At 39.2% G+C, this 72,089-nt stretch overlaps 2 protein-coding genes across 3 annotated transcripts; one reads left to right on the top strand and one right to left on the bottom strand.

Annotated features, from left to right (window-relative positions):
- Positions 1–11,112: 11,112 nt before the first annotated feature.
- LOC138881402 (F-box/FBD/LRR-repeat protein At1g13570-like) lies at positions 11,113–12,324 on the bottom strand. The gene is made up of 5 exons (XM_070161624.1): positions 12,299–12,324; positions 11,796–11,954; positions 11,606–11,717; positions 11,296–11,439; positions 11,113–11,145 (listed from the first exon to the last, which is right to left on the bottom strand). Exons 1-5 carry the CDS (start codon positions 12,322–12,324, stop codon positions 11,113–11,115), a joined length of 474 nt encoding a protein of 157 aa, XP_070017725.1.
- Positions 12,325–35,104: 22,780 nt separating this feature from the next.
- Positions 35,105–42,530, top strand: LOC104242565 (F-box/FBD/LRR-repeat protein At1g13570-like). Of its 2 annotated transcripts, none has more exons than XM_009797641.2 (4): positions 35,105–35,177; positions 41,771–41,886; positions 41,973–42,131; positions 42,218–42,530. In XM_009797641.2, the coding sequence occupies exons 2-4, from the start codon at positions 41,773–41,775 to the stop codon at positions 42,518–42,520; spliced, it is 576 nt and encodes a 191-aa protein (XP_009795943.1). In that variant the 5' UTR covers positions 35,105–35,177; positions 41,771–41,772; the 3' UTR covers positions 42,521–42,530. The 2 variants fall into 2 exon arrangements, with proteins under 2 accessions (XP_009795943.1, XP_070019228.1); XM_070163127.1 differs by having other exon boundaries at positions 35,114–35,177; positions 41,039–41,886.
- The last annotated feature ends 29,559 nt before the right edge of the window (positions 42,531–72,089 follow it).

Genomic DNA, 72,089 nt, shown 5'->3' with positions numbered 1-72,089 from the left:
CCCGCGATGCCTTTGCTCTCACGAATCGACCTTCGGATGCTCCCAATCTAGCCATAATCAGTACATAACTATTAAAATATGCTAAGGGAACAAAGCCCACTCGAAAATATCCAGCTTACATCAAAAATTCCGAAATTGCTCAAACCTGGCCCCTGGGCCCACGTCTTGGAATTCGATAAAAGTCACATCAATAGAATCCTCATCCTCTCACGAGTTTGTACATACCAAGAACATCAAAATCGGACCTCAATTGCCCCTTCAAATTCCCAATTTACACTCTCCAAATCCAAGCCCTAATTTCCCAATTTTTAGGCTTTAATTTTCACATTTTTCATGATTAAACAAGTAAGAATCAACATAAGATCAAGTATTGAGTTCAAAAATCTTATCTACAAGTGTTTCCCTTTGATTCCCTCTTCAATCTTTGCTCAAAAGCTCCAAATATTGCTCAACAATGGAGAAAATAGACCAAAAATCGCGAAGTCACTTTTTAAACATTCTGTCCTAGGCCTGAAATCCTTCATCGCGATCGCGGAACATCCTTCGCAATTGCGAAACACAAATTATCAGCTCTTAAAATTAACCCTTTACGAATGCGTAAAATCCCATATGAACGCGATGCTCGGGTATCTAACACTACGCGATCGCGGACTGGGTACCACGTTCACAATGAACAACTTCAAGCCAAGACTCCTAGTCCACTTAACTCTATGCGAACGCGACCTTCACTACGCGTTCGCGATCAACAACTTCTCCACCTTATGTGATTGCATCTCAACCTTCGCGAACGCGAAAAACAAACTGGACTACCCCTCAAAAGCGTCTACACGATCGCGAGACCCCCTACGCGATCGCGAAGAGGAAATCTCTGCAACAGCTGAACCTCAAAATCTGCAACTCCAAACAACATGGAAATGGTCCGATTGACCACCTGAAACTCACTCGAGGCCCTCGGAACCTCAACCAAACATGCCAACATATCCCATAACATCATTCAAACTTGTTCCAACCTTTAGAAAACTCAAAACAACACCAAAACACCAAAATCACATCGGATTCAAGCCTAAGAATTTCAAGAACTTCCAAATTCCGCTTTTGATAAGAAACCCAACCAAACCACGTCCAAATGACCTAAAATTTTGCACACACGTCACAAATGACATAGCCGAGCTACTGCAATTTTCAGAATTCCATTCCGACTCCTATATCAAAATCTCGCCTGATTGACCGCAAATTTTGCACACAAGTCATATTCAACATTCCGGACCTACTCCAACTTCCACAATTGGAATCCGACCCCAATATCAAAAATTTTACTACCGGTCCAAATCTCCAAAAAATTGACTTTTGCCATTTCAAGCTTAAATGAGCTACGGACCTCCAAAACACAATCCGAACATGCCCCTAAGCCTAAAATAACCCAACAGAGCTAACAGAATTTACGGAACTCCATTCTGGAGTCGTTTTCACACAGTTCCGACAACAGTCCAAATCTTAGACTTAAGCCTCCATTTAGAGACTAAGTGACCCAAAACACTCCAAAACCCAAAACATAACATCCCGGCAAGTCACAAAGGCAAAAATATATATATGAGGAAAACAGTTTATAGGGGATTGAGCCTCTAACTCTCAAAATGACCGGTCGGGTCGTTATAGCAAGCAGCTCACCGCTAAGTCTCCGGAATGATCGTCTATGTACCCGCATGACCACTAGTAGTACTTGTCTCACTACCTACACATCAGTGTAGAAGTGTAGCATGAGTACGGGAAACAATGCGTACCAAGTAAGTATCTAGTCTAACCTCAAAGAAGTAGTGACGAGGGGTCGACTTGACACTTACTTGAGATAAAATAATAGTAATATAAGTGCATAAAGTAGACATGGTGAGTATACAACAAGTATTAATGAAGAAAATAAGAGCAACTACAGTAAATAAAGTCAGGTGTCGTATCACATTACCAACATATCATAAGTGGTTGAAGGCGCTAACTCAATTATACCCAAATCAGAACACATTTCGATATTTAAACACGAAGTTGCCGAGTCGAACAGCTCGATCCCATAGGAATAGTGGTACTCAGTACTGCCGAGGCGAATGACCCGATCCCATAAGAATAGTGTTACCATCATACTGCCGAGGTGAACGGCCCGATCTCATAAGAGTGGTGTTATCATAATGTCGAGACGAATAGTCCGATCCCATAAGAGTAGTGTTATCATACTGCCTAGGCGAACTACTAGATCCCATTAGAGTAAAGAAATTTACCTCACTCGTGGAAGTACTTGCGAGAGGAAAAGACATGGATTTTCATAATTTATTAAGTATTCCCTAGTTTTTTTCTGAAATAAGAAGCAAAGTCGATAGTGCCAATTTAAATCCCCAGTCTCAGCTCTAATCAAGACAATTAATACACATGGTGGGCATAAACAATACAATTAAAAGCATGATGTGAATCTAAGTCTACCCAGACATATAATGAAATATAGCTACGTATGGACTCTCGTCACTTTGTGCGTAAGTAGCTTCCCACACAAGTAGCACACAACAATAATACGCCTAAGGGGATAAGTTCCATATTACAAAGTTAGGCAAGAGACTTATCTTGGTTCCAAATCCTCAATCCAGCTCTTCAACCTCACTAGAACTCTCCAGACGACATTGAGAACTCCGAAACTAATCAAAAGTCGTATAAACTAGTATATTTATTCTCAAAAGTTCATAATTTAGCTATTACAGTAATTACCAAACCCAAATTGGAAGATTTCTAAAATTCACCCCGGGGACCACGTGCCTGGATTCTGGAAATTTTTGAAGATAATGTTACCCATGAACTCCAGAACTAATATATATTATTTTCTCCCATTTCCATCCCAAATTCATGATCAAATCCCAAATTTACCTAAACCCTAGGTTCTTCACAAATCCCACAAAGTTTCACAATTTTCCCATGTTTAATCTTCCTAAAATACGCACAATTAACTTGAAAATGGGCGGGAGTTACTTACCTTAGGGTATTAATGAAAATCCCTTTCAAATTTGCTCTTAAGATCGCCCAAGACCAAAGGAAATGTGAGAAAAAATAGCCTAAGTCTCGGATTAAAAGGCCTCACTATACAGCGGTTTCCGCTTTTACAGACCTTGGGTCGCACTAGTGACACTGCACCTGCGAAAAATCCATCGCAGGTGCGGTTCTCACGAAGTTTGGCCAAGTCCGCTTCTGCGGAGAAGAATGTGCACCTGCGCACTCGCGCCTGTGGAGAAATTCTCGCTCCTGCGACCCCATTCCTTCTTGGCCTCGCCCGCATCTGGGATCACTTTCCTTGCACCTGCAAGCTCCCAGGTGCGGAAAATCCTCCGCTTCTGCAGCCACTGTCCAGCCTACTCCAGATCGCTTATGTGATCATTAGGCCGCTTCTGCAAGCGCGCACCTGCGGCCAATTCCACACAGGTGGGAACACACTAGATGTGAAGCCACCGGCAGTCCCCCTAGTCCAAAATCGAGTCTGATTTCTATCTGTTTCGCATCCGAGGACCCTGGGGCCACATCCAATTACACTCACTCATCCAAAAACATAATAGGTACTCGCTCGCACGACCAAAACATCAAAATAACATCTAGAATTACGTATTGGATACCAAAATACGTGAATTCGACATGAAACTCAAAAACTTCTAAAAACACTTCCGCGTCTTATTCTTATCAAATCAACTCGAAAATGACACTAAATTTTGCGTACAAGTCTTAAATCACCACACGAAACTATTCCAGGATTGAAATCCCAAATGGACCTCGATAACACCAAAACCTACTCCGAATCAAACTTTAAGAACTTGAAAACCTTCTACGCGCTAACTTTCAACATTAAGTGTCGAAACGCTCCCAGGTCATCCGAACACACGTCCAAGTTTAAAATCATCATACAGACCTATTGGGACCGTTAAATCGCGGTTCCAAGGTCGTTTACTCAAAATGTTGAGTCAAGTCAAACTTTTTCATTATAGGCCACTATTAAGGAACTAAGTGTTCTAATTTCAACCCGAACCCTTCCAAACCTAAACCAACCATCCCCGTAGGTCATAAAACCATAAAAGCATATACGAGGAGTCTTAATTAGGGGAACAGGGATTTAGAAAGCAAAATAACCGGCCGGGTCGTTATATCTCTTGCCTTTGTAATATAAGTGTTCATTATATAATGCGTTTCAACTATAATCCTTTCACATAATATGTTTGTTTCCATTATAAACAATGAATGTAAAAATCAAATAGGATAACAAAATAAAGCGAAACATCAAACAATTCAAAGTCAAATAAATTATTTGAGTCAGAAGATCAAAGAATTTTTAATACACGATTGCACATATAGATATGAAGGTCAAAATTTGGTTGTCGCATACTCTCTTCTTTCTCAAAAGGAAAATACATAACTACCCTCTAAACTATCACCGTGTTTTTAACTATACATTTTTTTTACGGGGTCCTAATACCCCTGAACTACTTTAGAGTAGAATAAAAGGATAATTGCGTTGAAAAGTGAATTTCCGTCTCAGCCTTTACGGGTATAGTTTTTCCATCCTATACTTGTTCATACTAATTTAATTCCTCCTTAAATGATGTTGTGGTACAACAAGTACTCTCCTCAAAGAGCGTAAAATGCCCAAAAAAACCTTAAAAGTAGCTTAATTGTCCGACTTGTCCGACTTTCTTGGCTCCATCCTCTCTTTTATTAGCAACTTTTTAGTATTCTTCTTTTACTTTGCTTCTTCTCCAAATTTCTCCTGTCACTCTCCCCGTCATTTTTTTTTTCTATCACCAAGTGACCATCTTTACTGTCTTGTCCAAAAAATCAAAAGTTAATAAACTCTATAGAAAATATTTTCTTTATTCATATTGGTACTGAATATTAACCTTAACCAGAACAGGCAGAAAAAAGGAGATAAAATCAGTTAAACCAAATTCCTTCAACAGATCAGTTGAACATCCTTCCGTGACGAAATTAATCCTCAAAGCTTCACTCAGCAGCAATAGTTTAGGGCTTATTAAAAAAAAATTAATAAATCGCTACTGTGCTACTCTTTCGACTGCGACGATCTCGATCGGATCTACCAAATAACACAAAATTCGGCTTCTTTTGCACTCTGGACGTCTCTCTTAGCTGATGCTGAGCAGTAAACCATCAGCTTATTTCGGATCGACTGAATTTTATCCAATCGCCGAAAAGCAACCGCAAATTCTTCGACAGAAGAAAGCCGTGGAAAGAGATTTTCTCTGTTTTTCTACCGGAAAACGCCAATCAATATTCGCTTACGATGAAGTCATCGGATAATTCGTTGAATCTCGAAGAAAATCGAACAGAAAAATGAAGAGAATAGCAAAAGGAATAAGCTATATGGCGTCGAAGCTAGGGTTTCCAAGGATGAGAAATTAGTCGATTGATTTGCGAGAAATAATAACAACACTATTTGATCGTTTTATAGGTTTTTCTTCTTCGCTTGCCGGAAAAATGGAAATTAGTTATTGAAAAGGAAAAATAACTAAAAAAAAACAAAAAAAATTTGACTCTGACATAGTTCTGATGTGGCTATGTATTTTTAAGGAGGTTATATATTTTTCGGAAAAGGGTCATAAATGCCCTTAACTTATCAGAAATGGCTCAAAAATGCCCCTCATTCACCTTTTGGCTCAAAAATGCTACTAACGTTTTCTTTGGTATCAAAAGTGTCCCTTGAACTAACAGACAATAACAATTGACTATGTGGGGCTTTTGCAAATCACGTGACACTCTTTGATTATTCAGTATTAAACAACTTTAGTTTTTTCATTAAAGTGAGTGTCAAAATATGTATTTTGATCATATCCATGGTCCTATTAGGATAAACGGATCCCGAAGGAGTCTCTAGTTGTTTATCCTCGACTCTAATCTTCGACTGATACCGATTATATACGTCGGCCCAAGTGACAGCCGGGTACTCGATTAAACTTTGCTTCAACTACCGTGAAGCAATGGAACTTCGAGTGTTGAGACCTTGAGTGAAGCTTGAACAGTCCAGTTATCAGTGACCGAAGGCAAATCCATTCTCTCCATTTGGAGAGGATTCTGAGGGTGAAGATGCTTCTACAGATAAGGATCGTGCTGCTTAAGTTTCGTGTTCTTCGTAATTTTTTGCTCTTGAGGTTGATCGGCCCTTGCGAGGAACTCTTGATCGTGACCTATAGCCTTTGTAAATAGGTTTATACAAAGCCTTTTTTCCTTCCATGGCTTCTGAATCTGTTACCCTTTTGTGTGGGTCAAAGCGTCTTAGCATAAAATTCCCTTTGAATGTCCAAAGTTTTGATATGGTAATGACCGATAATAAGTACTACCCTTGACCGTATTTGATCAACGGACCCCGAATGACCATTTGAACTTGAGTTTGAGTAGTTCTTAGTTTAAATAGTCGATAAGGTAGGGTAGCCCTTGGACTTGAGTGAGTGCATGCTTGAAATGAAAATAGCCCTTAGGACTCAAGGCCAAGTGAGGACATGCTTGAACTTGAGATGAGGTGGCCCTTGGACTCGAAAGATAGTCTCAGAGTGAGAATTTTCTCGAACTCGGATAGCCCTTGGGCTTAGTAGTCTTGTGAGTACTTGCTCAAACTCGAAATAAAATAGCCCTTAGGCTTTATAGTCGAGTGAGGATTTGCTCGAACTCGAAGTAAAGTTAGCCCTTAGGCTTTATAGTCGAGTGAGAATTTGGTCGAACTCGAAATAAAGTTAGCTTTTAGGCTTTATAAATAGTCCTCGAGTGAGGATTTACTCGAACTCGGGTTAAGATAGCCCTTGGGATTTTATGATCGAGTGATGACTTGCTCGAACTCAAAGTAAAGTTAGCCTTTAAGCTTTATAGATAGTCCATGAGTGAGGATTTTGCTCGAACTCTGGTTAAGATAGCCCCTGTGCTTTTATGATCGAGTAAGGACTTGCTCGAACTCGAAGTAAAGTTAGCCCTTAGGCCTTATAGATAGTCCCTGAGTGAGGATTTGCTCGAACTCGGGTTAAGATAGACCTTCGGCTTTTATGATCGAGTAAGGACTTGCTCGAACTCGAAGTAAAGTTAGCCCTTTGGCTTTATAGATACTCCCCGAGTGAGGATTTGCTCGAACTCGGATTAAGATAGCCCTTGGGATTTTATGATCGAGTGAGGACTTGCTCGAACTTGAAGTAAAGTTAGCCCTTAGGATTTATAAATAGTCCCCGAGTGAGGATTTGCTCGAACTCGGGTAAATATAGCCCATGGACTTTTATGATCGAGTGAGGACTTACTCGAACTCGAAGTAAAGTTAGCCCTTAGGCTTTATAGATAGTCCCCGAGTGAGGATTTTCTCAAACTCGAAGTAAAGTTAGACATTGGGCTTTATAGATAGTCCCTAAGTGAGGATTTTCTCGAACTTGAGTTAAGATAGCCCTTGGACTTTTATATTTGTTACAGATTTCGGACGTCTTTGATCCGCGTTAATTTGGCTGTAGCCTCTTTGGTTCGGAACTCACCCTTTGGGCTTATTTTCTATTTCACTTCAAGCTTGCCCAAAGTGTCAGTCCTCGAGTGGGGTGGCCGTGGTCTGTAAAAATGAGGGTCGCCTTTAAGGTCTTATGGTGTCGAAATTTTAGTAGTTTGATTTCATTCTTTTTTTATGGCAGTCCTCAGGCCTGGGGTTGTTCGAAATTTCATTTTTGTTTGCCCTTAAGCATGTTTACACAATAGATCAAGAGTATAAAAGAGGAAATTTTTTCTAAAAGCTTGAAATATCGGCAAGGAAAAATACTTTTCTCATTAGATGATTATACATGCGCGCATGTTTGATGTTTAGGGCTCGAGTGACCTATACGGGCATGGTTCATCTGACCGTTTGACTCTTACAACATTTTCCTATCGAGACCCGCTGTCACAAAGTGATTTCCTTGCCAAAAAGTAGACATTCAAAGGTAATGCCCTCCAGTACTCGAGGCTTACTGTAGGGAACTTCGGACACTGTTGAATTGCTCTTAAGTAACACGAACAATGGTTGCCTCATTAAAAACGTCGCAGGAAAAACCCATTTGGGACAAAAACTAGTCTGAAGGAAAAAGAGTGCAATGCGTGCTCTAAGATCCAAAGCTTCGTGTCGATCCTTGTCTATTGCCCGCAAGTGTTAGTCGAAAAAATAGAAAAGATTGGGATGGGGTCGTACCTTTATTCGGATTTTGGATATTTAACGTGATATTCCTCGACATCAAGCCCCCATGAATTTTGACGTTGATCATTTCTCCTTTCATTTCATGCGAAGCTTTGCCCAGAACCGATGCCTCTGTGGTCTCTGTTATACAGTTGATATCGATCTCTATTCGACCTCGGATCTCGATCGATATCCCTTTTGATCATATCCATGGTCCTATTAGGATAAACGGATCCCGAAGGAGTCTCTAGTTGTTTATCCTCGACTCTAATCTTCGACTGATACCGATTATATACGTCGGCCCAAGTGACAGCCGGGTACTCGATTAAACTTTGCTTCAACTACCGTGAAGCAATGGAACTTCGAGTGTTGAGACCTTGAGTGAAGCTTGAACAGTCCAGTTATCAGTGACCGAAGGCAAATCCATTCTCTCCATTTGGAATCGAGGACGAATTCTCTGAGCATCTCGTTATTTTTCTGCCTTACCTTGAAAAGGTCCGACTTCCTTGTTGCAATTTTAATGGCTCCGGCGTGTGCCTTTACAAAAGAATCTGCAAGCATAGCAAACGAATCAATAGAATTAGGGGGTAAGTTATGATACTATATTAAGGCACCCTTCGATAGAGTCTCCCCGAACTTCTTTAGCAGTACAGACTCGATTTCATTATCTTCCAAGTCATTTCCCTTTATGACGCATGTGTAAGAGGTAACGTGCTCATTTGGGTTAGAGGTTCCGTTGTATTTAGGTATATCGGGCATACAAAACTTCTTTTGGATGGGCTTCGGAGCCGCACTCGGAGGGAACGACTTTTATACGAATTTCTTGGCATTCAATCCCTTCAAAATCGGGGGAGCCCCCGGTATTTGATCAACACAGGAGTTATAAGTCTCCACTATTTTGTCATTATCCTCAATCTTTTTCTCCCGGGACTCAATTTTCTCCTGGTGAGTTCCTCAAGCATCCTCATAATTGTGGAGTCAATCCCTGAGCAGTCAGCGGTTTATCTTTCTGGCACCGGCTCAATACATCGAGTGTTTTCTGGTTTGACTATGCTTGGAGTTTTGTGCTGACTTTGAAGCTGAGCGATAACAACTTGTTGAGCTTGAAGCATCTCGAATATTACTTGGAGGCTGACTCCCCCATCTCCTATACCATGTGTTTCTTGGCCACCAGATCGGGCTTCCCTACGTACACTTTCTCCGGGGTCTGTGCCTAAATCCGCATTTAGAGAAATGTGGGAGCTAACATCAACTGGTTGCACATTTGGCACATCCCCAGGGTTTATCGGTGGTACACCGGCTCTTGGAGCGATTAAATTGTTGTTTTCACCGTGAAATCCAAGGCCGTCATCGTTGTGTACATGTGTGTTTTGTGAGTTTGACATGTTAAACTTGATTTATGATTTTAAAGAAATGTGATTTAGTTTAATACTAATTAATAACCAAGAAATCTATAGTATAAATGAAGGAAATAAGTAAAATCAAACCAGTGGGCAAGACAATATTGACCTCGAGCTAAGGTGGCCTCGAGGTTGATTGAGAACAGTAAAGCAAGAACAATCAAGTAAAGAGACGATTCTGATGAAATATGAGCCAAAACGTGAGAGTATATTCTTTGCCAAAGATTGATGATGGTTACAAATGATTGAGGTCCCCTTTATATAATAGGGGAACCCTAAATAAGGTACATTTCTATTTTCAGTAAGGAATCTTATTATATAACTGTCTAACCACCCAGTAGAGATCCATTTCGGAATTTACACCGTGATCCTAAGGTCACTGCGGGAATCTTGCTCTTTCTAGTATGGGACCATAACTATATTATCTCGAGGTCTGTCATACTTTGTCTCGGTGTTCATCGAGCACTTCGATCTTCGAAGCCTCCCATCGGGCTCGCTCATGGTCTAAATCGATCTCGCTCGTGAAGTAACCCTCGAGTCTACGAAATCGGATAGCCCCGATTTCTACCGTTTACAGTATGAAATAATAAAAACTCTAACTTGTTAAAACTCCAATTTCTACTATTCTTGGCTTGAGGCCTTTAAATGGCTATTGTGGCGGAGGATTTTTAGATGGAGGATATCACTAGTGTTTATGGGCAGCGCAAAAATGATGGTTGTCATAATTTCAAGGACTCCATTTTTTCCGGTGCGAAATTTTTTTCCAGATCTGAGTGTGTTTTGCTTTATATATGTATAAACTCTTCTTGAAAGTGTGATTTATGTGTAGGAGGAAGAGAAAAATAAAGAAACAATATAAGCTGAAAAATGGTGATCGTCAGAATTTCAAGGACTCCATTTTTTCTGAAGCGGAAATATTTTCCTATGACAGATTTTTTGGTCCAGATTTGAGTGTGTTTTGCTTTATGTGTATAAAGTTTTCTTGAAAGTGTGATTTATGTGTGGGAGGAAGAGAAATATAAAGAAAGAAAGAAACAAAAAAAATAAAGAATACAAGCGATCGTCGGAATTTCGCGGACTTCATTTTTTCTAGCGCGAAAAATTGTTTCGGTGACAATTTTTTTTTGCCCAGATGTCGGCGTATGTTGTGTTCGAAGGAACCTGATGTAAAGAAGAGAAGAAAGGAATACTATAGAAAAAGCCAAAAAAAAAAAAAGTAAGAAAGTATATATTTAAATAAAAAAATCTCTCCTTACTCTCTTTGAGCTAGTGAAATACACACGCTATCACATAAGCATTTAGGGTGGAAATAATTCTACTCTAAAATATTTTGGGGGACAATAGGACCCCGTAAAAAAATCGCTACCTGTTGACTTTAAATCAATTTCTTCTTTAATTTACCATTTGCTGATACCATCTTCGGTACATTCTAGTTCTGAATTAGTCATCCAGCCCTTAAACTCGTGACCATTTTGTTACTAGGAGCTTCTGTATATGAAATGATCCTAGATTAAAGGATTAAAGTGTAACTAGCTCAAGTCTTAAGATAATCTGCAAATCACAAGGCAGAACATACATATTAGCCATTTCTTGATCCGGCTCAGCTATTAGTATAAAAAACACTTAGTAAGATTTGCAGTTCTATACTCCGAAAAAGAGTAACAACACATGAACTCAACAACTCACCACATGTTTAAGTACCATCAAATTGGGAGAACTTCTAAGAATGCATAGAAGGGAACAAATTTGATCTTCATCATTAAAATCGAAATCATAAAACTCGAGAACAATCAAATCATTGAGCCTCAGTGAGAGCCTTCCTGCTACATTACCAGAAGCCAAAAACTAGACAGCTAAATTAGAAAAAAAAACACAAAAGAAGAATGTTAATAATTGTGAATATATGTGCTGTCATTCTGCGCTATGAAAATATACCAATTTTCAATACCTTGATGACGTATCCGTCCAAAAGAAGTAGTTTAACTTCAGGTCAGCTACTGAGACGTTTTACCAAGTTCATTCCATCATCTTGTCTGTGATGTGACACTTCATGTGATAAAGTAACTGCAAAAAGTTTCAACTTCCCACAGTCCTTGATAAGAATCCATTTAATTGCGTCAATGCTACAGAATAAAAATTTTAAACGTAGAAGTTTTGGGGCAAATATATTCACGTGATGTAGACCACTACACATTGCAAACCTCAGATATTCAAGGTTTGGTATACAGAGAAAAGAAGTTGCAACGTTTAATTCAAAGGCGACTTGATTTAGTGAAAGGCTTTTCAGCTTGTGGAAACCTCCAAAACTGCAAGGTGGCCTGAAAATACAGTTTGATAGATTCACTTGTTCTATTCCCATACTGTACACACAGGAAGACAACTTATAAGGAGCATTCAGATTTCTTAGATTCTGAAGGATGTATCATTGAAATATCAAGGAGAAATGTCTTAATGGGTCCATAGTGCTGCAATCGAATTCTATTAATAATGGCTATTGTGCCTGACTGCTTTCTCTTTCTGCAAAAGTACGCAGAAATTCTGAGCTTTGGATTTGAAGCCCAAACATGTCTCCACTTACTAGACAATACACTCATTTTTGCGTTCATGTACTATATAATCTGGTGTATGACATTAATAGGAAAATCTGTAAGTCTATCAAGTCTATCAGGTTATATGAGCTGTTAAAAACCAATTTCCTATTGACCTTAGGATGGATTTCAAAACAGCCATCATTCTACTCATCCAATTTTTATAAAACTAACTCTACCAGGTACAAAGTTGGCATGCGGAAGTTACATATTTTATGCTTCACTGATCATATTGTAACCCAGGGATATTGCTAATCTAACAACGCGTGCACACAAGTCACAACAATGGTAAATTACACCATACAAAGAACCATGAAAAAGAAGTACAATGATTTATGTTATTCTGTCGATTAGACCTATGTCCATATGAGATGAATAATCCACTATTCAAAAGAGAATATAAAAGGAAGTATAACATATTGAGATATTAACTTCACAAAATTCACTCTTAAATAGGTGCACACAAGTGACGGGATAACACTATTATCTCACCAATTCTACCCCTAAACAAAACTAAGGTGTCTAATTATGAAATGCTATAATGTGAATGCTACTAAGTGAGAAGGATAGGGCCTCAATATATAGAAGTCTATTGTTTTTTCCCAAGGGCGGCCGGAGGGTAAAGCCACTAAAGCGGTGGCGTTAGGCCCCAGAATTTTGGGGGCCCCAATTTTTATTTCTGAATACTTATTTGATGTCCGATATTTAATTTTGGACATTGATTAATTCAAATTCGTACCGTGTAAAGTCCATTAAAGTGGGAACTGTTCCTTATAAGAGGTTTTCTTCATTCCAAATATTGAAACCGAATACTTCCGATTAAAGAAGGAGATATGCTATCCATCCCACCACAAATCTTCTCGTAAGGCACCAAATCTTTTTAAGAAAATATTAAATATTTCAAAGTAGAAAAGTAAAATATTTTATATAAAAAAAGGATTATATTAATCATTAGAAAACATGCAATGCACTTTTAAGCTTTATTTTTTTCCTCAAGTTTTCATCATTGCAACAAGTATATTAAAACATCAAAAAATTCTTTTAATACAAAGTTATCAACTTCTTGAATCATGTTCTATTACTTAAGTCATACTGCACATGAGAGATTAAATGGTTTATGCGAAAATTTTTAAATATTTTTATTCTCAAAAAGCTAGAAAAATCTACTTCAGCTAAAAATATATATGATTTTTTGTTAAAAGTGCCTCACATTAAAGTTTGGCTTTAGGCCACCAAACTTATTGAGCTGCCCCTGTCTTTTCCTGCAAATAAAAGGAAATGCCAAATACTGTAAATCCATATTCGTGCCCCTAAAAAGGGAAAAGCCAATCTTGGTAAACGTGTTGTCATTCCTCCCAGAGGCGGATCCTAGATTTGAAGGTTACAGCCCCCACTATATGTATATAGTATACCTACCACTAGCCAGAAAGACCTAATTTATGGTTATTGTAAGTTATCAGATGTTTTATTCCATGGCCTTGAGCCAAATGTGGGAGTCTGCTATCAACAATTTGATTGCATGGTTATGTGTTGTATCACTTTCAGTCCGAGGCATACTTGTGGATTGGTTATAGATTGCAGATGTTGGTTTTGATGATGAATTAAGCAAGGAATTTCTGGATACAGGTTATGTTACACTTTATGGGTATAGGGGAATCATGGGATGATTGATTTGTTATTTGTGAAGGAAGATGTAGTGCGCATGGAGTAGGAACTTACTCGGTTGCTTAGAAGTGTTGATTACTTCCTTGGGTATTGTTGTGCTAATGAGGCATAGGTCATTTGGCCCATTTGGGCGGTGTAGATGAGATTTGACCAGAGTGGATGACTCTCGAGAATGTTCTAATGGAATCAAGATTTATATGTAGCAATTACGAATTTTGCGAATTTGTTTATGGTTAGAATCTGAGATTTGATTTGGATGATGTTGGGACTTGTGTCATTTCGATATCATTATGGATTTTACATTTCAACATTTAGGAAGGTGAAGGAAACGACTTTAGACTCATAGAAGGTCTCTTCAGAATAGGTATCTCGGTTGTGGTACTTTGGGGGTCTTAAGAAAGGATATAACAGTATATGGGCCCTTGGCCAATGTGGCTTTATGCTAGGGTCTCGTGTGGTAAGTTTTGGTTGAGGATTGTGGTATTATGAGCGAGGAGAAGTATCGACTTGAAGGTAATTCGAAAGAAACTTGGAGAAGTAAGACAATTTGATAGTCAGATGGATCAACACAATAATGGATATGATCGGTTCTTTGGGTGCTTGATGTCGAATTACGCGTGGTTATTGATTTTGAGCAGGGTGGTTTAAGGTATTTCATATGGACCAGTGCTTGGATGGGGTCACGCATTGCAGCAGAGTTATGTTGAGGTATGATCCTTTGTGTTAGGTTTGTGTGTTATGGTTCTAAGGTGTGTGATGGGTTTTTAGCATTTTGTTGTGGCGGTACTTGCTGAGCTTATGGGATGGTTCCCTCGTTTGAGTCATTTTCCATGTTTGAGAATATTTGAATTATTGCGTAAAGGTGCACGGATTGCACGGTTTGTGGCTTAAGGTATATTGGTGTAGCATGTCAGTAGAGTAACTTGTATTTGATAAGATGAGGTCGTCAAATCTAGAATTGGTGCTATCAGATTGATTGCGGTATATTTGAAAGGATAAAGTCGCTGATCAACTTAGAAATTTGCTATTATTCTTGTCGAAGGAGAGAGAGCCCTATGATTTGTTAATTTGATGAATAGTTCTGAGGTCTGTGTGTTTTTTCATCGTCTGTAGTGTACAAAGGTTTTAGAATGAGGTTTTGTTTGATATGAGGTTTATTACTGGTATTGGGTTATTTTGAGCAGCTATTATGATCGGAACTTTTGCTACGAGTATGCGGGTCGTGTGGTATGTCATGTGAATGAATATTGGGTTGTGGTTATGGCTTGATATAACTTGTTCAGACTTAGACAGTGTAGATGCGGATTTTGGGTCTTGTAGTAAATTCCGGATGCTGGAAATTGGATACTGTGGTTTACAAGCTAAGGTTGAAGTAATGATCTTCAGTATGTTGTGTTGTAAGGCCTATATGGAATAGAGTGACGTGAGATCACCCCCGAGTATGTGTATGGCAAGGTTAAACCGCGATTTGGTGGCTTTGGAATAACTCTAGGCACATTTGAGGACGAACATATGTTTAAGTGGGGGAGGATGTAACGAACCGACAGGTCGTTTTGAGCATTTACACTCCGCTTGGTGATTTGAGTACATGAGCAGCTCCGTATGATGTATTATAACTTATGTGAATCGTCAATTTGGGGTTTCAGGTTATTCTGAATTGATTTGGAAGAATGATTCTCAACTAAGAAGCCTTAAATTGGAAGAGTTGACCAAGTTTGACTTTTTAGTATTTGACCTCAGATTGAATTTTTAATGGTCCCGTTAGCTTCGTTGGGTGATTTTAGACTTAGGAGGGTGTCCGGATTGTGATTAGAGGTCTGTAGTTGAATTTGGCTTGAAATGGTGAAAGTTGTATTTTTGAAAAGTTTGACCGGGAGTGAACATTTTGATATCAAATTCAGATTGTGGTTCCGGGAATTGGAATAGCTTCGTAATATCATTTGGGACTTGTGTGCAAAATTTGGATTCATTCAGGGTTGGTTTGCTATCTTTCTGCACGAGTTATGAAATTTGAAGAGTTCAAAGTTCATCAAGTTTGATTTCGGGTGCGATTCGTCATTTTATTGTTGTTATGTGTGATTTGAGGCCTCGAGTAGGTCCATGGTATGTTTTGAGTCTTGTTGGTATGTTTCGACAGGGTCTCGAGTGGCTCGTGTGAGTTTTGGGGTGGTTTCAGGCCATTTCTAGGCTATTTTTAGTTGTTGGTTTTTGGCTACAGCAGTGTGCTATGCGATCACGTGGAATTGGCTGCGACCGCGATGAGTAAAATGGGAAAAATTGGCTAGTTAATCGTGATCGTGGAAGGCCTTTCGCGATCACCTAGAGGAAATTTCTATTGCAGTGACCTGAATTCGGAAGCTTATATCTCGATATCTTTAAGGAACTTGGAGATGATCTCAAAAAGAAAGTTGTAGCTCTTGGTGTCTAGTTTTCAGAAAGTTAAATCATTCGTTATTTAGAGTCTTTTACAAAAAGTTATGATAGTTATATTAGAGGCTGTCCGAAAGAGTTGAACAAGGCTGTTGGGGAATTTGTTCTTCGCAATGGCGGAAGAGTGGCCGCGATCGCCTAGAGTAAAAAAATTCTAGAAAATTTTTGTGCTTTGCTATCGTGGGTGTTTGGCCGCGATCACATAGGGTAAATAACTGGCCAGCAGATGTAAATTTTGAAAATGGGACATTTTTAATGATTTGGAGCTCGGGGAGGCAAATTTTGGGAGAATTTCAAGGAAAACATTAGGGTAAGTGTTCTTTACTCATTTTTTTTATTTTATATCATGAATCTATCTTCACTTTTGGCATTTGGTTGATGATTTCAAAAGAGAAATTGGGGGGGGGGGGGTTTGTCTAAAACTTCTTCAAGTGATTTTTTGAGTTTTGAACGATGATTCAGAGTTAGATTTGAGTGAAACTAGTATGGTTGGACACTTAATTGAGTGAGTTGTCAGATTGTATGAGTTTTGTTGGGTTCCGAGGTGCAGGCCCGGGTTTTGACTTTTTGGCCAATTTTGGGCTTTTGATTAAAGATTCAATCTTTATCAATAGGGTTTGTTTCCTTTGGCATTATTTGATGTACTTGAGTTGCTTTTGGCTAGTTTTACGCCGTTCGGAGGTCGGTACCCGCGTGATGGCATTTTGGAGCATCGCTTGGCTTGCTTGGTATACGAATTTGCTTGTTCGAGGTAACATGTCTAAACTCGGTGCTGAGGGTATGAAACCCTGAATTACGTACTATGCGATTGGTGTTGAGGTGACGCACATGCCAGGTGATGGGCGTGTGGGCATGCACCGTGTGAATTGTGACTCCGTTATTTCTATGGTATTGTGTAGTTACATGATTATACTTGTAACCATGAAGCTTCTACGTACTTGAGCTATTGAACTGTGATCCTTGTTGGAAACCATGTCTAGGCTACATGCTTAACCTGTTAGGACCCATTGAGGTCATTTCTGCTGTTGAGTTATTTTCTTTCATTGCATTACATACTCAGTCATACGCATTGATATGCATATCATATCTCAGTATCTGTTACTATTTATTGACACATCATATCATCATTTTGGGTTAGTATCATGATATTGTAAGCCCGAGAGACTAGAGATATTGATGACAGAGTGAGGCCGAGGGCCCAATTATGCGTGAAATGTATAGGATCGGGCTGCACACCGCAATAGTTATACTGATTTATGATAGCACTTGGGTTGAAGGAGCCCCTCCGGAGTATGCACATATCCCTAGTGAGTGCGGTTGATTATATTGAGGGATGTATCTTCCCTGGACATGGATCTTGTATTAAGCACCTATATACATGGGGGTGGATCTTCCCCACGGTCCGGATTTGGCCCCTATTCATTACTGAGTGTCTGATTTCAGTTGATGTATGTATTCCGGGATAGATCTTCCCTAGGTTGGATTGGCCATATATAGTACTAAGTGATTGAACATGATGAGTGAAAAGTATGAGATACTGAGATTGAGTACTCTAAGAGTGTGAGTACATGAGTTCATCTCAAAGGTACATGGAATTGACATGAACATATGACATACAAGCATAGAGATGCATTTTTCCTCGTGTTGTACGGTACCACGTCATTCATGACTTCTCACACATATTGACATATAGGCATATAGATGTATTTTCTTCATGCCATTTGAAAATGAAACATTTATCGTGGAAAGGTTTTGGGAAAAATTACAGTTTTTAAACTTACTCATATTTTTGACAATTTCGGTAAAAGACTTGGATTTTCAGTGATATATTTGAAAAGCAGAACTATTTTCGGGAACCATGATTTAGCTGAACATTTTTTCTATGAGGAACTTCTTTTATTACTTGCTTTACGTTGTTATGAACTGTTGCTGGCTATTGGACATTTGACCCGACCTTTGTTCCAGCTCGTCACTACTCTCAACCTAAGGTTAGGTTTGTTACTTATTGAGCACATGTGGTCGGTTGTACTTATCTTACACTTTTGCACGTGCAGATGTTGGTTGTTGATGTTGTTGTGTTTGAAGATGGGATCTGGATTGGAAAATGTACATGCATTCTTGTTGTAGCTGCCTCTTGTTCATGATAGACTTAGATTAATAAAAATCTGTTTATGTACATTTCGAACAGATGATGTATTTATTTCATACCAACTTTGTAAACTCTAATTTTAGAAGCACATGATTTGTACTACCAATTCTTGGGGAATGTATAAGATTTAGATATTTTCTTTTATTTAATTGCCTTATAAATTTCATTAGAATTGGATAGTTGTTAATTGTCTTATCTAGCGGTGGGGTTAGGTGCCATCACGACTAATTAGATTTTGGGTCGTGACAGTGTGGTCATTCCTAATGGTCTCACTGTGATGATATTGACTTGACATGTACATTGACATATAGGGATAAATATGTCTTTCCTTATGCTAGCTGATAATGAAATGTCTTATATGTGTTGGGCATTAACTTTTATACTTGGAAAGTGTCTCTAAATTCTTGTATTTGTGAATGAGATGAACATAATATTATTGAGTTATTTACTTATACTATTTTTTTATATCCTGAGTTGTTACTGTTTATTGATGTTGGTCATCAATTTTCGAGCTTGTCACTGTTTTCAGCCTAAGGTTAGGTTTGTTACTTATTGAGTACATGGGCTCGGTTGTACGCATACACACTCTACACTTCATGTGTAGATCCAGGTACTTTCAGGTGATTACTATAGTTTGCACTGCTACTAGTTGAGGAGACTACGAGGTAGCTGCTATGTCGTCCACAGACCTTGGAGTTTATTTAATTTACTTCTATTATTACTATTCTATTGTTTAGACAGTTGTATTGAGGATTTGTCCTTGTATTTTGATATTCAATAATGCTCATGTACTGGTTGACACCAGATCATTGGGATGGTTGTAGTTGTATTATCGTTATTTCTCAGATATTTCATGATATTTTCGCTATTGAAATTACTAAGCTCTATTTTATTGAGCTCATTGTTATTGTGAAACTATTAGCTTGCCTATGATGTAGTGTTACGCGTTGCCGCAACTTTAGTGGGAGTTGGGTTGTGACAAGTTTGTATTAGAGCACTAGCTTTTCCAGGTCTCACGAGTCATGAGCAAGTTTAGTAGAGTCTTGCGGATCGGTGTGAAGACGTCTGTACTTATCTTCGAGAGGCTACCGAATTGTTAGGAAAACTTCACTTTCTTGCATTCTTGTCGTGCAGATTTGTTATTTTCGAAGTTTGAACCTTTACTTATCTATTCTCTCATAGATGGTAAGGACACGTGTAGTCGGATCAGGCAGGCAGACACCAAAACCACTAGTTATGGCCGCAAGAGGATGAGACCGAGGTAGAGGCCAAGGTGAGGATCATGCTACAACACGAGATGCACATGTGGAGCCACCAGTTGCTCTAGTTGAGGAGTAGGTTCCAGATACTACTGAGCCGGTGGGACCAACCTAGATACCGGCAGTGCCTATTGCTATACCAGGCCTTTAGGAGGCCTTGGCTCAGATCTTGAGTGCATACACAAGCTTAGCTTAGCCAGGTATGATACCAGTTGTACCAACTACCTCATAGGATGGGGGAAGAGCCCATCCTCACGCCGCATGTACACCGAAACAACTAGCTTAGAGTTATTAGACACCAGGGGTGCTACCAGTTATTGCTGCTCGCGTCGAGGTTTGTCTACCTATGATTGATGAGGAGCAGAAGAGGTTGGAGAGGTTTAAGAGGCTTGATCATCTCGAGTTTAGTGGAGAATATTTAAAGGACACTTTGGGTTTTTAGGATCGGTGACATCAGATTCTTCACACCACAAGAATTGTGGACATCAGTGGAGTTGCATTTGTTACTTTTCAGTTGACAGGGGCAGCCTACAGGTGGTGACAGACTTATGAGTTAGGCAGGCTAGCTGGCGCGACACCACTTACATGGAAAGAGTTCTTAGTTCTCTTCTTAGATAAGTTTGTTCCATATACTCGCAAAAAGGAACTGCATAGGGAGTTCTAGAAACTACGTCAGGGATATATGACTGTGACTTTGTACGAGAAGAGCTTTATGGATCTTGCATGTCATGAGCTATGGTTAGTTCCTATAGATAGAAAGAGAGAGGATCAGGAAGTTCATTGATGGCCTCAACTATGATCAACACTACAGTTTCGCTAGAGAGGCCAAGATGGATGCTAGGTTTGAGTAGGTGGTTGATGTAACACCCTGTACATTCGGACTAGGTGTGGATTTGTTAAATGGGTACTAATTAGATATTTTAGACATATTAAGTCCTATCAGGACGAGTATGAGTGAAAATAGTTGTTTAAAAATCAAGATGGAAAGTGAGGTGCATAAGATTTGACAAAATCGACTAAGTTGTAGAAGGTCCATCTTCCAGCAGGGGTTAGTGAATATGTATAAGGAATTTGTGAAAACTCAAAGCATGTGTAGGCCTTTGAAATAGCTTTCCAATGATATATTATAGCGCTTGAATGGATCTCTGTGTAAAAAGTTATGAACGTTTTATAGAATAGTGTGCAAGCACCGCACCCGGACCGCGACCGTGGTCGTGAGGCAATTTTCCTGCTATCTACCGCGGTCGAGACCACGGTCAGGCCTACAAGGGCGCGGTGGCGGACTTGGGAAGTTAATTTTTAAGCCCTATTTCATCCCCCACAACCCCAAAACATTAAAAAAAAACTTGCTCTAGAAAGGAAAGCTCTAAAAGATCTAACTCCTTAAGGGTCCCTCCACCACATAAGGTAAGTTCTAATGGTGATTCTAAGTTAATTTTAATTTCCCAACATCTTATTAACATGGTTAAACCTTCCATATCATTAGATATTCGATTGGGACACCATTGTTGAGAGAAGAAACCCTAGAACTCGAATTCAAGAAGATTGAACGTCAAAAAGGTAATATCTTCACCCTCTAATTGATTCTATCATTGAATTAATGATTATAGACTCTAGTTCATGAGATATGAGTTGATGGGTTTGATAGAAAAGCATGAACGATTATAGGTTTGGGTTGTTGATTATTGATTATTGGTTAAGGGTGTTGTCTACCTTATGGGTGATAAAGAATAATGTTGATTATAACCATTTGAGACTTTAGAATTTATTTAGGAGCAAAAGAATGGGTTATTGGGTGTAGAAACACCATTAATAGGGATTATGAAGCTTTATACTCACCAAGTATTTGATAAAATGCCTAAGTGACCAAAACATGGGTATTGTTGCTAATTTGGAATCCTTTTGACTTGTATTGATATAGATTAAAGTTGAAAGGGTTGGCGAATGTTGTATTATGCTCAAGAGCAGGAAGTTAAGGTATGTCTGGCTAACTATCTATGTTTGGTAACGTTAATGATTCTCCCTACACTATGTTTCTTTTACGACGTTACTAATTGGCTCAAAAATAGAGTTTAGCCTAGTTCATTGAATAGTTTTAGAACTTCTATTCTCTAGGTTCATAACTTGTTCATGACTTTCATTATGAATGTTGTGAGCTTAGTGCGTATTCAATATAGACTTGGGTTTGATGCCCTTGAGTCTTAGTATATATTACTCAGTATGCCATAAATAGTTGAAATTTCAGTGTTCATAATCAATTCAAGAATACATGTCTCAGTCTAGTCCTATTCAGTATTCCAGCATTATATAACTTAGTGTGATCCAGTATTCCAGTATCATGTAACTTAGTGTGATTCAGTATTTCACTATAATATATTACAATATGATTCTCAGTTCCTGATTTTAAATTCCAGAATGTTGAACACCTGTATTTGGGCCTGAGGCCGTAGTTTATATGCTTTATGCATACTTGGACCTGAGGCCGTAGTTTATGCTTTATGCATGTTTGGGCCTGAGGCCGTAGTTTATGCTTTATGCATATTTGGGCCTGAGGCCGTAGTTTATGCTTTATGCATGTTTGGGCCTGAGACCGTTGTTTATGCTTTATGCATTTTTGGGCCTGAGGCCATAGTTATGTATACGTATACTTGAGGCTGTAGCTTGTGCACATATATATTGGGACCGAGGTCGTAGCTTGTGCACATATATATTGGGCCCGGGGCCGTAGCTTATTCAGATAAACAGGTTGTTCTTCATTCAGAAGAGGGAGTATTCATATCCTTACTTCCTTTGTTCAATTCAGTTATCAATTATCAATTCTCAGTTATCAGTTTAGTTTCAGTTTCACCATTTATAATTCTTTCTTTCAGTTGCTTTACATAACAGTGCATTTCAAATGTACTGACATCCCTTTTGCCCGGGGCCTGCATCTTACGATGTAGGTAATGATTTACAGGTTAATGATTCAGAGCGCTAGGATTCTCGTACCAACTATTTGGTGATCCCCAGTTCTTTCGGGGCATTACAATTACCTTACAATCTTCAGTATATTCAGACAATCAGTATTTTTAGTACTTCATTATAGGCTTCATAGACTAGAGTAACAGCTAGACAGAGTCGCAGGCTTTTCATATTAAGCTATGTTGGCTATAAATGTGTTTCAGAATTGTATTAGTATTTCCGCACTTTGATTTATATCATTTAGACTTTTAGTATTTCAGTATGTGTTAGTTTATCTTTCGCACTTAATATGTTATGATATCACATGTTGACTCAGCCAGCCAGTTGGTTCTTGGTCACTTGTAGTCAGGCACCGAGTGCCTTGTTACATCCAGGCCCAGGTTCGGGGCATGACAGTTGAGATTTTTAGGAGGTTGGAGAAGTTTTGCAGGCTTGAGAGAGAGGAGCGGGAGGCCAAGAGGCCTTGTGGTTCAAGTGGTTTTAGTAGTGCCTCGTCTTGAGGCCAGTCACATCATGAGGTCGTGATTTTGGCTCGCTCAAAAAACTCATTAGGTTTCTCATAGTTCTGCAACTAGCCACAGCTCATACAATGCTCGTCTAGCTCAGTCATCCTTTGGTGCACTCCTAGCTCAAAGATCGTATCATACTCTATCAATTCAAGATTTGTTAGTATCATGCTCTTCCAGCGGTTATTTTGGTTCTCGAGGTCCGATTCAATCCCTACAGTCATCCCTAGGTCGAGGTTTCTACGAGTGTGGGGAGTTGGGCAATGGGCGGAGGTATTTTCCCCATGTTCTCATAGGTCTCGTGCAGCAGAGAGGTCAAACTATGAACCCCGCACCAACAGCTACACCACCCGCACATCTAGCTAGGGTGGGGCTCAGTCAGTTCGACGTCTCCCAAGAGGGGGAGGATGGATAGGTGGTTGTCAGGCATGCTGCTATGCATTTTTCGCCAGAGCAGAGGCAGTTGCTTCCGACGCAAGGATCACATGTATTGTTTTCGTATGCCACAAATATGCTTTAGTGTTATTTCACCCTGATTCCACTTATTCATATTTGTCATCATACTTTGCTAATTATTGTGATATGGCCCGTGATTCTTTGGATGTACCTGCTCATGTATCTACACTAGTGGGGTATAATATTATAGTGGATAGTGTATATCGGCCCGTCTATGATTACCATTGTGGGGTGTGAGACTAGGGTTGATCTATTCCTGCTAAGTATGGTCGAGTTGATGTGATTCCAGGCGTGGATTGGTTGTCACATGTCACGCTATTCTTGATTGTCACACTAAGACCATGACGTTGGCGATGCCGGTGTTTCCTAGGGTTGAGTGGAGAGGTTCCCTATATTATGTTCCTAGTAGAGTTATTTCATATTTGCAGTCTCAACGAATTGTTGAGAAGGGGTGTTTGGCGCATTTGGACTTTGTGAGAGATGTTAGTACTGATACTCCTACCATTGAGTCAATTACGGTAGTGAAGGACTTTGTCATATTTGCAGTCTCAACGACTGAAAAGTTTTCACTCGGCCTTTGGGGCACTTGGATCTGCACACAAGGTGCATGGAGTAATGTGAGTACTCCGACCCAGTGAGTAATAAATATAAATTATGACTGAAAGTAAGAAAACACGTATACACAAGACATTCTATAATGAAGCAGTTAAATAAGTAATTTGTAAGCAGTAAACCAATGAAAGTGGAATAAAATACTTCTACAACAAATAAACAGGTAATTGACAGACAATTAAGATAAAGTAAACACATAGAATTTCGCCCCTCGGGTAAAGTATCAACAATTTCCGCCCCTCGGGATCAATCTCAAATCACAATGGGTACCCACGCTCACTTGGGGTGTGCAGACTCCGGAGGGGCCCCTTACGGCCCAAGTGCAATATTAAGTCATCTCGTGGCATCAAATCTAGGCCCTTGGCCTCATATCAATCAAGCCACCTCGTGGCGAATATATGTATCTCAGGCCCTCGGCCTCATATCAGTATCAATGTTCCTCACAATGTAGGACCTCGGTCTTACTCAGTCCAAAAATCATTAAAAGCCCCTCAGGCAATAGTAAAACAGTGTTTTTAGCCCAAACATCATTTAAAATATCATTTAAGTCTTGAAAACTGAGAAAAAATGCTGAATAGTAAAATAATGGGAAAATTTCATGACTGAGTTCAAGTAACAAGTCAAAACAGTGAGAAAATATCAATAAATAGCCCCGAAGGGTTCAAATAGTTGGCACTAGGCCCAAATATGACATTTAGGCCAAATAATGATGATAGCACACAACTTACAATCAAATATGCAGTAAAATTATCAATCGGGACGGACCAAGTCACAATCCCAATAGTATACGACCCCATGCTCATCATCAAACATGTGTCTCACCTCAATATAGCATTACGATATGCAAATCCGGGTTTTCAAACCCTCAGGACATCATTTACAATCATTACTCACCTCGAACCGGCTAACTCTCTAGTTCGCGACGCCTTTGCCCCTCGAATCGGCCTCCACGCGCGTCAAATCTATCCAAAATCAGAACGGATACGTCATAATATGCTAAGGGAACAAAGCCCAAGCGAAAACAATCAAAAAATACCAAAAATCCCGAAATTAGCAAAACCCGAGCCCTAGGCCCACTTCTTGAAACTCAGAAATTTTCACATCATTAGATTCCTCGTCTCCCCACGAGTTCATACACACCAAAAACACAAGAATTGGAGTTCAAATGACCCCTCAAATCCTCAATTTAAGCCCTCTTAAACTCAAGCCCTAAACCTCCATTTTTAGTCCTTTAATTCCTTAAATTTCAGTCCCAATCCATGAAATATTACCATAGAAGTGTGTTTTAGGTCCAAAATTCTTACCTCAACGAAGTCTCTTTGATTTCTCTCTTCAAAATCCCCCAAAGCTTCCAATTCCGAGCTCAAAAATGGTTAAACCCTTCAAAAATCGCGAAGTCCAAAACCCGATTTTGCGGTACCGCATATGTGGTCAAAACAACCGCTTCTGTGGTCCCTCACTAAATAGCTAGAATTGCATTTGCGATAGAAATTCCGCATTTGCGGCTTCGCAGATGCGGCCACCTTGACCGCTTCTGCAAAAACTGCTCGCCCAACCAACTTTCGCATCTGCAGCCTCCACCCTCGCACGTGCGGCACCGCACCTGCGGTATGCAAACCGCAGGTGCGAAAACACCAGAAGCAGCAATTTTCTGAAATCTCTCAAGTCCCAAATCTTCCCCGTTAACCATCCGAAATCACCCCGAGGCCCCTAAGACCTCGACCAAAAGCACAAACATGACCCAATACCTTATTCAAACTTGTTCCAATCCTCAAATCACCTCAAACAACATCAAATCTACCAAATCACATCGGATTCAAGCCTAAGTTTCTAAAACCTTCCGAAATATGCTTTCGATCAAAAACTAAACCAAACCACGTCCGAATGACTTGAAATTTTGCATACACATCCCAAATTACACAACGAAGCAACTGCAACTCTCGAAATTCCATTCCGACCTTTATAACAAAATCTCACCTATCAACCAGAAATCGCCAAAATATCAACTTCGCCAATTCAAGCCTAATTCTACTCCGAACCTCCAAAACCAATTCCGATCACGCTTCAAAGCCATAAATCACCTCCCAAAGCTAACCAAACCATCGGAACTCACATCTGAGCTCTCTAACACATAAGTCAACATTCGATAGAATTTTCCAACTTAATCCTTATTAAAAGAGACTAAGTGTCTCATTTCTTACCAAATCCTCTCCGAACTCAAACGGATTAACCCGATCATATAAAACACGGATAACAAAGCATAGAAAAGCAGAAATGGGGGAAACAGAGCGGTAACTCATGAGATGACTGGTCGGGTCGTCACATCCTCTCCAACTTAAATAAACGTCCGTCCTCGAACGAGTCAAGAAACATACCTGAAGCCTCAAATAGGTGAGGATATCTGCTCCTCATCTCCTTCTCGGTCTCCCAGGTAGCCTCCTCTACAGGCCGACCTCTCCATTGCACTTTCACCGAAGCTATATCCTTTGACCTCAATTTCCGAACCTGATGACCCAAAATAGCTACTAGCTCCACATCGAAGGTCAAATCATCATCCAACTGAACCGTGATGAAGTCCAAAACATAATACGGATCCCCAATATACTTCCGGAGCATAGAAACATGAAATACCGGATGCACACTCGACAAGTTGGGTGGCAAAGCAAGCTTATAAGCCAGCTCCCCAATCCTCTGAAGCACCTCAAAAGGCCCAATGAACCGAGGACTCAATTTCCCTTTTTTCCCAAATCTCATAACACCCTTCATGGGTGAAACCTTCAATAGAACCTTCTCGCCAACCATATAGGACACATCTCGAACTTTCCTATCTGCATAACTCTTTTGCCTCGACTGCGCTGTACGAAGCTTCTCCTGAATTACCTTCACCTTTTCCAAAGCATCCTGTACCAAATCAGTCCCCAATAGCCTAGCCTCACCAGGCTCAAACCAACCAACCGGAGATCTACACTGCCTCCCATACAAAGCCTCACATGGAGCCATCTGAATACTCGACTGGTAACTGCTGTTGTAGGCAAACTCTGCAAGTGGTAGAAACTCATCCCATGATCCTCCGAAATCGATTACACAAGCACGCAACATGTCCTCCAATATCTGAATAGTACGCTCGGACTGCCCGTCCGTCTGAGGATGAAAAGTTGTGCTCAACTCCACCTGAGTACCCAACTCTCTCTGCACGACTCTCCAAAACTGCGAGGTAAACCAAGTACCTCTATCTGAAATGATGGAAATCGGAACACCATGCAACCGAACAATCTCCCGAATATAAATCCCTGCCAACCGCTCTTAAGAATAAGTAGTACACACAGGAATGAAGTGCGCGGACTTGGTCAGCCTATCCACAATCACCCAAATAGTATCAAACATCTTCATAGTCTGTGGGAGTCCAACAACAAAGTCCATAGTGATCCTCTCCCACTTCCACTCAGGAATAACCATCTGCTGGAGCAAGCCACCCGGTCTTTGATGCTCATATTTCACCTGCTGACAATTGAAACACCGAGCTACAAACCCTACAATATCTTTCTTCATTCTTCTCCACCAATACTGCTGCCTCAAATCCTGATACATCTTCACGGCACCCGAATGGATGGAATATCGCGAGCTATGGGCCTCCTCCAGAATCAACTCCCGAAGCCCATCCACATTAGGTACACAAATCCGGCCCTACATCCTCAACACCCTATCATCACCGATGGTCATATCTTTGGCATCATCATGCTGAACTCTGTCCCTAAGGACAAGCAAATGCGGATCATCATACTAGCGCTCTTTAATGCGATCATATAAGGAAGACCGAGAAACCACACAAGCCAATATCCAACTGGGCTCCGAAATATCTAACCTCACAAACCGATTGGCCAAGGCCTGAACATCAACTGCAAGAGGTCTCTCCCCAACTGGAATATATGCCAAGCTCCCCATACTCACTGCCTTTTAGCTCAAAGCATTGGCCACCACATTGGCCTTTCTCGAATTGTACAATATAGTGATATCATAATCCTTAAGCAACTCCAACCATCTCCGCTGCCTCAAATTAAGATCCTTTTACTTGAACAAATGCTGAAGGTTGCGATGATCACTGAACACCTCACAAGATACACCATACAAGTAATGCCTCCAATTCTTCAATGCATGAACTATGGCAGCCAACTCCAAATCATGAACGGGGTAGTTCCTCTCATGGGGCTTTAACTGACGAGAAGCATAAGCAATAACTCTACCCTCCTGCATCAATACATAACTAATCCCAACTCTCGAAGCATCACAATACACGGTATATGAACCTGAAGCTGATGGCAAAACCAATACTGGAGCTACTGTCAAAGTTGTCTTGAGCTTCTGAAAGCTCTCCTCACACACGTCCAACCATACAAATGAAACACCCTTTTGAGTCAACTTGGTCAAGGGCAATGCGATGGATGAGAATCCCTGAACAAATCGGTGATAATAGTCTATCAAACCAAGAAAACTATGAATCTCTATGGCTGAGGACGGTCTAGGACAACTCTGAACCGCCTCTATCTTCTTCGGATCAACCTGAATACCCTCGCTGGACACCACGTGCCCCAAGAAAGCCACTGATGAGCCAAAACTCACACTTGGAGAACTTTGCATAAAGTTTCTCCTCCCTCAATCTCTGCAACACAACTCTCAAATGCTCTGCGTGCTCCTCCTGACTACGTGAGTACACCAGAATATCATTAATGAAGACTATGACAAACGAATCGAGATAAGGCCGGAACACGCTGTTCATCAAATGCAAGAACGTTGCTGGGCCATTGGTTAGCCCAAAAGACATCACCATGAACTTATAATGACCATACTAGGTCTTGAAAGCTGTCTTAAAAATATCTGAATCCCTGATCTTCAACTGGTGATAACCTGAACGGAGATCAATCTTGGAGAACACTCTCGCTCCCTAAAGCTGGTCAAATAAGTCATCAATGCGAGACAAAGGATACTTGTTCTTAATTGTTACCTGGTTCAATTGCCTATAATCAATGCACATTCTCATTGTGCCATCCTTCTTCTTCACAAACAGAACCAACACACCTCAAGGTGACACACTAGGCCGAATGAACCCCGTATCTAGGAGTTCCTAAAGCTGTTCCTTCAATTCCTTCAACTCTGCTGATGTCATACGATATGGAGAAATAGAAATGGGTTGCGTGACCGGAACCGGGTCAATACCAAAATCAATATCCTTGTCCGGTGGCATGCCTGGAAGGTCTACAGGAAACATATCGGGAAAATCCCTCACAACTGGAACAGAATCAATACTGGGAGTCTCAGCTCCGATATCCCTCACAAACACTAGATATGAAAGGCAACCCTTCCCAACCATATGCTGGGCCTTCAAGACAGAGATCATTCTACTTGGAACATAATCAGTCACACCACGTCACTCAATTCGTGGTACACCCGGCATAGCCAAAGTGACTGTCTTAGCATGACAGTCTAGAATAGCATGACACGGAGATAACCAATCCATGCCCAAAATGACATCAAAATCCACCATGCTCAATAGCAATAGATCCACTCGGGTCTCCAGACCCCCAATAGTCACCACACATGACCGGTACACACGGTCTATAATAACAGTATTGCCCACTGGGGTAGATACATAAACAGGTAAAGCAAGAAACTCCCGGGGCATACCCAAATAATGAGCAAAATACAAGACACATAAGAAAAGGTGGAACCGAGATCAAATAATATAGAGGCATCTCTGTGGCAACTGAAACAATACCTGTAATGACAGCATTTGAAGCAATAGCATTTGGCCTACCTGGGGTAGCATAGAAACGAGCCTGGCCACCGCCTAATCGACCTCCCCCTCTGGGGCGACCCCTGGTTGCCTGACCTCCAACCCTAGCTAGCTGGGCGGGTGATGAAGTAACTGGAGCAGAAGTCGAGTGCTGACCCTTCTGCTGAGATGAACTAGAAACCCGACGAGGACACTACCTCCATAGGTGGCCCATCTCGCCACACTCATAACAACTCCCAGGTACTAGAGACGGGGACTAAAGGGAACCCTTCACACCGAAGTGACTAGCAGATGCACTTGGCATAGAAGAACCCTGAGCTGATGGGGCACAAGATGAACTCTAAGCTGGGAGGGCTCTGAGTGATGACTGGCCCTGCTGAGACCCATGATAACCACGACCTGAAGATGCCCCGCGATACTCTGGCCGGGCTGACTGAGCAGGCCTGAAAGAACGGCCTCTACCGTGCTGAAATTGGCCCCTCGAAGGAGCACTACTATAGCTGCCAGATCCTCGAGGCCTCTTGGCCTCCCTCTCCTCTCGCTCCTGACGGCGAACAGTCTCAATCTCACGAGCGATATCAACCACCTCCTCGAAGGTGGCACCTATCACCCTCTCTCTTGTCATAAGAATATGAAGCTGGTAAGTAAGGCCATCAATAAATCTCCTGATCCTCTCTCGATCCGTCAGGACCAACCAGATGGCATGGCGAGCCAACTTAGAAAACCTCCTCTCATATTAGGACACAGTCATCTACCCCTGACGCAGACACTCAAACTGCCTACGCAGCTCCTCTCTGCGAAATTACGACACATACTTCTCCAAGAAGAGAACGAAGAACTGCTGCCAAGTAAGGGGTGCTACATCAACAGGCCTACTCCTCTCAAAATCCTCCCACCAAGTGAAGGCATCCCTCGAGAACTAAAAGGTGGTAAATGCCACACCGCTAGACTCAAGAATCCCTGCTGTACGAAGCATCCGCTGTCACTTATCCAAGAAACTCTGGACATCCTCGCCCTCTGCTTCACTGAATGTCAGAGGCTGGAGTCTACCAAACCTCTCAAGTCGATACTGCTCATCATCCGACATAACTGGTACTACAAACTCCTGAGCTGGTGCAACCGGCTAGGTTGGAGGTGCCCCCGACGTCTGAAGTCCCTGTACTACCTGCTTAGGTGTGCGAGCAGCGGGGGTCTGATTGCCTCCCCGACCTGTGAAGTAGCTGCTGCTGTAGTGGCTGAAACTGCCTAAGCCAGGCCTGTGCAAACTAATAAGATCTGTGTCAAGGCGTCCTGAAGACCCGAAATCACGATGGGCACAACTGGTGCCTGAACTGGTGTTGTTGGAGCATTCATAGCTAGATCCTGATCCTGAGCTAGGGCAGCTAGTGGGTCTACAAGTGCTGCCCTTGCTGCTCTGCATCTGCCATGACCACGACCGCGTCCACGGCCTCTTGTGGTCTACGCTGATGGCACTGGTGGTCGTCCACCCCATCTGGTAGATCGTGTCCTCACCATCTGTGAGAGAATAGAATAATAGAAGTGTAGCACTCGGATCAACAAGTTCGCATGACAAGAGTTTCAAGAATATGAAGTTTTTCCTAAAGGTTCCTTAGCCTCTCGAGGATAAATATAGACGTCTCTATACCGATCCATGAGACTCTACTAAACTGGCTCATGACTCGCAAGACCTATGTAACCTAGGCTTTGATACCAACTTGTCACGACCCCAAATACTGGTCGTGATGGCGCCTATCACATTACTAGGCAAGGCAGACCAACTACCAAACCAAAACCCATTTTAATTTTTAATAAATTATTTGCTAACACGGTTTAATTACCAATTATCACAATAAGTGAGTAAAACAAAAAGTTAGATATGCGGAAGTCAACAAGACATAAAAACTACACAGCCCACACTGATCTGGTGTCACAAGTCTAGAGCCTCTAATACAAGTCTGAACAACCTACTACATAGATAGTCTAGGAATGCAGAAGAATAATAAGATAGAAGGGAGAAATCAGGGCTGCGGACGCCATGCAGCTACCTCGAAATCCCCGACAAATGTTGAACGACTGAAAAGTTCTCACTCAGCCTCTGGGGCACCTGGATCTGCACGCAAGGTGCAGGGAGTAATGTGAGTACTCCGACCCAGTGAGTAATAAATATAAATAAATAATAAAAGGAAGAAAACACGTATACACAAGGCATTCTATAATGAAGCAGTTAAATAAGTAATTTGTAAGCAGTAAACCAATGAAATGTGGAATAAAATACTTCTACAACAGATAAACAGGTAATTGACAGACAATTAAGATAAAGTAAACACATAGAAGTTCGCCCCTTGGGCACAATATCAACAATTTCCGCCCCTCGGGCTCAATCTCACATCACAATGGGTACCCGCGCTCATGGGGGTGTGCAGACTCCGGAGGGCCCCCTTGCGGCCCAAGCGCAATATCAAGCCATCTCGTGGCATCAAATCTGGGCCCTCGACCTTATATCAGTATCAATGTTCCTCACAATATAGGCCCTCGGCCTTACTCAATCCAAAATTCATCACATGCCCCTCGGGCAATAGTAAAACAGTGTTTTCAGTCCAAACATCATTTAAAATATCATTTAAGTCTTGAAAATTGAGAAAGAATGGCTGAATAGTAAATCAGTGGGAAAATATCATGACTGAGTTCAAGTAACAAGTCAAAACAGTGAGGAAATATCAATAAATAGTTCCGAAGGGTTAAAATAGTTGGCACTAGGCCCAAATATGACATTTAGCCCAAATAATGATGACAACACAAAGTTTAAAATCAAATACGCGGTAAAATCATCAATCGGGACGGACCAAGTCACAATCCCCAATAGTATAGGACCCCACGCTTATCATCAAACACGTGTCTCACCTCAATATAGCACTACGATGTGCAAATCCGGATTTTCAAACCCTCAGGACATCATTTACAATCATTACTCACCTCGAGCCGGCTTACTCTCTAGCTCGTGATGCCTTTGCCCCTCAAATCGCCCTCCACGCGCGTCGAATCTATCCAAAATCAGAACGAATACGTCATAATATGCTAAGGGAACAAAGCCCAAGTGAAAACAATCGAAAAATACAAAACAATTCCGAAATTAGCAAAACCCGAGCCCCGGGTCCACTTCTCGAAACTCAGAAATTTTCACATTATTAGATTCCTCATCTCCCCACGAGTTCATACACATCAAAAACATAAGAATCGGAGTTCAAATGATCCCTCAAATCCTCAATTTAAGCCCTCTTAAACTCAAGCCCTAAACCTCCATTTTTAGTCATTTAATTCCTTAAATTTCAATCCCAATCCGTGAAATATTACCATAGAAGTGTGTTTTAGGTCTAAAATCCTTACCTCAACGAAGTCTCTTTGATTTCTCTCTTCAAAATCGCCCAAAGCTTCCAACTTATTGATTCCTATTTAAGAATCATTCTTCCAAATCAATTCCGAACAACTCGAAAACCAAAACTTACCATATACGCAAGTCATAATACACCATATGAAGTTACTCATGATCTCAAACCACCGAACTAAACACAAAATCTCAAAACGACTGATCGGATCATTACACTAATAAGAAAATAGAGCCAATTTTTTTGAAACAGATAGAATATATGATAGTACTGGCATTGATTTTTCTAATAGGGTTAGTCCAAACTTTTCTAGAGAAATAATGCCTTTATTTTACCAACAACAACATCAAACAATTATGACTCAATACCAAACGAAGTTAGGATCATAAATATGAATCCTCACTTCTTTCTTTAAGCTCAACGTACATCATCATTGACTAATTTCAAATAAAGTAAGAGTATTTAAATATATACATAAATAATACTCCATGTTTCGTTATGTTTGAACTTTTTCGGAGTATAAATCCAAATTGACTAATTTTAAATAAAGCATACAAATTTAGAAACTACATAATAAGTAATATAAGTCATAATAATTAAATATCAAAATATTTAAAAACTATTTGCAAAAAAATATGGTCAAAAAAACCTTATTTGACTCCCAAAATAGTAATATGTTTATTTTTTTTAAATGGAGGGAGCAGTAGTAGTAGCAGTAGTAGTAGCAACAACAACAACAACAGTAGTAGTAGTAATAATAATAACAACAATAATAATAATATTAATAACGATAATAATAATAATAATAATAATAATAATAATAATAATAATAATAATAATAATAATAATAATAATTAAAGAAAAAATAGTAATAACACTAAAAGCTCTCGGATAAATTTAAAGCCTATTCTTACCTAGTAAGTATCACCTATATGATTCCTTTTGAAATTGATGGTTAAGGATGATGCAAGAAGTCGATGAAGGAGAAAATTTGTGGAATGAGGTGGAGTAGCGATGAAGTCTTCGCTTGGAAATAAAATAAAGGTTATTTAATCCAGTAGTGCAACTAAAGGTGTGCACCCTCTTCTGACCCGGAACAAAAAAGAGCTCATAACAACTGCTTGTGAACGACTCGTCTCAACTTAATTGCACGCATGAGTAGTCGAACAAATGAGAGATTGTCGATGAAAGGGTCAAAGATTGCACTTGTGATAATCCGAAGGTTGCGCAAGACCCTCTCAACCTCGTCTGCGTGTTAGCTTGCTAGCGATTTGGTCGGCAAGCAATGAGTTAGTTGGGGGAGGGGCGAGGAGGTCTGATTGGGAATAGGTTGTTCTTTTTTTATTTATTGTAACATATTATATATATTTTTTTCATTTTTTGTAAATTATAATGTACAATTGTTCATTTGACATGACAGCTGGGAATGTATGTCACGCGAGTGATTTGTCCAACTTAGGTGTCCAGGTAATATATTCTTGCCAAAAAAAAGTTTCTATCTAGTCATTAGTTATGTTGAAGTATCTAACTGATAGTTGGTGTCAACTTTGAATGTATATCTATATATTTTGCCAATTTAGTATATTAATTATCATTTTTATGAAGCTACTAATTATAGTATAGTAATATTTATTATGTAGATTTTCTTCCCAAATATCATATAAATTTACTTATAAATACCTTGGCCTAAAAATATTGCATTCTCGGTATGCCCTCCTCTCTCTTTCTCCCTAAACCCTATTCAGCACCCGCTCCTCCAGAATCCCCTCTCATTCGCCGCTGTAAGGTTAGTTCCTTTCTTTTATTTCTTGTTTGTTTTCATTTTCGATAAGGATGTTATTGTTGTGATTTTTTCTTCTCGCAACTCTGAGTCATGTATAATTTAATTAATCGAAGAGTTTACTACTTTGAAAATTGATTTATTGCATGGATTAGTTGATTTCTCTGATTAGGATACAAGTTAAGAAATATTCTTTTATATCATCAAACTTCTCTATAACAATTTCATTTATTTCGATTATTTTTTTTGAGCTTTTGTAGCGATTGTCTGTTATGCACCTACAGTAATGTTGTATTCTGGGCCGGGGCCGGGCCTAAATGAGCCAAACGGGCCGGACTTAATTGGCCCGGGCTTAGCGGGCCTGGGCTCTGGTGGTCCCGGGCCTCACGGTCCCGGGCTTCGTGGGCTCAACGGGTGGAACCATCCCGTGAAGGGCCTAAGCCCATATGGTCCTGGGCTAAACAGGCCGGGCTCGTGGGCTTAGCGGGCCTAACAGGCTTTTTTATTTCCGGGCTTTTTTTTTTAATTTTTTTTTTGTTTAAGGCAATTTCTTGTAAACCATATCATGACTATATAAAAAATATATATGTAGTATATATGTAGAAATCTAATTATTAAAGTGCTTGACAAAAAAGTAAAATAACAAAACAATAGTAAAACTAAATTGCCATGCATAATAAATTAATAAGAAAGTACAACATGAAGCATAAATACGTCTAATAATTTTAAAATAACACAAATTGTTGAAAAATCTTAAAGACGAATTTGCGGATAAATACCATCAACACAATACGTTATATGCCTCCTTAAAATGCCTGTGGTACACCCTGAACGAAAATTTAAGACTCTTCCACAGTTCTTGCACTTTAATATTTGGCCTTCTTCATTTTCTTCAAGCACTTCATAGTAGTGCGAAACAAATAAGCGCACTCTTTCCGAACGAGACATGATGTAACTTGAAAATTAAGATTGAGACTTGAAGTCTTGAAAATTGGAGATTGAGAGATTGAGAGAAATTTAGATTGAGAAATGAGTATTGAGTATTGAAATGAAGAAGAGGGAGGGGGTATTTATAGTGTTAGAGAATATTAGTTTTGTAAATTGAAAATAAAATGGCTATTTGTGCAATATGACCGTTGGTGGTCATTAGGGGTGGGGCCCTCATTTTAAATTTTGAAAAATCTTGTTTTGTAGTATATATAGTATATTAGTATAGTATATATAATATATATATATAGTATACTATGTATAGTATGTTATGTATATATATTTCCAAATATAATTTCTTATAATGTTTTGTAGTATATATATATATATAGTATGTTATGTTATGTATATATATTACCTTATATATTTTCTTGTAGTATATATTGTATGTTATGTATATATATTCCCTTATATATTTTCTTGTAGTATATATTGTATGTTATGTATATATATTATAGCTTATAAATAATTGCAAGTTAAAGACAAAAAAATATTGCAAAAAGATATTCAAGGGCATGTCTTATAATTTTTATTACCAAAAATGACATATCTTTCTTAGTCTTCCTCCCCCAATGGAATGAGCACAACAAGGTACTAATACCACCATTAAAAGGGAAAAAACTAAAAGAAGATGTGCCAAAGTACAAGTTACACCATAATCTACATTGTATCTCTAACAAATCTCATAAATCCTTCAAGGTTCGGAGGAGGTTGCGTTGGTGGTGGTGGAAAAGAAGCTTGTTCATCACCACTTTCGGGCGAAGCAGCATCTTCCGCAAGTTCCGCCATCATTTCTTCATAAGCTTCATCTATCGCCGGTTGTGATTCCGCAATTCCAAAGTTTCTTCTTTCCGAGCGGATCCAATCTCTGAACAGTACAGATTTTTCCAAGCTCTCCCTCATAGACGCTCTATGATCACCTATTTGAAGTCTTGCTTGACTGAAAGCGCTCTCTGATGCAACAATTGAAGCTTGAATAGATAAAATATCCCGATCCATCCTTGCAAGAACCGGAAAATATTTTTCCCTTGCCTTCCACCATTCTAAAAGATCAAAAGTGCCGTCTGGATTCTCCTTTTCAAGTCCTTGCGACAAATAAACTTGAAGCTCATTTAGATGTGAAGTTTCATCATAATTATCACCTTGAGAACCCCTGAACTCCGTCCAGGATTTAAGTGCTTTTAAGCCCGCAGCTCTTTTAGACGATTGTGAACTAGACGAAGTAGGGGTTGGAACATTTGGCCTAGCATGCTCTAAGGTAAGTTGATAATCATTATAAATTGTTTGAGCATTAATTTTAATTGAGGCTTTTGCATCTGCAAGATCTAAAGCCTTATAAATATTTGAGTACCAAAAATGAGGACCTCCTAATTTCATTGTAGGATTTAGCATTGCAGCAACACCATAAATAGGAGGGATAGGGAAAAAATATTTTTTAAACTTTTCTTTCATTTCATTTATAGCAAGTTGATAAATTTCCTCACCCTCCAAAAATTCAACAAACAAATCACATAGTGCTGCAATATAAACTAAACAGTTTGAAATAGTCGGATAATATTGCCCAGAAAATGCATTTGTAGCAATTTGAAAATGTTCTAAAAAATCTATAAGAATTTTAACATTCGTCCAATCTTGAGTAGTAAGCATTTCATCATCATCCTCACCACCTACCCGAGCATTAAACGTTGCATTAATTGGGTTTCTATATTCATATGCAACTACTAAACTTTCGTACATACAATTCCATCTAGTCGGGCAAGCTTTAGGAACCTTTCTTTCTCTAAGGCCATATTCATCATATTTTTTAAAATAATCTCTAAGTCTACTTCTACGGTTTGAATAAAAAAGCCAATTAAGAGCCATTCTAACCTTTTCAATTTCTAAATTTAAAATTCGCATACCATCACCGACAATTAAATGATAAATATGACAAATACATCTAACATGGAATATATTCCTAAATGCAGGATTTAGTGTTGTTGTAAGTATGCCTATAGCACTAGTGTTACTAGAAGCATTATCCATAGAAATTGCCATTATTTTATCTCTAAAGCAAAAATATCTACAAATATCTGCAACAGTGTTAGCTATAAACTTACCTGTGTGACATGAATTAATTATTCTATACGCAATAATGCGTTTTTGCATTGTCCACTCCTCATCTATCCAATGACTTGTAACAGTTAGATAATCACAATCATTACCACTTCTACCAATATCAGTAGTAATAGAAATCCGATTAGTTATATGAGTAAATAAATACCGCAAATATTGTTCATATTCATGTTTATATTTATAAATATCGCTCTTAACTGTTGCGCGAGGCCAACCTTTATAAGTAGGATTAAAAACTCTTCTAATATAATGCACCCAATTAGGATTAGAAGGAAAAGAATAGGGTAAGCACATAACGGTAACCATCTTTGCTAATTCTTCACGATCTCTATTTGGATCGTAATATAAAATACCTCCGGTCACAGTGTTAATTCCTGGTTGAACTAGATTTGAACCTGTACTAGGGCTATCCGCAGAATCTACACGTGTCCCCTCTAGCTGCGCTTTCATTTGTAAATATCTAACTTTATCTCTAGGGTATGTTTTTATGTACCTAGTCAAACTACCCGTGGCGCTACGATCTCCAGTATATTTATGCGCCAGTAATTTCCCACATGTTTTACACTTCGCCTTATTTTGTTCTCTTACTTGAGTAAAAAAATTCCAAACTAATGATGCTTCTAGGCATTTAGGAGGTTGTCTATTAAAACTAAGGGTTTCTATAGGTGGGTCGGGCGGTACATCAGTTGGGTTATTAAAAGGACTAGTAGGTGTATCATCTAAATCCGGCTGAGTTTCATCTTCATCCTCATTTTCCTCATCATTTTCAAAGATAGTTTGATAAGGATAAAGAGCATTCATAGTTTCATCATCTAAATTTTCACCTGGTGCAACATTATGGCAAAATTGACTATCGGAATTTGAAAACAGGGGTTACCACTATCAAGAATAAAAGGAGCAGCAGGACGTCTACCAGGTCTGGGTCGGGGAGCCGGGGGAAAGGTAGTAGGTTGGCCACTACTTTCACCAGTTTTAGCTTTTCCCTTACCACCAAATATTTTTATCAAAGATGTCATATTAATTACAATTATGCAAACTAAAACACACAAAAATATATTCTTAAAACTTAAGAGTTGAAATGAGTTTACCGAATTGCCGAACAACTTCTTGAAAATTAAAAATCGTTGAAGACTTGAATACTTCAATTCACCAACTTCACAATTTTTCACGAAATTTCAACAATAAAATAAGCAATTATAGTAGAGAGATTGAGAGAGATTGATGAATTGGTGAGTAAAAATGAAAGAATGAGGGGGTATTTATAATTGAGAATTGGGAAAAAGTGTAATTATATAAAGTTTGGGGGCCAAATGGCTATTTTTGAAAGTTCCAAACAGTCAAAATTGCAGCCCAACGACTACTTTTTTAATTTTTGACCGTTGCTATTTTTAATTTTTTTTTTAAAGTAGCCGTTAGAGGCCCGTTAGGCCCATTACGCCCGGTAAGACCGGCCCAGGCCCGCCAGCCGGTCCCGGGCTTAGTGGTCCCGGGCTCGTGGGCTATTTTATGTGACCTGGCCCGCCTCGGGCTTTTTGCACCATTAAGGACCGGCACACCAGGACCGGCCCGCCAGGTCCGTTTAGCCAGTTAGGACCGCGGGCCCGGTCCGGTCTTGGTCCCAGCCCGACCCACCATACAACATTAACCTACAGTCAACCCTCTCTATAAAATCCCTCATTTGTTCTGATATTTTTTGGCTTCTATATTGAATAGTTGTTATACACCTACAACAACATTTGATATTTAAATATATTTTGGCTGTTATAGATAAAAATTATCCAAAATAAATTATTTTTACTTTTTTTTTAAAATATAAAAGATAAAAGAATTATTCAAATTTAAAATCTTAAAATATATGCATATTTCATTAGTTAAATATTGAAAAAAGCTAATACATTATTAATAAATTCATGACTAAATGTATAAAGATTTAAACTCTAAGACAGACATTTTAAAGCTACCTAGAAAAATAAATTCTTTCAAGATTGATGGAAGAACTTTGTAATTGTAACTTGTTTCGCAGATTTCATTCACTTAATAACGATATAACACTTGAATTGACAAAGATATATTCGTGTCCAAATTTTCAGCATAAAGGTATCCAATAGCTTTCCCTTGGAGACAATCTAAAAGCTTAATAATTAAATTTTTTATCTAATTATTTTTTAAAATTTGTCCAATGAAAAAGATATCATGTGCAAATCTTCAAATCTTATATCTTATGCAAGATAGAAACTTTGTTTAATGGAAAAGTTTGTGTGCATATTTTTAGAATTATTATTAGTAATCTTAAAAATTATATATGTCTCTTATAGAGGGGTAATTTTATAAAGAGCATTATGCTGTAAATATGGTTGTTGTTGTTACATGTAAAAAATTGTTATAGAGATGTAAAATATAACTTAAAAAATTGGTTCTGAAAAAAAACTTGGCTTTATAGTGAATGTCTGTTATAAAAAGAATATTGTTATAGTGATGTGTGTTATATAAGGATGTTGTAATAGATTTTCTCAACAACTCTTAACCTCTTCATGCCATACTTTGTACTTGGTAGAATAAATTAAAAAAAAAATTGGAATTTGTAGAATGATGACTGTTTTGAAATCTCATATTTATATTCCATCTGATTATCTAGATAAGCGTGTGTCTGGATTGATCTTATAAAACTATAACATTACTTTCTTGACTAGAATATGAAGTTGGATTTGCACATGCAGCATGTGTGAAGCATTTTCTATGCTTATTTTGTTGGTTCAAATGGCCAGGACTTACAATCGTGATGACAAATAGCTATAAAAGACTTCACGATGGAAGAGACAAACTTGATAGACTTACGGATCTTCCTATTAATGTCATACACCAAATTCAAGAGCACATGACTATTGAGGATGCCACAAGAATGAGTGTCTTGTCTAGTAAGTGGAGACATATTTGGGCTTCAAATCCAAAGCTCACAATTTCTGCGGACTTCTGCAGAAAGGGAAAGCAATCAAGCACAACAGACATCATTAATAGAGTACTATTGCATCACTATGGACCCATTAAGACATTTCTCCTTGATCTTTCAATAATAAATCCTTCTAAGCACTCAGTTATTGATCTATGGATGCTACATTTGTCAAGAAATGGTCTTGTGGATCTTACCCTTCGGTGTTTAGAACATCTCAATACTCCTTATAAGTTGCCTTCCTCTGTGTACGGTGTAGAGCTAGAACATTTGAATCTCTCAAACTGCATTTTCAGGCCACCATGCCGTTTTAGAGGGTTCCAAAAGCTGAAAAGCCTTTCACTAAATCGAGTCTCGTTTCAATTAGATGTTGCAACTTCTTTCCTCTGTGTTCCAAACCTTTTAGATCTGATGTTTACACAGTGTAGTGGTCTTCATCACTTGAATATATATGCCCCAGAACTTTTATGTTTAAAATTTTGCAATTGTGGCATTGACACAATAAAATGGATTTCATTCAAAGACTGCCGGAAGGTAAAATTTTTTGCAGTTATGCCACAACAGGAAGTTTCACAAAACGGACAACATGAAGCATTGAACTTGGTAAAACTTCTCAGCAGCTTGCCTGAAGTTAGAGCACTTATCTTGGACGGATGCTCCCTCAAGGTAAGATGCATAGCTCAGAATGACGGCGTACATAGTTCTAACTAATAACGTTCTTATTTTGCCATTTTGGGTTTTTTGTTGTCTAGTTTTTGGCTTCTAGTGATGTAGCAAGGAGGCTATCAACAATGCTCAATCACTTGGTCAATCTCGAATTTTATCTATTCGATTTTAATGATGAAGATCAAATTTGTTCCCTTCTATGCATTCTTAGAAGTTGTCTGAATTTGAAGTTACTTAACCTTCTGGTGAGATGTTGAATTCATGAGTTGTTACTCTATTTTTCAAGTATAGAGATGCAAATCTTACTAGTTTTTCTTTATACTACTTATAGTTGAGTCGGATCAAGAATGGTTCCAGGAAAGTAGATTTAAATCAGTTGAAAGGACAAGGCTGCAGGATTGATGAACTCAATAACCTTCAAACTCTAGGAATACATAGATTCCATGGTTCAAAAGTGGAATTGCGGTTTGTAAGGTTAGTACTGGCGTCTGCACCTATTCTCGAGAAGATGACCATTAATGTAGATGAAGAAGTTAGTGAAAGGAAGGCAACTAAGATCTCTAAAATCATTGGCGTCTTCGCCTATTCTCGATCAGCTCTTACACAATTAATATGCCAAAAGCATCAGCCTTGAAGCACCTTCCTTTCTTCTATAAATAGGGAGTCAAAACAATTCATGTACTTAGTCTTTATGCTATGCATTTCTATACTTTATTGACTTTCTAGTCTTTATTTTTATAACAATTTATGATTTTATTTAATATTTTATTTTCTTTCCTTCTTTTATTATTTTCATTTGTTCCTAGGCTAAAGTCCTTTTTCGGCAGAGGACTCATGGGCCCAAAGTCTTTAATTTTTTTACTACAGTATCATTAATGGTCAATATACAATTTATTATAACAAAAAGTCACGTATAATTAAGTATTGTATTATAGAAATAATATTGTGTCCAATGTTACCATGTTTTCTTGGGAAAAATGTCTAAATTCTATACATTGATAATATAAAAAAAGTATTTACATAATTTGATTAACATTAATTTGTATCTGGTTTATATTAATTAATCTAACTGTAGAAGTTTGACACATAGTTGACTTTTGTAATATCAGGGTCGGAATGCGATTCCGAGATTTGGAACAGCTCCGTTATGTCATTTTGGACTTGTCTGCAAAATTTGGCATTATTCCGAGTTGAATTGATAGGTTTTGGCATGAGATTTGATATTTGAAGATTTGGAAATTCATAAGTTTTATTTTTGGTTTGATTCGTTGTTTTGGTGTTGTTTTATGTGATTTGAAACCTCGAACGAGTCTGTGTTAGGTTATATGACTTGTTTGTGTAATTATATGGGGTCCCGGGAGCCTCGGGTGTATTTCGGATGGGCTACGGGTCATTTTTCCCTATGTTTGAGCTGCTATTCTGCTATCTGGTATTTCCTTCTATGCGATTGCATAGGCGTAGCCGCGATCGCGTAGTACAATGTTAACCTGCCATTTTTTCCTTCTATGCGATTGCATTGATTCGTTCGCGATCGCATAGCACAAATTTGGACAGCAGCATTTTCCTTCTATGCGATTGCATTGATTTGTCCGCGATAGCATAGCACGAATTTGGACAGCAATATTTTCCTTCTATGCGATTGCATTGATTTGTCCGCGATAGCATAACACAAATTTGGACAGTAGCATCTTCCTTCTATGCGATTGTATTGATTTGTTCGCGATAGCATAGTACAAATTTGGACAACATCATTTTCCTTCTATGCGATTGCATTGATTTGTTCACGATAGCATAGCACAAATTTGGACAACAACATTTTTCTTTTATGCGATTGCATCGATTTGCCCGCGATCACATAGGACATTTTGGGCCAGTAGCTATTTCTTCTATGCGATCGCATCACTTCTCCCGCGATCGCAATGAACAAACACCTTGGGCAGACAGAATATATTCCAAAATCGAGGCTTACACCATTTTCATCATATTTTAACTTCTAGAGCTCGGTTCTTGGCGATTTTTGGTGGGTTTTTCATGAAATTCGATTGGGTAAGTATTCTTCAACTAGAATTAAATATATTCCATGAATTTGTCTTCATTTTTATCATTTGAATTGTGTTTTGAGTTGGCGAGTTGGTTTTTGAAGAAAATTTTCAAAATGAAAAATCATAATTTGAGGGACCAAATGGTATCAGAATTGGATAAATTTTATATGGTTGAACTCATTTTGGAATGGGTGATCGGATTTTGTAAAATTTGATGGGTTCCGAGGTGCGGGCCCGGGGGTCGACTTTTGGGTCAATTTTATATTTTTATAAAGATTGAAACTTTGTTATTCAGAATAGTTCCTTATTCGATTTATGTGTGTTTTGGACTTGTTATAGTTGGATTTGAGCTGTCCGGAGGACTTTTCGCCCGAGAAGTCCATTTTAGAGTACCGAATTGTCATCTTTGAGGTAAATATCTTGCCTAACCTTGTGTGGGGGACTTCTCCTTAGGATTGAGTTTTCTATGCTGATTGTAATCCGTGTATGCGAGGTGACGAGTGCGTACTCGGACTTAATTGTAGATAGTTGGCCTTCTAGGGTTCTTATATTCACTACATATGGAGGTATTCTTGATATGACTAAGTTCTTGCTTATTAGTTTCGTCTCTACATGTTTAGTTGGAATTACTTGCTTCATGATTTACTCTTATTTCCTAATTGTCATCCTATTTGATTTAACTGAAGAACTTCGTCTCTCTTATCGTCATGCTACCTTTTCATAACTGCCTGTGTTATTGAGGGTTATTGTCATCCCTCCTATAATCGCCTAGTCTTAAGTGCAGCTAAGATCATCTTCCCTTAATTGAAATTATCGAATATTCTCGTTGTCGCACCTCCTTTTTACCGCGCCCGCGGGGCGCGTGGGGAGTTTTCTCCAATTGAAGGACAGTCGAAACTAGATTTATTTAATTATTTCAGAGTCGCCACCTGGGAATTTTAAGGCGTCCCAAGTCACCGGTTTTAATCCCTGAATCGAGGAGAATATGACTCTGTTTGTTATTCTGCGAACGAGAAATCCTGAGTAAGGAATTCTGTTAATCCGGAAGAAGGTGTTAGGCATTTCCGAATTCCGTGGTTCTAGCACGGTCGCTTAACTGCTTTTATTCTTGGCTTAATTATCTTGATTTTACTAAATACGTTTTTATTGCATGATTTTATTACCGCTTTTACTTATTGTTTACAATTATATAAACGAATTACGCGTACGTATATTCGTATTATATACCTTTTATAATTACCGGGGATCGTGCCACGCGTACGTGTACACAATAAAATTTGACCATATTATTTCCTTTATTACAAATTCATATGTGCGTGATTTAAAATAAAATTATGAACGTCATCACCCTTATATTTAGACAATGAACTGCACGTCTCGGGTTATATAAAATTATTTTAACATCCTTGGAAAAATCCTTTTCTTAAATATTCGCTCGAAATTGCGCGTACGCATAATCCGAATTTTCTTTTAAAAAAAATATAATCAGGGTACGCTAACGCATCCCTAATCGCGCAAAATATTTGTAATGGTATTATGGATTTTCTACAAATTGTTTATTATATTCATACATTTTTTATGTGAAAATCATGAGAACTCCCATTTTAGAGGCCCTTAAATTCTTTGAAAAGAATTCACAATCTATTAAATGTTTCCAGCCGATTATATTTCTACATATGAATTATATTCTTCCGAGCCATTCATAGAATTAGGAGTAAAATAATCAAAGTATGATTAAGAATACCATTTTTTCTCGTAAATACAATCTATATGTACACCCAAAAATGTATTGCATATAAAACTAAAAATGATTTATAAAGGGAATATTTTTGAAGAATTTTCATTATTTTGATTTAATACAAATTCTATTTCTACTTACCATTGATATAAAATATTGCAGTTCGTGTTTATACATCTCATCTCATTCTCATATACTTATTTTTAATCTAATAGATGAAATTATTTTAATTAATTTGTTTACGGTGGTAGATAAGCATCAAGTGGATAAGAAAGGGAATTATTATGCAAATTGATTCAATAATATTGCCTTACATGCAACCTAACTTTATGTTGTAAACATCGTAACAAACTATATTATATCACCTTTCGCCAATGGTTATACACACATCTATAAAAATACCACCAATACCATCTTAACCTTATCTAACAACAGAAGTTAGTAATGTAGCTTCTTGATATTTCTACATTATTTTTTACTTAGCTAACAACACTATAAAATTTAAATAATGGCCAACCTTACGCCATGTTCCCTACCTTGACAGTTCAAATATGACTAAACTAATGAGATTTCGGAATGACTAACATTATTACAAAGCTTTATACGAATTTCAAAATAAGACAATTAACTCATAGCTATCAAATTGAATTAACATGAAACAAAAAATGAAATTTAAACTAATGAATTTGGACAAATGGAAAACAGAATTGCAATTCAAGCTTCATTGATTTGTCATGCTGAATCTCTTTCCAACATAGAATTTAAAAGATAAGTACCTGAAAATGAAGGTAGAAGAAGTAAATTTCAGCAGTTGCAGCAGTAACAAAATACTGGTAGAATATCAGTACTTCCACAGATTTGAGCAATAATAAGACCCGAGGAACCCAGATGCACAGTAATAGTATTTTTAAAGAGGCTTCAGATTTTAACTGAACAATGGAATCAAATAAATTTGAACAGATTCAACGAAAGAATAATATTTCAGATTTCAGTTTCTTTTCTGTTTCAAATTCCCATTTCTGATTTTTCTGTTTGATTTTTTGCTTGATTTTCCACACTCAAATTTATCTTTTCCCTATCTAAAAAAAAAATTCTCACTGAAGACTGGTAGTCCTAAAATCTTTGTCTGAAAACTGATTTCTCTTCCTCTCCAATTCCTTCTTAAAATCTGATCTTTTCTTCTAATTTCCTTTTGATTTTTCCTCTCTTCAGTTTTAAAATCTGTCCTCCAGATCAGATTTTTTCTTTCTCTCTTTCCTTTCTATCTCCAAACTCCCTCAAGTCAGTCCCTGTACTTATACAAGTCTGTCCTATTTCCTTTTAGTGCTTCTTGGACCCTCTTCTTCTTTTTAAAATCAAAAAGTTCCATTAAAAACTGCTTTTGAATAAATTAAATGATCCTATCCTGATTTTAAGCAGCCCCATTACCCTTTGTTCCCCATTATTATCTTAAACTATAGCCATTAACATTCCACTTTCAGCCCACTATGCTATCATATTACCCTCACTATTCTGTCCCAGAAATACCCTCAGAAATCCTACTGTGATTACTATTATTACTGCTGTCAAACTTAAAATCTAACAATACAGATTTTTAAAATCTGTTCAAACCTGATTATTAATCTGATTTAAGACAGCTACAACCAATCCTAAAGTTTTGGACTGAATCCTAACTAAGAATGTAACCTTCTAACACAATTACATCTAATCAACATTTGTAAAATCACACTGAATTCAACATAACAATTTAAACAGAACTTCAACATTGAGTTAGGATCAAACAGATACAGGAAAATTGTCAATATACTGACAATGCCCTGAAACTCACTGTTCAGAAAACAATATATGTACACAACATTCATTTGAATTTATTGATTTGTAAACAAACATGATTTAATTGACGAGTATTAATCAGTTGACTATTTACAACATTGGTCCATAATCAGTCTAAAACAATAGAAACAGACTGTTTTCAATCAGCATTATCATAAATGAGAATTCATAATATAACTAATCGACGAACTTAATCGAGTCGATTACTCACATTGTAAATAATCACAACCAACAGAAACAGTTTCATATTTTGATCATATAGACGGGTATGAGACAGTATAACAGAATTGACTAGAAAATTATGAAAAATTAATCAGACTAATGAAACAAACATAGAATACATGTAGAATACACATAAGAAAACAGAAAAATTACCTCTGAACCTTCAAATTCAACCGGACTCAAACTCAACTTGGGTTCGGGCTTTTTTGAAATCAAACAGACCTTAGTCGAAGTATTTTCTACTGAAAATACTTTGACTAAGGTCGATTAAACCTCAATCTTTCGTCTGAAGTGAAAAAGATGCCAAGATTGGAAAATTTAGGGTTTCAGATCTTGGATTTTAAATCCGAACACTTCTAGGTAGATTCGAGGGAAACCAAAGATGGCACAAGGGTGTGGGAAGCCTAAAGGTCATTTGGTGTTAATTTGGGATGAATCTGAGTAGGGTTAGGTTTCATTCGAATCTTCAAAAGAAGATTCGAAGAGTTCTGAGGGGATTCGAACCAAACCAACACTAGATCCATAACGAGGTAGGCTAGGGGATGCTGTGGTGTTATTTTGGAAGCCATTGGAAAGGTTTGAGTTTTCAGACCCACCTTCGATTTAATATTCGAAGAGTTGGGGTATGATTCGAAGGAAACTAAGGTCAGATCTGTGTAGAGGAAGTGGTGAGGAGTCTAGGGTGTTATTTTGGTGACCGACGACGTTGTTGCCGCCGGGTTTCAGGCGATGGGATGTTAGGGCGGCTAGGGTTAGGGGTGGGTCTGAGGACGATGATGAACAGTGAGAGGAGGGGGGTGTTTAGTTAGGGGGCCGGGGTAGGGGTTTGGCCTTATATAGGGACGGGGTGGGTTGATTCTGACCGTTAGATTTAGCAGAATGGAAGGCTAGGATTTATCCACTTAACTAAACAGTGTCGTTTGGCTTAAGTTTGGGGGGACAGGTTGAACCGGGTATTGGATCGGGTAAGGATTATGGGTTAGGATGATGAGATCTCATCCGTTGGTTGGATTTGATCCAACGGTCCATGATAAACTATGACCAAACGCTGTCATTTTGACTCCTTTGGACTGGACCGGACCTGGGCTCGTTTGATTTGGGCTGTGAGGGGGGGGGTAACTTGGTTTGGGCCTGGATTTTAATCCAGGTCCGATATTTTTTATGTTTTCAACCTATTTTTTTATTTCCTAAATTTATTCTTAATTAATAAAATCCTAATCAAAATTATAAAAACAAAAAAATTATCATTACAATAATACTAATTACCTTTTAATAACCATTAACACGTAGATAAAACATTAATCACACAATGACACAATTAATATGACGAAAAATAAAAATAAAAATGCATATTTTTTGTGATTTTATTTTGAATCAATTATTAAATGCATAATTAAATCCTAGATATGCATGAAACATATATTTTTATTTTATTTTCATTTTGTTATGACAAAGTAAACATTTACGGATATAAGACAAATTTTTAACAAACACCGAGCAAAAATTCAAAAATTGCACAGTAAAAGAAATTTATTTTATTTTTGATTTATTTTGGAGTAGTTTTTTGTGAGGCAAAAATCACGTGCTCACAGCTGCCCCTCTTTGTGCGGAAACTCGAAGAGTTTTCGTGCAAAGATAAAGTGAGCGGATACGAGCGATTTTTGCCCGTTCAAATACTCCGTGGGAAGCATTTTTTGAAAGATTTGACCGAACCTCTGCTTCAAAGGTTTCCTACATATCCTTGGCTATAAAGGAATCAGGTCAATGTAGTTCGGGAAGTTTTGGGTAGCTGGGACTACCATGGGACTGTGATGTTACTGCTGCTTCGTGCTGTTTTTACTGCTTGCTGACCTCCTTATTACACCTTACTTCAAAAGTAATACAAAAAGCTAAACTAGACTATGGTACATGAATTATAAAAATCTTATCTAGATCATGCCCTTGCGTTTCTTGTTGTCTTGATATCTTGGTGACTCTTGGGCATTTGGCTTATTCTGTATTCCTTTTCATTGTGTCCCGTATTTCTTTCATCTGTTTGAGACTCTTGTTGTTTCTTGTTGGGGATTTTGTTGGATTCCTCTGCTTTATTGATTCTAAGTGTGCTCCTTTTTCATATGAGCGGGCTTTTGATTTCAACACTTCAATTGCATTCCCTCGTTCTCCAGATGGGTGCCTTGACTGCTTCTTTTCTTTCTTCATCCTCATTCTTCAGGTGGACGCCTGGCTTCTTTTTAACTTCTTCATCCTCATTCTCCAGGTGGACGCCTGACTTCTTTAATTCTTATCCTCGTTCTCCAGGTGGACGCCTGACTTCTTCAATTCTCCATCCTCATTCTCCAGGTGGACGCCTGACTTCTTTAATTCTCATCCTCATTCTTCAGGTGGACGCCTGACTTATTCTTTTCTCATCCTCATTCTCCAGGTGGACACCTGACTTCTTTAATTCTCATCCTCATTCTCCAGGTGGACGCCTGACTTCTTTAATTCTCATCCTCATTCTCCAGGTGGACGCCTGACTTCTTCTTTTCTCATCCTCATTCTCCAGGTGGACGCCTGACTTCTTTAATTCTCATCCTCATTCTCCAGGTGGACGCCTGACTTCTTTAATTCTCATCCTCATTCTCCAGGTGGACGCCTGACTTCTTTAATTCTCATCCTCATTCTCCAGGTGGACGCCTGACTTCTTCTTTTCTCATCCTCATTCTCCAGGTGGACGCCTGACTTCTTTAATTCTCATCCTCATTCTCCAGGTGGACGCCTGACTTCTTCTTTTCTCATCCTCATTCTCCAGGTGGACGCCTGACTTCTTTAATTCTCATCCTCATTCTCCAGGTGGACGCCTGACTTCTTCTTTTCTCATCCTCATTCTCCAGGTGGACGCCTGACTTCTTTAATTCTCATCCTCATTCTCCAGGTGGACGCCTGACTTCTTCTTTTCTCATCCTCATTCTCCAGGTGGACGCCTGACTTCTTTAATTCTCATCCTCATTCTCCAGGTGGACGCCTGACTTCTTCTTTTCTCATCCTCATTCTCCAGGTGGACGCCTGACTTCTTCTTTTTCTCTATCCTTATTCTCCAGGTGGACGCCTGACTTCTTCGATTCTTATCCTCATTCTCCAGGTGGACGCCTGATTTCTTCTTTAATTCTTTTCATCCTCATTCTCCAGGTGGACGCCTGACTTCTTTAATTCTTCGTTTTCATTCTCCAGGTGGACGCCTGACTTCTTCAATTCTTTGTCCTCATTCTCCAGGTGGACGCCTGACTTCTTCAATTTTCATCCTCATTCTCCAGGTGGACGCCTGAATTCTTCAATTCCCATCCTCATTCTCCAGGTGGACGTCTGACTTCTTTTAATTCTTCGTCCTCATTCTCCAGGTGGACGCCTGTTTTCTTCAATTCTTTGTCCTCATTCTCCAGGTGGACGCCTGACTTCTTCAATTCTTTGTCCTCATTCTCCAGGTGGACGCCTGATTTCTTCTTTTTTCATCCTCATTCTCCAGGTGGACGCCTGACTTCTTTAATTCTTCGTCCTCATTCTCCAGGTGGACGCCTGACTTCTTCAATTCTTTGTCCTCATTCTCCAGGTGGACGCCTGACTTCTTCAATTCTTTGTCCTCATTCTCCAGGTGGACGCCTGACTTCTTTTAATTCTTCATCCTCATTCTCCAGGTGGACGCCTGATTTCTTCTTTAATTCTCTATCCTTATTCTCCAGGTGGACGCCTGACTTTTTCGATTCTTATCCTCATTCTCCAGGTGGACGCCTGATTTCTTCTTTAATTCTTCGTCCTCATTCTCCAGGTGGACGCCTGACTTCTTCAATTCTTTGTCCTCATTCTCCAGGTGGAAGCCTGACTTCTTTAATTCTTTACCAGGTATTTCCTGACACAAATATTGTCTTTGCCCCTGTTTTAAATCAAAGAAAACTTCGTTAGTTTAAAGCAGGGTGGTTAACTGGGGTATTCTTGCCGATGGTGAGACTTCTCTTCGCCTCTTTTTTATTGCCTTGGAATGGTTGAAAAAGACTGTTTTGTCCTTGTAATTGATCCTTGACTATAGGATTCCCCTCTGTATGTTTTCCTTCAAACCCTTTTAACCGTAATCATATGTCTCTCCTGACATTGTTGATCCACTTTTGATTTCACTTTTCTTCCTCCCATATCTTATTATTTTTATCTCCCGCCTTTCATGGCCTTATTTTGCATCATGTAACCTTGAATCTTGGTAGTATACCTTGACATTCCTTCTCATTTGTTTGGAATAAAACTTATCTCAAAGCTTTAGAAAAGTAAGATTATTAGTGACGAAACACGCTGATTTCGACAATTATAGAATGAAAAAGAAAAATCCAAATTTGGATGATCGTTGACGAAGGAATAAAGGACTTATCTGATTGGAGTCACTGACGCCAATGATCAGGATATGCATTTTGGATTAATCAACCCAGTCTTTAATCAATTTCCTTTTAATTGTCTCATTTTTGTTTTCCCCAAAATTTCCGTAATCCATCTTCATTTTTCATTTTACAGACCTGTTGGACTTGTAATATCTCAAAGAGTTCTCACCGACAAACCTTCCTTATTTGTTCATTTCTCACTTCCTTTTCGCCCTATGGTGCCTACGAAGGTTTTCACCTATAAGACTCTCTCATTTTACTTTTCTCTCAACTTCCGTCGCCTTATGGTACCCGTGTGGGTTTTCACCTATAAGACTCTCTCATTTTTACTTTCTTTTCTTGTTTGTACCAGAGTGTTATGAACCATCTTTATTTGCTTGTCTCAACATTTTTCTAAGATTGATCGAAAGGTCTTTTTGGTATGGGGTTAGAAATGGAAAAGGTATTAAAAGCTAAATAGCTTTGGTATGGGTTTAAAATTACAACTCTTGGAATATTTCTCTTATTTCCAATACAACTTCTGCCCCAGTTTTCTTGATTGGGGTCTCTTGATATTTCTTTTTGTGCACATTATGTATATTGTGCACCCTATGACCAAGCCGTGAGGCGCCTACGTATCCTTCTTTGAGGAATCAGGTCAAACGTAGTTCACTAATGATAGTGATTTTTTTTATTTTTTTTTATTACATATTTGATTTTCATTGATTCCAAGAGAGGGTAAGAAAGAAACAAATATGGCTCAAAGGGGAAACAAAGGGTATAGTGTTTGGATAGCAGAATAAATTGCCTTTGTCATTCCAATCTTCGAAATAATGCTAAATACAAACATTCAAAAAGTTATGCATAATATCTCTTTACCGCGTCAGAATTGATCGCCATGTCTATGCATTTGCCTTCAATATCTGTTAAGCATAGTGCACCATTCGATAATACTCTGGTCACAATGAATGGTCCTTGCCAATTCGGGGCAAATTTGCCTTTTGCCTCAACCTGATGTGGAAGAATACGTTTCAGCACATGTTGACCCACTTCAAACTTCCGTGGACGCACTTTTTTGTTGTATGCTCTTGCTATTCTTCTTTGATATAATTGACCATGGCATACTGCGGTCAATCGTTTTTCATCAATCAAGTTTAACTGTTCTAGACGGGTTTTGACCCATTCATCATCATCAATCTTTGCTTCGGCGATGATCCGAAGGGAAGGAATCTCAACTTCTGCAGGAATTACTGCTTCAGTGCCATATACCAACAAATAAGGAGTTGCTCCTACTGAAGTGCGAACAGTAGTGCGGTATCCCAATAATGCAAATGGTAATTTTTCATGCCATTGTCTTGAACCTTCTACCATTTTTCGAAGTATCTTCTTTATGTTTTTGTTGGCTGCCTCGACTGCTCCATTCGCCTTGGGCCGATATGGGGTAGAGTTGCGATGCGTAATCTTAAACTGTTGACATACTTCCTTCATTAAGTTGCTGTTAAGATTAGCACCGTTATCTGTGATGATCACCTTTGGGATTCCGAATCGACATATGATATTTGAGTGGACAAAATCGACCACAGCTTTCTTGGTCACTGATTTGAATGTCTTGGCCTCAACCCATTTGGTAAAATAATCAATGGCTACCAGAATGAACCTGTGCCCATTGGATGCTGCCGGCTCAATTGGTCCAATCACATCCATGCCCCAGGCAACGAAGGGCCATGGTGCCGACATTGTGTGCAACTCGGATGGTGGAGAATGAATCAAATCTCCGTGTATCTGGCATTGATGACACTTGCGCACAAAACTGATACAATCTCGCTCCATGGTAAGCCAATAGTAACCAGCTCGGAGGATTTTCTTTGCCAACACATATCCACTCATGTGGGGTCCGCAAACTCCCGAATGTACTTCAGACATGACAGTTGTAGCTTGTCTGGCATCTATGCATCTTAATAATCCAAGATCTGGTGTTCTTTTATACAAAACTCCTCCGCTTAAGAAGAATCCATTTGCCAATCGCCTAATGGTCCTCTTTTGATCTCCTGTGGCTTGTGCGGGATATATCCCCATCCTGATATACTCCTTGATGTCGTGGAACCATGGTTCACCATCAAATTCTTCTTCGACCATATTGCAATAAGCGTGCTGATCGTGGACTCGAATATGTATCGGATCTACATAAGCTTTGTCCGGATGATGCAACATTGATGCCAGGGCAACCAATGCATCGACAACCTCATTATGGATTCTTGGAATATGTTGGAACTCCACTGATTGAAACCGCTGACAAAGAACATGTAGACATTGTCGGTATGGTATGAGCTTCAAGTCTCGAGTTTCCCATTCTCCTTGAATTTGATGTACCAAAAGATCCGAATCTCCCATGACTAAGATTTCTCGGATACCCATGTCTGCGGCTAGCCTTAACCCCAAAATGCAAGCTTCATATTCAGCCATATTATTGGTGCAATAAAATCGCAATTGAGCCGTAACAGGATAGTGATGCCCTGTTTCAGAAATGATTACGGCTCCTATCCCGACTCCTTTCATGTTAGCGGCTCCATCAAAGAAAAGTTTCCAGCCAGGTTTTTCAATTCGCTCCACCTCGTCGATATGCATTGTTTCTTCATCAGGAAAATAGGTTTTCAACGGCTCGTATTCCTCATCGACCGGGTTTTCGGCTAAATGATCGGCCAGTGCTTGAGCCTTCATTGCAGTTCGAGTCACATAGATGATGTCAAATTCTGTGAGCAATATCTGCCACTTTGCAAGTCTTCCCGTTGGCATAGGCTTTTGAAAAATGTATTTCAATGGATCCAACCGAGAAATGAGGTAAGTAGTGTAGGATGACAAATAGTGTTTCAATTTTTGAGCTACCCATGTTAGGGCGCAACATGTCTTTTCCAGATGAGTATACTTAACCTCATAAGCTGTGAACTTCTTGCTAAGGTAGTAGATGGCCTGTTCTTTTCTGCCAGTGAGGTCATGTTGCCCCAATACGCAACTAAATGAATTTTCCAAAACTGTTAAGTAAAGAATCAAAGGTCTTCCTGGCTCTGGCGGGACCAACACGGGTGGGTTCGACAAGTACCCTTTTATTTTATCGAACGCTTCTTGACACTCATCGGTCCATTTGACCGCAGCATCCTTTTTCAACAATTTGAAAATTGGCTCACAAGTTGTTGTGAGCTGAGCAATAAACCTGCTGATATAATTTAACCTTCCCAACAAACTCATTACTTCAGTTTTGTTCCTGGGAGGTGGCAATTCTTGGATGGCTTTGATTTTTGATGGGTCTAGCTCGATGCCTCGTCGACTGACTATGAATCCTAGCAACTTTCCAGATGGAACTCCAAATGCACATTTGGCAGGGTTAAGCTTGAGGTTGTACCTGCGAAGTCTTAAGAAGAACTTCCTCAAATCCCCAACGTGGTCGGCCTGATGCTTTGATTTTATGATCACATCGTCCACGTATACCTCAATCTCCTTGTGTATCATATCATGAAACACTGTGGTCATCGCTCTCATGTAGGTTGCTCCGGCGTTCTTCAAACCGAAAGGCATTACCCGGTAGCAATAAGTTCCCCATGGTGTGATGAATGCCGTCTTTTATGCATCTTCTTCATCCATTAGAATTGGATGATACCCGTCATAACAATCCACGAAAGATCCTATATCATGCTTGGCACAATTATCGATCAAAATATGGATATTGGATAATGGGAAATTATCCTTTGGACTTGCTTTGTTGAGATTGTGGTAGTCGACGCATACTCTAATTTTTCCGTCTTTCTTTGGTACAGGAACGATATTAGCCAACCAAACAGGATATCGAGTGACTCGAATGACCTTTGCTTCCAATTGTTTGGTGATTTATTCCTTAATTCTCACACTCATATCAGGCTTGAATTTCCTCAACCTTTGCTTGACAGGAGGCACCGTTGGATCGGTGGGCAATTTGTGAACCACTAAATCAGTGCTCAGGCCCGGCATGTCGTCATATGACCATGCAAAAACATCTTTGAATTCTATGAGTGCTTTAATTAACTCTTCTCGGATCTTTGGTTCGAGATGGACACTTATTTTAGTTTCCCGGATATTACTCGTGTCCCCTATATTGATGTCCTCGGTATCACTCAAGTTAGGTTTGATTTTTTCCTCAAAGTGAATTAACTCTTTACTAATCTCTTCAAAAACCTCATCTTCATCATATTCTGATTCATAATCACAATATATTTCTTGAATTAATATTTCGGAACCAGATTGATTTTTAAGACTGGGCTGAGGATTCCTCATGCATGCCATATCACTAGAGCCAGCGTAAAAAGAGCTGTACAGGAAAGAAGAAAAAGAAAAGAAAACTATCAGGAATGATAATAAAAAGGAAACTGCTTTTTATTGGATGATGAAAGATAACAAGGTTTTGCACACTTCAAACAAACTGTAAGATAAGCTTTGGGATTACAACCCTGAAGTAACCCAAACAAACTGAAAGAAAATCAAAATAAACTACCAAGACTCCTTTCGAATTGGGAGAGGAGTGGCTTTCCAATTATTAAGCTTTGTTTCTGGCCCAACGAATTGAACTTCTGCGTTGCTACACCCTTCTCCGCTTTCCAACATATTCACATCATCAAACAGCTTCTCGAATCTTTCAATCAACTCCTCCTCAGGATTGACCCGGGATTTAGGAATTGTTGTTATCGGGCGATTTCTAGCACCGGTCTTGACAAAAGACTTTGACAGATGTGGGACTGGTTTTGGAAGATCCCATGCCTTATGTTTCAGCTTTCTGGCCTTTTTCACATCGGTGATAGTGGGTATAAATCCCAAACCAAATGTTCCCCAGTTCTCGGGGAGAGATACTGGTTGTATAATTCCTTGCAAAGATAATCCCAGACCTTTGCCGGGTATAAAACCATTCTTTAACATTTCATAAGCTACCATGACTGAAGCAGAGGTTATTTTTGGATTTGGAAGGTACTTTCCTTCTGGAATTTTCTCTACCGACACTGTATCGGACACTTGGTATACCCATGGTCCCTGGTCATTTTCTATTCCCTCGACCGATACAATGGCACTGCTGCGAGCATTTAAACTTTCTTCCCCATGTACAACTATTTCTTGATGATCCCATTCAAACTTGACAGCCTGATGTAGTGTTGACGGGACTGCTTTAGCAGCATGGATCCATGGTCGACCCAACAACAAGTTGTAAGAAACAGTTATGTCCAACACTTGAAATTCCATTGTGAATTCAACTGGCCCTATTGTTAGTTCCAACACTATGTCGCCAAATGAATCTCTGCTTCCACCGTCAAACCCCCGTACGCAGATACTATTCTTCTGGATCCTCTCCTCTTTAATTTTTAATTTGCTTAAAGTGGAGAGAGGGCAGATGTTTGCACTTGACCCATTGTCAACCAATACCCGGGTTACTACGGAGTTTTCACATTTCACGGTGAGGTAAAGAGCTCTGTTGTGCTCGGTACCTTCCACAGGCAATTCATCATCAGCAAATGTAATTCTGTTTGTCTCAAAGATTCTGTTGGCTATTCTTCCCAAATGATTTACAGAGATTTTTTCAGGAACATGAGCCTCATTCAGGATTTTCATCAAAGCCAGACGGTGCTCCTCTGAATGGATCAGTAATGACAACAATGAAATTTGAGCGGGCGTCTTCTTCAATTGATCCACAACAGAATAATCATGGAGTTTCATTTTTCTTAAAAACTCTTCCGCCTCTTCTTCCGTCACAGCTCTCTTTATTGGTGTTGGATTATTTTTAGTTTTTCTTAACTCTTCGGGCGTAAAACATCTTCCCGAACGAGTCAAGCCTTGCACCTCACACACTTCTTCCTTGACTTCTTTTCCCTTGTACATTACAGTCACCCGTTCATAGTTCCATGGGATGGCTTTGTTGTTGATGACTGGCAGCTGGGTTACAGGTGTGATAATAACCCGATCTGTACGGGCTCCTTCCACGAATACAATGGGTTTGTTAGCAACCCCTGGTACTATCACTTTCGGCCTTTCTTGTTTTGTGGCAACTTTGCTCGATGATCCCTCCTCGACTATCATAGATGGTTCATCACCATTTCTGTTCTGCTTAGGTACCGGCTTCTCCTCTGTTAACTGCTTATCTGGCTTGGCTTCATGAGACTTGATCATCATGACAGTTTGTGACGGCTTCTTTGTCTCCCCATCAGCTTGTATGATTTCTATCATATTGGCCTCTTGATGGGCTGGCATTGGATTTCTATTGATATTGGGAGCTTCGGGGGTTTGAACCTCGATTTTATTAGTATCAATCAGCTCTTGTATTGCATTTTTCAAATGCCAGCATTTCTCCGTATCATGGCCTGGTGCACCGGAGCAATACTCACAGCTAATGGTGTAATCCAGATTCTTTGGAGGAGGATTGGGTAGCTTGGATTGTATTGGTCTTAGCATGTCTAGCTGTCTCAGCCTGTGGAACAGACTAGTGTAAGACTCTCCCAATGGAGTGTAAGTTTTCTTTTTCTGTTCCCTTTCTCCCCTGAATGCTGGCCTAGGCCTGAAACCTGGTCCGGGATAGGCTCGTGGGTAAGAATTTGGTATGGCAGGAGCACGCCAATTGGCGTGAACAGGTGGCGGATTGTATGTTTGAGCATGGTTAATGGAAAAATGAGGCTCTGAAGGGTGATAGTAGTGTTGGGATGAATCATGGTGGTAAGCTAATTGGCGAGGTCGTTGTTGATTATAGTAAAGCGGTGAACCTCTGTGTCCCGACCAAATTCCTGAATCAACTACCGCAGCTTCCTCCCTCTTCTTTCTTCCGATTCCTCCTACCCCACCTTGAATGGCTTGAGTAGTTGCCTTAATTGCTGAATAGCTCATAATTTTATTTGTTTTGAGGCCTTCTTCCACCATACCTCCCATCTTCACCACTTCGTTGAATGATTTCCCAACCGCTGAAACCAGATGGGCATAGTAAGTTGGTTCCAAGGCTTGGAGGAAGTAGTCTACCATTTCATTCTCCTTCATAGGAGGATCCACTCATGCTGCCTGTTCTCTCCACCGGAAACCATACTCTCTGAAACTTTCATTGTGTTTCTTCTCAAATTTCGTCAAAGATAATCGATCTGGGATGATTTCCAGATTGTATTGGAAATGGTATGCGAATGCCTGTGCTAGGTCATCCCAGGTGTACCATCTCCCATGGTCCTGGCGTGTATACCACTCCAAAGCTGATCCGCTTAAACTTTGACTGAAGTAAGCCATCAATAATTCATCCTTTCCCCCAGCTCCTCACATCTTGCTGCAGAAACCCCTTAAGTGGGCTACTGGGTCGCCGTGCCCGTTGTATAGGTCAAATTTGGGCATCTTGAAGCCAACTGGTAATTGTACATTGGGGAATAAGCACAAATCTTTGTATGCTACACTGACTTGCCCACCTAATCCTCGCATGTCTCTGAATGATTGTTCTAGACTCTTGACCTTCCTGAACATCTCTTCTTGTTCAGCATTCTTGGCTGGTTTGTCAATTTCGGTTGGGAGATCAAAACGAGGAGCAGTTGAATGGATTTCGGAGGCTTTGAGGGTAGGCTCCGGGGGGTAATATTGGTTGTCCTGGGTCTGGAATGTAGGCTCACTAGGAGATTTGTGGAATGTAGCAGGGGGAGGTGCTACGAAAATAGGAGTCATAGGTGGAGGAAAATATGGAACTGGTTTCGGAGGTGGAGACTGCGGTGTCTGAGAGGTGGTGCCTCGGTAGTGCTGGTAAATGGGGAAATTTGGGGATAATTCAATGGTAATATTATCCTGAGTTTGGGTCATTGATGGAGCAGGGTTATTTGGGTAAGATGGGGGTAACTGTCTTGTAGACCAGGCTTGGTACATCTCAGCCATTTGCTGCTTGAGTTTAAACATCTCTTCTTTCATTTTCCCGACATCCATCTCCTCTAGCTCCATACCTGTGTCAACATCTGGGATAGACATACTTTCGGGTATTGGTCCTTTTGATCTTGTGTGATAATGATAATATGCCAGTATACTCTTTAGAGAAACTAACTGCTTGAATTCTGAAAATGAACAAACTTGTTAGTTTTGAGAGTTTAACACATATATAATCACACGTTAAGATGCAATGCTCCTAGACAAATAATCCCTTTCTATTATGCATTTGCTCGGCTGCTTGTGTCGTCCCAGCTTTCTTGAAATTTTTATTGTTACTCACTTTTATTTTATTTATTATATTTTTTTATCGTGGTGGTCGAATCTTATAGAGATTGCCTACGTATCATGCCCTTACATGAATCAGACCTTGCGTAGTTCGGACATGAGGCAAACACTTTTATTCATTATTCAAAGATGAGCAAACATTACATTTGAAAACTTTGTAAGAAAATGGCTTGAAACACACATACTTAAATCAAAATAAAAGATACAATTCTTAACATCTCACAACGCACCCCACTTTCCATTTGTGTTATAGATTATTAGATTATTTGCTCAATGTGGGGCTTGACCTGGATGACCTCCCAGCGTACGATACATCCTTTCCAACTCTATTGCTAGATGACGGGCAAAAGTGGGTGCATGCTCTGTAAACCTTTCATAATCCATTCCTTGGCAATTTACGTAACTTTGAGAAGTGTAGATTGCCAGGTCCTGGATTTGTGCCCTGAAATCTTGGAGACGTTGGTCTTGGTTCTGCAATTGCTGCTGATGAGTGGTGGCTATATCTCTGACACGGTTTTCACGATCTAGAGCTGATTCTAACAGAGCTCAGAGTCTGGCCTGCTCTAATCTTCCATGCGCTCTTTCCCTGTCGATGTCTGCTTGTTGATGTTCTCTGTTGCATCTTCTTGCCTCTTCTAGTTGTGCACGAAGCTGGTCTTCTGATCGTATCCAATGGTATTTTTCCTTCTTGAATTGTGCCCTGTCTTTTTCGGATTGCCTATCTTGGCGTTCCTTATTAGGTCTGGCTTCTTCGTTTAATCGTTAGATCCTTTCTTTTGCTTTGCTCAACGCCCTTTCGTTTTCTGCAAGAATGGAATCATAATCTTGCATTCTTTCAAAAAGATTGGTGATGGTTTATTGATCCTTCCAGCTCCTCTTTGGTGTTTCAGAAACTCTTTTCATTTTTTGGAATCGAGCATGAAGATTTTCATTCTCACAAGCTAGACTCTTCTTCTCGCCTTCGGCTTCCTGTGCTTGCAAATTTTTCTCCAGACTGAGGCTTCTCAGATTTTCTTTTAGGGCATGGATAGTTGCTTTGTACCCTTTTTCCTTTTCTCAGATCAACCGCTCTGGGATTTTATCGTTGAAGTTTTGAACATGGGGTCTTTTTGTTGGCGTTCTTAGCTCAGGTTCAGGTACATCATCCACGCGAGACCGTTTTTCAAACCACCTTGCATATCCAGGATTTATCTCACCCTTTATAGTGTCTGGGACTTGAGTATCAGTTTTCAAGTATCGACATCCATTCCACATCTGCTGAAGTAGAGCCTAGGGAATAGTGGCTTCTGGGTGTAATTCGATTACTTGCATACTCAAATCTTCATCATCAGGAACTACTTGATATCTCCCTAGTTGTCTTAGGACTCTTAGTGGCGCATATGGCTGGATGCTTCTCAATCCCAATAGTAGTAGATAACTATTTGAGGTTGACATGTGTATCACTTCCCTCATCGGGAGCCATCCCAAAGTCCATTCAATCTGATTTGCCGTTAAAGCCCTTAGATGAGATACCCATGCTTCTATTCCTTCTGGAGCCTGATAATTTTTTATTCTTTCCTCATAACTCTCAATGCAATTATCATTGTTTGGCCCATACTGTATGATCTTGGGCTGTTGTTGGAGATGTTCAATCACCCACATTTGCAACAAAATTTTGCATCCTTCGAAGACTTTTGCTCCTGATTTACATAAAGTCAAAGCCCGATAAATGTCTGATAGAATGATGGGGACAAGGGTGTGATTTTCTTTGGTGGTGAGGATTTGCACAACTTTCGCGGTGCGAATATCAATTGTTCGCTCTTTGTTCGGGAAGACCATGACTCCTAGAAAAGCCACCATGAAGGCAAAGCGACGGTGAATCTGCCAAGTGTCTTTGTTTTGCTTGTTAGTAAGGCCTTTCTCATGAATTTCGAACCCATCTGACTTTCCGAACCTTGAATACAAAAAGTTGAAGGAACAACATCCATTGATGACATTGTTTTTCCTGATTTGACTGCTGATGTTCAGAAGACCGAAGAATCGATGTACCGAAGGAGCCTTTGTGAATATCAAGCTTTGATTTCTTAGACTTCCGTCAAAACCAGCATAGCCAGCTATCTCCTCTAATGTAGGAGTAAGCTCGAAGTCAGAGAAACGAAAGACATTGTGAACAGGGTCCCAAAAAGTTACTAACGCTGCAATCAAATCATCACGGGGTTTAACTTTCATAATGTCCGTGAGATTTCCCAAATGCTTGACGACCCATTTTTGACCACCTTCGCCTAAATCATACCACCACATTTGAAGCTGAAATAGAAACTCTTCTGTATTCGTGGATGGGGGGTTTTGTGTGGTGCTCATTTTGTATATGAAATTTAATTTAATAAAGTCAAGACTCATTTTTTATTTATTAAATACCTTTATTTCAAGATTTAAGCCTATATTTTTTTTTGAAATTTTTAAAACAACCCACTTTATTCCTCGGTTCTCACCATGATTTCATTTAAGCTGGTCAACAAGCATGTTCGAGGCAAATGAATGCACAAGTAGCAAGTAGGATGCATCAGGATGGTCTTTTTGTTTCGGGTTCACCTGTCCTAGACAGACCCAACCCCTGTGTTGAGTCTCCAAGGCCAAATGTACATGATGCAAATAGACGTTCCTACTAGGGATCCGGTACATGGCTGAGTTATTCTAGGTGAAAAACCTGAGGTTGATTGTTCTAAACCTGGCTTACCCAAACGGACAGTTTGAGCCGAAGCGGGGGCAACGTACCGGGAGCACGAAAGTCTACCCGGCCTAGTTACTTGTCCCAACTTCGTCTTATTTGGTATGACTTTAACAGAAAGGTGGGTCACGCGCACGTGTACACCATAAATTCAGAAGACTCAGAAAGAAGGGGGTTTCGTAGCAGTTGTATATATTCACAATTCAAATAATATTAAAGCGGTAAAAAAAACATTTAGCATATTAGCATATAAACAGTTGAAAATCATATAGTAAATAAAGCCAATTAACACAGATATTTTAAGCTCGAATTCTTTAAACCCTGAACCAATGGTTCTGGGTTACAGTTTACACCGCCATAATCCCCAGCAGAGTCGCCAGAGCTGTTGCACCTCCTTTTTACCGTGCCCGCGGGGCGCGTGGGGAGTTTTCTCCAATTAAAGGACAGTCGAAACGGGATTTATTTAATTATTTCAGAGTCGCCACCTGGGAATTTTAAGGCGTCCCAAGTCACCGGTTTTAATCCCTGAATCGAGGAGAATATGACTCTGTTTGTTATTCTGCGAACCAGAAATCCTGAGTAAGGAATTCTGTTAATCCGGAAGAAGGTGTTAGGCATTTCCGAATTCCGTGGTTCTAGCACGGTCGCTTAACTACTTTTATTCTTGGCTTAATTATCTTGATTTTACTAAATACGTTTTTATTGCATGATTTTATTACCGCTTTTACTTATTGTTTACAATTATATAAATGAATTATGCGTACGTATATTCGTATTATATACCTTTTATAATTACCGGGGATCGTGCCACGCGTACGTGTACACAATAAAATTTGACCATATTATTTCCTTTATTACAAATTCATATGTGCGTGATTTAAAATAAAATTATGAACGTCATCACCCTTATATTTAGACAATGAACTGCACGTCTCGGGTTATATGAAATTATTTTAACATCCTTGGAAAAATCCTTTTCTTAAATATTCGCTCGAAATTGCGCGTACGCATAATCCGAATTTGCTTTTAAAAAAAATATAATCAGGGTACGCTAACGCATCCCTAATCGCGCAAAATATTTGTAATGGTATTATGGATTTTCTACAAATTGTTTATTATATTCATACATTTTTTATGTGAAAATCATGAGAACTCCCATTTTAGAGGCCCTTAAATTCTTTGAAAAGAATTCACAATCTATTAAATGTTTCCAGCCGATTATATTTCTACATATGAATTATATTCTTCCGAGCCATTCAAAGAATTAGGAGTAAAATAATCAAAGTATGATTAAGAATACCATTTTTTCTCGTAAATACAATCTATATGTACACCCAAAAATGTATTGCATATAAAACTAAAAATGATTTATAAAGGGAATATTTTTGAAGAATTTTCATTATTTTGATTTAATGCAAATTCTATTTCTACTTACCATTGATAAAAAAATATTGCAGTTCGTGTTTATACATCTCATCTCATTCTCATATACTTATTTTTAATCTAATAGGCGAAATTATTTTAATTAATTTGTTTACGGTGGTAGATAAGCATCAAGTGGATAAGAAAGGGAATTATATAAAAATTGATTCAATAATATTGCCTTACATGCAACCTAACTGTATGTTGTAAACATCGTAACAAACTATATTATATCACCTTTCGCCAATGGTTATACACACATCTATAAAAATACCACCAATACCATCTTAACCTTATCTAACAACAGAAGTTAGTAATGTAGCTTCTTGATATTTCTACATTATTCTTTACTTAGCTAACAACACTATAAAATTTAAATAATGACCAACCTTACGCCATGTTCCCTACCTTGACAGTTCAAATATGACTAAACTAATGAGATTTCGGAATGGCTAACATTATTACAAAGCTTTATACGAATTTCAAAATAAGACAATTAACTCATAGCTATCAAATTGAATTAACATGAAACAAAAAATGAAATTTAAACTAATGAATTTGGACAAATGGAAAACAGAATTGCAATTCAAGCTTCATTGATTTGTCATGCTGAATCTCTTTCCAACATAGAATTTAAAAGATAAGTACCTGGAAATGAAGGTAGAAGAAGTAAATTTCAGCAGTTGCAGCAGTAACAAAATACTGGTAGAATATCAGTACTTCCACAGATTTGAGCAATAATAAGACCCGAGGAACCCAGATGCACAGTAACAGTATTTTTAAAGAGGCTTCAGATTTTAACTGAACAATGGAATCAAATAAATTTGAACAGATTCAACGAAAGAACAATATTTCAGATTTCAGTTTCTTTTCTGTTTCAAATTCCCATTTCTGATTTTTCTGTTTGATTTTTTGCTTGATTTTCCACACTCAAATTTATCTTTTCCCTCTCTAAAAAAAAAAAAAAAACTCTCACTGAAGACTGGTAGTCCTAAAATCTTTGTCTGAAAACTGATTTCTCTTCCTCTCCAATTCCTTCTTAAAATCTGATCTTTTCTTCTAATTTCTTTTTGATTTTTCCTCTCTTCAGTTTTAAAATCTGTCCTCCAGATCAGATTTTTTCTTTCTCTCTTTCCTTTCTGTCTCCAAACTCCCTCAAGTCAGTCCCTGTACTTATACAAGTCTGTCCTATTTCCTTTTAGTGCTTCTTGGACCCTCTTCTTCTTTTTAAAATCAAAAAGTTCCATTAAAAACTGCTTTTGAATAAATTAAATGATCCTATCCTGATTTTAAGCAGCCCCATTACCCTTTGTTCCCCATTATTATCTTAAACTATAGCCATTAACATTCCACTTTCAGCCCACTATGCTATCATATTACCCTCACTATTCTGTCCCAGAAATACCCTCAGAAATCCTACTGTGATTACTATTATTACTGCTGTCAAACTTAAAATCTAACAATACAGATTTTTAAAATCTGTTCAAACCTGATTATTAATCTGATTTAAGACAGCTACAACCAATCCTAAAGTTTTGGACTGAATCCTAACTAAGAATGTAACCTTCTAACACAATTACATCTAATCAACATTTGTAAAATCACACTGAATTCAACATAACAATTTAAACAGAACTTCAACATTGAGTTAGGATCAAACAGATACAGGAACATTGTCAATATACTGACAATGCCCTGAAACTCACTGTTCAGAAAACAATATATGTACACAACATTCATTTGAATTTACTGATTTGTAAACAAACATGATTTAATTGACGAGTATTAATCAGTTGACTATTTACAACATTGGTCCATAATCAGTCTAAAACAATAGAAACAGACTGTTTTCAATCAGCATTATCATAAATGAGAATTCATAATATAACTAATCGACGAACTTAATCGAGTCGATTACTCACATTGTAAATAATCACAACCAACAGAAACAGTTTCATATTTTGATCATATAGACGGGTATGAGACAGTATAACAGAATTGACTAGAAAATTATGAAAAATTAATCAGACTAATGAAACAAACATAGAATACATGTAGAATACACATAAGAAAAAAGAAAAATTACCTCTGAACCTTCAAATTCAACCGGACTCAAACTCAACTTGGGTTCGGGCTTTTTTGAAATCAAACAAACCTTAGTCGAAGTATTTTCTACTGAAAATACTTTGACTAAGGTCGATTAAACCTCAATCTTTCGTCTGAAGTGAAAAAGATGCCAAGATTGGAAAATTTAGGGTTTCAGATCTTGGATTTTAAATCTGAACACTTCTGGGTAGATTCGAGGGAAACCAAAGATGGAACAAGGGTGAGGGAAGCCTAAAGGTCATTTGGTGTTAATATGGGAGGAATCTGAGTAGGGTTAGGTTTCATTCGAATCTTCAAAAGAAGATTCGAAGAGTTCTGAGGGGATTCAAACCAAACCAACACTAGATCCATAACGAGGTAGGCTAGGGGATGCTGTGGTGTTATTTTGGAAGCCATTGGAAAGGTTTGAGTTTTCAGACCCACCTTCGATTTAATATTCGAAGAGTTGGGGTCTGATTCGAAGGAAACTAAGGTCAGATCTGTGTAGAGGAAGTGGTGAGGAGTCTAGGGTGTTATTTTGGTGACCGACGACGTTGTTGCCGCCAGGTTTCAGGCGATGGGATGTTAGGGCGGCTAGGGTTACGGGTGGGTCTGAGGACGATGATGAACAGTGAGAGGAGGGGGGTGTTTAGTTAGGGGGGCCGGGTAGGGGTTTGGCCTTATATAGGGACGGGGTGGGTTGATTCTGACCGTTAGATCTAGCAGAATGGAAGGCCAAGATTTATTCACTTAACTAAACGGTGTTGTTTGGCTTAAGTTTGGGGGGACAGGTTGAACCGGGTATTGGATCGGGTAAGGATTATGGGTTAGGATGATGAGATCTCATCCGTTGGTTGGATTTGATCCAACGGTCCATGATAAACTATGACCAAACGCTGTCGTTTTGACTCCTTTGGACTGGACCGGACCTGGGCTCGTTTGATTTGGGCTGTGGGGGGGGGGTAACTTGCTTTGGGCCTGGATTTTAATCCAGGTCCGATATTTTTTAATGTTTTCAACCTATTTTTTTATTTCCTAAATTTATTCTTAATTAATAAAATCCTAATCAAAATTATAAAAACAAAAAAATTATCATTACAATAATACTAATTACCTTTTAATAACCATTAACACGTAGATAAAACATTAATCACACAATGACACAATTAATATGACGAATAATAAAAATTAAATGCATATTTTTTGTGATTTTATTTTGAATCAATTATTAAATGCATAATTAAATCCTAGATATGCATGAAACATATATTTTTATTTTATTTTCATTTTGTTATGACAAAGTAAACATTTACGGATATAAGACAAATTTTTAACAAACATCACACAAAAATTCAAAAATTGCACAGTAAAAGAAATTTATTTTATTTTTGATTTATTTTGGAGTAGTTTTTCGTGAGGCAAAAATCACGTGCTCACACTCGTAACTTCCTATCCTTAAACGGAGTTTAGATGACCTATATCCTTGTCGACTTGCTTTTATTTGGGACTACTAGATTCGTGTTGTCTTCCTTGTACTGATTTGTTTATTGTGGGATCGTCACTACTTGTTAGTTTCCCCTTTCGTTGAACTGTTCCCTTTATGCCTTTCATTTTTTTCTTACTGTGGCTATTCTTATGAACTGGTTGTACTGATTCCTTGCGATTTGAAGTTTTGGAGTGGATTCACTCGCTATATTTTGTATTACTGTCACTGTTGTTGTTGTACTGGTTGTGTTGGTGCACGAGATCTCTACCATGCGGTTGTTGTTTTGTTGTGCACGAGGTCTCTGCCGTACAAATTGTTGTTGAGGGGTTGTACAAGGTTTTTGGCATGCTATTGTTACTATTGATATATTGCACATGCGGCGTGACAAGGCAGGATATGTATATATGCTTATATGTGGTTTGCGCATATGGCGAGACAAGGTGGGAACATTATGATGCACGTGTGGCGAAACAAGGCGGGCACTTATTATGTTATTATTTGCACACGTGGCGAGACAAGGTGGGCTATGTCAGAGATTGATTGTGAGGATTTGTGATGCCCTAGGGGCATTCTTGTTGTTTAATATTGTGTTGTGGTACGCTTACCTAGATGAGCTTTACCTCGTGGAATTTATGAGGAAACATCTTACGTGTTGTCCGTTCTTTTCCTTACGCTTATTAGCTGGTAGGAACTATGTTAAAGCACTTGCACAAGTATACACATAGTTGAACACTCCTATTGGATATGAAGTCCTCCTGATTTTGCTGAGTATAGATGTACACCCTCGTTTACTTATTATATATGTGAGAATGGCCCTAGTTAGCAAGTAAGTTGTCAGCATGACCATGGGGTTGATTGGGGCACAAGATGCCAACTGTTAGATTTCAGGTACTAGGACACATGAGCTGTAATGGCTTGATGTGAACACTGTCGTAGGATCTGGGTTATTGCTTACCTTTACTATATTGTGACTTTAGGATTTGGGTTGTGTTTTTGCTCGCTCTTCTATGTCATTATTCTTAGTATTTTCGTTGTTACTTGTTGTTTTCTTCCCTTATTGTGTTTGTAGTATTGTTAGCCTTTTTGTAGTTTTTATATATACATCATGTCCTGTTGTTCCTATATTGTATAGTTTTATTGGACCGGTAGGTGTTCTGATTGTTCCTCGTCACCACTCCACCGTGGTTAGTCTTGATACTTACTGGGCACCGCTGTGGTGTGCTCATACTACTCTTCTACACATTTTTGTTGTGTAGATCCAGGTACTTCCACTCAGTCTTATCATCCTTGAGGCGAGGCACTTCTGTAGAGACTTCAAGGTATATCTGCCGCGTCTGCAGACTGAGGAGTCCCTTTCTATCTTTCTGTAAAAAGTATAGCCCTTCAGTAATGTTCCTTTGTTTAGACATTTCCGGAGTTAGAGCTTCTTATGTATCTCTTAGCTTGTGATTCATGAGATTCCGAGTTTTGGGAATTGTTGTTAGCTTTGAGAGTTGTTATTGTATGTGCCGAGCGGCACCTTAAACACTTTTTCATTTTACTATTTCGAGTTTTAATTATTTGTTCTGTAATTATTGTTTATATTCCGCATTGTTAGGCTTACCTAGTCGTAGAGACTAGGTGCCATCACGATGGTGCACGGAGGGCGAACCGGGGTCGTGACAAGTTGGTATCAAAGCTTTAGGTTGATAGGAGTCATGAATCACAAGCCGGTTTATTAGAGTCTCGCGGATCGGTACAGATACGTCTGTACTTATCTGCGAGAGGCTATGTAACCGTTAGGAAAATTCCACTTCATTTGATTTCCCTGTCATGCGAGATTTTTGACATCACAATCCTAAACCTCTTTCTTCTATTCTCTCATAGATGGAGAGGACACGTGCTACCTGAGATGATCAGGCACCCGCACCCCCTACTGCAGCCGTCAGAGGCCGTGGCCGGGGTAGAGGCTGAGGACGCGCACGTGGTGCGGCCCGAACACCCGGACGAGCTACCACCGAGGTACCACCAGCAGTTCCAACTGGAGTTCAGGCACTTGATACGCCTACTGCTACTACTACTCCAGCTCTTCAGGAGACTCTTGTGCAGTTCATGAGCATGTACACCACTTTGGCTCATGCAGGGTTGCTTCCCCTTGCTACAGTCACATCTCAGGCCCGGGGAGGAGCATATACTCCCGCCGCTCGCACTCATGAGCAGCGAGTGTATGTGGAGCAGGTCCCCGAGATTATTCCTGTGCCGCCTGCAGTGCCAGTTCAGCCCGAGGATAGGGCAACGACTTTCGAGGATGAGCAGCTGAGGCTTGAGTGGTTCAAGAAGTACAAGCCTCTTGTATTCAGTGGTTTAACATCAGATGATGCCTTTAGAATTCTGGAGGAGTGTCACCGTATCCTCTGTACTATGGGTATATCAGAATCGAGTAAGGTTTCTTTCACTTCCTTCCAGCTTCGAGGAGTCGCCTATGAGTGGTGGCGCACCTATGAGTTAGACAGTTCGAATGAGGCAACTTCACTGACTTGGACCAAGTTTTCAGATATGTTCCTGATAGAGTTTGTCCTCAGAGCCTTAGGGATGCATGGCGCACAAAGTTTGAGCATTTGCGCCAGGGTACTATGACTGTCTCGGAGTATGCTGTCCGTTACACCAGCTTGGCTAGACATGCCCCAGCCTTGGTTTCTACTGTTCGCGAGAGGGTTCGCCGGTTTATTGAGGGAATTATTCCCAACATCAGGTCTATCATGGCTTGTGATTTGGAGATAGATATTTCTTATCAGCAGGTGGTGAGCATTGCTAGCAGGATAGATGGTATGCATGCTAGGGAGAGAGAGGACAGGCGGGGCCATGAGAGAGAGGGTAGATGAGATCAGGAGAGAGAGTTTGAGGAGGTGAGGAGGCCTCGTAGACTGGGGAGATCTGTTGGTCCTTATTTTGGAGGCAGGGTACGTCATGGTAGAGGTTTTGTGGGTCAACCAGTTCAGTTCGCGCTTTAGGCTTTGCATAGTAACTCAGGCGTTCATGGGTCTCGGGGTACCTGTACCACACAGTTCCCACAACCTCGTCAGTAGAGAGGGTGCTTTGAGTGTGGAGATACTAGCCATATGGTGAGAGATTGTCCCAGACTTCGGGCCGATGTGTCACAGCGAGGTATTCAGGCGAGTAGAGGGCGCCCAAGAGGGGGAGGCCCGACTCGTTGATGTGTTTCATATAGTAGGCTTGAGGCTGCCGCGCCAGCTGAATGTTATTCAGGTATGATTTCGGTTTGTTATAGAGGAGCACTATCTGTAGTTCATTACAGTTATGCTTATCGGGGTGAGTTCCCCTATTTGTTATTCCATTTATGGGTGCGTTTCATGATTAGCACTTTGTTTATGTGATTACCCTGTTGAGAGGTTCTATGAGTGATAGCCGTGTCTATCGTCTGTTTCTAGCCATTGTCGAGAGTTATGAGACTAGTAGTAAATTCCTGTTGTCCATTTCGGTAGGTTTGATGTGATTTCTGAGTATTTTTAGGTACGACCTGTGATTTTTATGCTCCACCAGTGTGGGAGCCAGTACGTATTGTAATCTTGTTGACAGAACTAATCTAGTGAAAGGTTTCAGCTGGTTTGATGTACACCCTACTTGTGATTTAGAGTGGAGGGCAGGACCCTCGTGATTTCATGTGTTTTAATGTGTTGAGACCAGGCTGTGTACCACGGTGGGAGTTATATCAGTATGAGATCCTTGTGATTCTTTTATATGATTTAATTCTTTCTTGTTAGATTATTTTGTAGATTAGTGTTGATAGAAAATTTGTGCTTGTCTTGCTTGTTTGATAGTTCCCTTATGTGTTTCCCTTCCCATATTCAGTCATTTTCGTTCTGTGCTTCTTGAGTTTTAGCTTGTGGGGTGTGTGCCCATTAGTATTAGCTGAGATTTGGTGATTCAGGTGTTTAGTTATGTGGCTTTCGTGGTTATTTTATCATCGCCAGTGTTTTGGAGGTTTGAAATGGGTTACTATTGAATATGAGGCTTATGGCAGGTGCTAAATTTGATTTCGGGTGAATATTGTGATCAGAATTAT

The sequence above is a fragment of the Nicotiana sylvestris genome, chromosome 11 (assembly GCF_000393655.2).
Source record: "Nicotiana sylvestris chromosome 11, ASM39365v2, whole genome shotgun sequence".
NCBI lineage: Eukaryota > Viridiplantae > Streptophyta > Magnoliopsida > Solanales > Solanaceae > Nicotiana > Nicotiana sylvestris.
Note: the sequence above shows the minus strand (reverse complement) of the source record. Positions and strands in the feature narration are given on the sequence as shown.

Bases quoted from the DNA above. Each gene is read 5' to 3' on its own strand.
- LOC138881402 (XM_070161624.1), bottom strand. From the start codon at position 12,324: ATGGCTGTTTTGAAATCCATCCTAAG. The intron at 11,955-12,298 runs GTCAATAGGAAA...CTGTGTGTACAG, and splicing joins GTTTTGAAATCCATCCTAAG to TATGGGAATAGAACAAGTGA. The intron at 11,440-11,605 runs GTAAAACGTCTC...TTAGCTGTCTAG, and splicing joins AAGATGATGGAATGAACTTG to TTTTTGGCTTCTGGTAATGT.
- LOC104242565 (XM_070163127.1), top strand. From the start codon at position 41,053: ATGACAAATAGCTATAAAAGACTTCACGATGGAAGAGACAAACTTGAT. The intron at 41,887-41,972 runs GTAAGATGCATA...TTTGTTGTCTAG, and splicing joins TGGACGGATGCTCCCTCAAG to TTTTTGGCTTCTAGTGATGT. The intron at 42,132-42,217 runs GTGAGATGTTGA...TACTACTTATAG, and splicing joins TGAAGTTACTTAACCTTCTG to TTGAGTCGGATCAAGAATGG.